Source organism: Mirounga leonina, unplaced genomic scaffold, assembly GCF_011800145.1.
Source record: "Mirounga leonina isolate KUSES-001 unplaced genomic scaffold, KU_Mleo_1.0 Mir_174, whole genome shotgun sequence".
Taxonomy (NCBI): Eukaryota; Metazoa; Chordata; class Mammalia; order Carnivora; family Phocidae; genus Mirounga; species Mirounga leonina.
In genome coordinates, this window is record NW_023270451.1 from 18,463,147 (window position 1) to 18,535,235 (window position 72,089).

Genomic DNA, 72,089 nt, shown 5'->3' on the forward strand with positions numbered 1-72,089 from the left:
TTTTCAGATAGCATCCACCAAGTAGTACTCAAGGTCCTGTATAATCTCTTAGTGACAAAGAGAAAGAAAGAGGCCGCCCAAGTGGTGTATTCTCTTTGAGACTGTGGTAGGGGACAAGCATCTATTCTTCATTGACAACATCAGAGATTCATTCTGGTGGACTGCCTTTTGAATGATGAGTGAAGTAAGTTATGGCTTCACCATGACCACATTCACTCTTGATTCAGTTCCTGCCCTCGTCACTGATTATTTCCTTGAGCATGTATCTTTGCTCCACACTTTAGTGGGTGCTACAGAGGATACATGAAAGAAGTATGAGATCCGGTCCCATCCACTAAGAAATTTTAATAGAACAAAGAAGATCAAACTGTTATCTAACAATGGGAAACAGTCTGACTTTATTGGCAGCTGGTCTTAATTTCTCAATCATTGATCCAGGAATATATTTCAACATGGCTTTCTGACAGACAGGCTTATTGTACAATGCCAGCAATATTCTGGAACTTAGAAATTCAATTCATTGGATCCTTTAGCACTTACCTTAGCCTAGACACTGTAATAACACTATATCAGATTCATGAGAATGGGCAAAAGTGGTAAAGAAATTAAATTGTTCCCTTTTCACCTCTGAAAGTATGATGATGTATTGAAGAGGGAGGAGTATTTAAAATCTCTTCTAATGGGGTAACATTTAGATGCACCTGCATTAACACTGAGATGAATGCTTAGAAATTCAGGGATATTGGGTCTTTACCCTCATGAATTTGAGCTGCTGACTTACTTGGTCTAATTTGCTATATATTAGTATCATGTTCATAAGGATATTGTTTTATTAACCATTACAAATTTCACAAACCACTAGTTGCATGGTAAACAGATTATTCCTCTTTGCAAATCTGGATATGATTCTGGTACTTCTGTGGATGTAAGTGCTACTTTCCTTTTTTTCCTAATTACAGCACTGGTTTATGTATATAGCAAATAAATCCAGTTGTAGAATTTTTAAATGCCATCAGTATAAAGCATGCAAAACTCTGGGTTTTTTATTTACAGCTTCTGATTACCTTCAGTTCCATTCCTTTTTACTCCTCTCAGACGTAGCTGAATCTTGATCACTTCAAGACAATGGCAGGTAGAATTTTAAGATTAATTTCCTCCTTTGCTAATTAATATCAGTCCTCTCACTAAATTTGTCCAGAAGTGTCAAGAATTTACCATCTTCCTGTTCTTAGTATCAGCAATGTTAAAGAAAAGTTGACTCAGCCATTAATACACTAGACAGGTTTTAGTCCATGGGATCATAAATGTAAATGTGAAGCTTTTTCTGTAAGCATCTTTTGCAGTCTTTTCATAATCTGTAGCCTCAAATTAGTATTTACTATGGCTACATTAGGCAAAAGAAACAGATGTTTCCCTTATTGTCTTTAATATTTCAGATTTGCTCTCAATAGCTATTCTTCAAGGCCATCAAAGGAAAACAAGTATTTACAGTTCTTTTTAGTAATTTTTGAGCACTCATCAGGCTATCATTGTGATGGGGGATATGGATTTTTTTGTTGTTGTTGCTGCAAGTTATTAATGTTAAGGGCCTTTTACAGAAGCCAGCTTGAAACAACCTTAAATGTGGTATCATGCACCAGATTTGGTTTATCCAGCCATGAGAGAAAAAAAAAAAAAAAACAACTCTGAGTTTACTTTACTTGTAATTATACACTATAAGAAATAATGTTTGTTGTAAGCTGCAATGTAAAACCTCAGTGAAACTGCACTGTACTTCTTGGTGTTTATTAAAAGATGTATTTTTACAAGTTTTTGTTTCTATCCTTTTCCTCAATGCTTTAAGGTAAAATATTTTAAGGGGCGCCTGGGTGGCTTACTTGGTTCAGTTTCTGACTCTTGATTTTGGCTCAGGTCATGATTTCAGGGCCATGAGATTGAACCCCATGTCAGGCTCTGTGCTGGGAGTGGAGCCTGCTTAAGATTCTCTCCCCTTCCTCCTCCCCCCGCTCACATGTGCACTCTCTCTCAACATAAATAAATCAATAAATAAAATATTTTGAGAAATGTTTCTCAAATATATGTAAATTGAAAAAGATACAGCCCCATTTAAAGCCCTACAGGATAGCAATTGAAAAGGAATTAGAAAACATAGATTTATTATTCCAGAAGCATCAAGACCTTTCATCCATTTCTAAGAGTAGTCCTAGGAATTCACTGGACTGTTTGAACATTCCACAAAAAAACACTGAGTGAAGTTGGTGTGCCAGATTTGCCTCATCAATGGAGTTTTCTAATAGTCTGTGTTCTTGAAAATTGAGAGTTCTCAAATGGTTAGGTAGGAGGACCTTTCCTTACTCTTCAGAACCTGAGGTTTCCAGGAGAGGTGGTCCTGATTGGTAAGTCACCTTAAAATTTCTGAAGCTTGGGATGAGCTTTTAGTTTTTTGGATTGCAGCCTTCTCGGATAGTTCTCACATGCACTCCTCACTGAACCCCTGCTCTATGGTAGCACCTTAGATGGAAGAGCCATCCATTGCACTAGAAATCTGAAGCTGCTTCAGGTTGGACATCCCCAGCTGAATACGCTAACAATTCAGAGTCTGCCCCTCAGTTGGACAGGTTCATTGAGGGTGACTATGTGCTAGAGAATCCCTTCATGCTAATCAAATTCAAAAGAGACTGATTTACCAACCAGAAATGATGAATACAGATTACTTACAAACACTATCCAAGAACTGTTTTTAAAAATATACCGTAGGGGCACCTGGGTGGCCCAGTCGTTAAGCATCTGCCTTCGGCTCAGGTCATGATCCCAGGGTCCTGGGATTGAGCCCCACATCGGGCTCCCTGCTCAGCGGGAAGCCTGCTTCTCCCTCTCCCACTCCCGCTGCTTGCGTTTCCTCTCTCGCTGTCTCTATGTCAAATAAAATAAAATCTTTTTAAAAAATAAATAAAAATTGGGCGCCTGGGTGGCTCAGTTGGTTAAGCGACTGCCTTCGGCTCAGGTCATGATCCTGGAGTCCTGGGATCGAGTCCCACATCGGGCTCCCTGCTCAGCAGGGAGTCTGCTTCTCCCCCTGACCCTCCCCACTCTCATGCTCTCTCTATCTCATTCTCTCTCTCAAATAAATAAATAAAATCTTTAATAAATAAAAATAAAAATAAAAAATAAAAATAGACTGTAAAACAGGTTTCCTTCAAGAAAAAACTGATTCCAGTCCTGGGATAGGGAAAGTACAAGACAAGCTCAGCATATCTTGTTCTTCCAGAAAGTAAGGAAACACTCAAAGAATGATGGGGAGTTATCAAATTACATAGGAGCCAGCTTGAGGTTCCCACTGACCAAATCTGACAATCTGAGCATCAAAATAAACAGTAATGGGTTATAAGCTATTGAATAAAGCAAAACTCTGTGTGTCTATACTGATAGAAATGGAAAGAAAGAAAAGCTGTTTGTTAGAGTAAAATACCAAGAAATAAATATAGAAAAAAAAGATGGAGTTAGGAAAACATCAATAGAACTAAAGCTGGTTGGTGAAAGCTTGATGAAAAATGGGATAAATATCCTATAAATACTTAGTCTCAAAATTCTGCTCCACAAATGACTTGTTAATTTCAAAGGGAAGAATAGTAACTTTATAGTGGGTAAACTTGCCAGACACAGCTTTAACCAAGTGATCAAATTTATCACCGATAATAAGACCAACACCATTCACCTCCTGATATGATGCAGTAAGACCACACCATTGCTTTTGTGGTGTTTCCATTAAAAAAATCCAAAAACATAGCTTGAGGGGCGCCTGGGTGGCTTAGTCGGTTAAGTGTCTGACTGGCTCAGGTCATGATCTCAGGGTCCTGGGATCGAGCCCTGTGTCGGGCTCCCTGCTCAGCAGAGAATCTGTTTGTCTCTCTTCCTCTCCCTCTGCCCCCCCCCCACTCCCCCCGTGCACATGTGTGCGCGCGGGTTCTCTCTCAAATAAGTAAAATCTTTAAAAAAAAAAATACATAGCTTGAGATTAATTTTGAGGAAAGATGTGCAGCTTGTCAGTTCCATTTTTGCTTTTTGCTTTCCTCTCTTTATCCTGCTGTCACTCTTCTTCAGTTTTATAAAAAAGCATAAAAACTTAATAAGTTGTCTCCAAAATACTGTGTACAGTAACTCTTTTAGGAGGGATTTTGAAGAGCTTGTGTTAGGTCTTCTGAAAAACTAAAAAGGAAAGATCCCTTGCAGAAGAGCTGTAAATCAAAGTCACAGAACCACAGGACTCGGGTCTTAATTAGCTGTCCCATTTCCATCGATTAGGAAAATATCTTCAGTCCTAAGATATACTGACCTGTTAGCCTACGAGTCTCCCCTTGCTCCCCCTCCTCCACATTGGAGGAACCTTTCTAGGCAAAGGTCATTCCCCTGTACCTGCTGGATGTCTCCCCACCCTCTAGTTTAGAAGGGCTGTGGAATTTGGGTAGAAAAAGCACAACTGAAGCCTGCCTAGTATCATTATCCAAATCTGATCTTAATGGGGAATTTGGGTTGGTTTGTTGTATTTTGTTTGGAAATATGCCAACCTTCAGACTGTTCTATAAAACAAATTCTTTTTTTTAAAAGATTTTTATTTATTTGACAGAGACACAGCGAGAGAGGGAACACAAGCAGGGGGAGCAGGGGAGGGAGAGAAGCAGGCTTCCCGCAGAGCAGGGTGCCCGATGTGGGGCTCGATCCCAGGACCCCGGGATCATGACCTGAGCCGAAGGCAGACGCTTAACGACTGAGCCACCCAGGCACCCCTATAAAACAAATTCTTAAGCAAATACTGAGGAAGAACATGAGATGGTGGATGAGAAAAAGAAAATTTTCCTTATTTTGTATGAAAAACCAATGTGACTGGGTACTGTTAGCAGGAATCTGGTAATTGGAATTTTGAGTGGTCCTTGTTCATTAAAATCCTCTGTAGAAAGAATGTATCTTCATGTCTCCAGAGTTTTACTTTATGGAAAAAGGTAACAGCTGCTGCTCATTAAGAGAAAAGGTATTATTGATACTTTAACTGTGTTATAACTAGTGGCCTCACTCCAAGATTCACTCTCAACAGTTTGAAAGGATACTTAGAGTAAATAAATCAAGATAATTCACTTAAATTTAAAAATAATTTTTGCCTCTACCCCCATGTTCCTTTTCTTGCCTTCACTCTCAGAACCTACTCCTGTGATCTGGAAGGTCCAGGTGGGAATTGTAGCAACAGAAGTTTGCCGTAGGATAGGACCTCCAGGTCCTATCAGCCCCCTCTAGGATAAGCAGGTGTCTAGGAATCCTGCCTTCCCCCTTGCTGGCCATGTGGACATGGGCTTTGGCTTAACTGGTCCCTCGTGTCCTAGAGCTGCTAACCTGCTCCTGACTACTTCTGTTTTAAGAACTCAAAGGTCTAAGCGGATGCTGGAGCCAGGTGATACCGGCCAATTCTGCACATCTCTTCCCAGCTCTCTATCCCATGACATCATGTTGGTGGCTTGACACTGGCCATATTGGAAGTATGTATGTCACAGAAATTAGCAAATGCTACAAATTAGAGCTTTTCTTTTTTTTCCTTTCTTTCAATTTGTTGAACTTCAGCCTAGTTGATTAAGAAATTTGTGATGGTAGTGAGTGCTTAGAGCTGTAAAACTTCACCTGTGATAAAGGGACTCTCTGAAATAGACTTTTTTTTTTTTAAAGATTTTATTTATTTATTTGAGACAGAGAGAATGAGAGAGAGAGAGCACATGAGAGGGGGAGGGTCAGAGGGAGAAGCAGACTCCCTGCTGAGCAGGGAGCCCAGGGTGGGACTCGATCCCGGGACTCCAGGATCATGACCTGAGCCGAAGGCAGTCGCTTAACCAACTGAGCCACCCAGGTGCCCTGAAATAGACTCTTAACAGGTCTATCTCCAGTATTGCACTGTCTTCCTTTGCACCACCACTTCATCCTGTACACAGGTAACAATGAACCTAATAAAATGCAAATATGACCTAGCCTCTCCCCTACTTAAAATAATTCAGCAGCTACCCTTCAGAGCAGAATCTAAGCTCTTGCCTTAAGTCCGAATGGAAGGTCTCATACAGTAATACAGGGTACACCAAAGAATATAGAGCCAGCCAAAGTGAACTCCCTGGCATAGCACAATGACACAAGAGTTATCTGGAAGGGGATTTTATCCCCATGCCCATAGCTGATCAGACTTCTAGCGATTGTTTACACTAACAATATCTCCTAAGTCTAATGTGTAACAAAGAATACAAATTCAATAATAAATAATAGGAAATACCCCTTTTCAATGACTAGATTGGTCACATGCTTTATTCAAGGAACTTATATTTTGTATGTGTTAGAGTAGCATGATGATAGCTAGCCTTTAAGATGGCCCCTAATGATCCTTGTCTTCCAGCATTCATACCTTTTTGTGGTCCCATGCCACTGAGCAGGGCTGACCTATGTTTCCAGTAACATTTTGCAGAAATGATAGTGTGTGATTTCTGAGGTTAAAGTCATAAAAGACATTGTAGCTTCTGGCTGTCCCTCTTGGATCACTTTCTCTGGGGAAGCCGGCTGCCATGTTATGAAGATGTGGAAAACCCTATGGTTAATATAGGAGGATATCAATAGCCAGTACCAAACTGGCAGCTCTTGTAAGAGAGCCATGTTGAAAGCAGATTTCCTTAACCCCAGCCACGCCTTCAGGTGACTGCATTCCTGGCCAACATCTTGATTGCAACCTGATTGAGAGACCCCAAGCCAGAATCACCCAGCTAAGCTGCCCCCAACTTCCTGACCCACACTAACTGAAATAATGCTTATTGTTGTTTTAAGATGTTACGTTTGGGGCCTGTTATACAGCAATAGATGACTAATACAAAAAACGTAGAGCAAATGCAGAGGACCAGTCTTTAAGAGTATTTGTTTTTATGCTGTGAAAAATATTGTGAACTTTCCTTGCTCACTATTAGAAAAAAATCTGTCATGACCCCAGATGCCCTTGAAAAGTGCTGAATGTTGCCCAAGTGTGGTAAAACAGTCTAATCTGAAGTGTGTATATAGAGAGTGGGAGGTGAGAAAGATCTGAGCTTAGTTTAGCAGAGCTCCTTCTAATTTTGGTTAGGTTGTGAGTGGCTACATTTGTTACCAGAGAAATAAACTGAAGAATAAACATACACAGAGTTTGGAATAGAAGTTAAATACATTTATAGTCAAATTAATCTGATGCACATAGTGGTTATGTTGTTTTATGGTTACCAGGAATAAATAAGCCATACTTATGAAAAATACATAACTTGTTTTTATCTAACCATCCAATTACATCCAACTCTACTGGAAGAATACAAAACAGATAGTTGCCTATGTAAGAGGAAATAGCTGATTCTAAGACTCATCAGGCAGTTGAGATGACAAGTAATACCTCCCTCTAGTAAAAACAAATAGCAAGACAAAGAGCCTGTGGCAGGAGTCCTGAGAAAGGGTTGCTAGAGGGAAACTGAATTGCAAAGACATTTCATTACAGTGAATATAATCTGATTGCTCTCAACACTTGCCCTGAAAAGGGCAATCAGCCTAAGGACACTGAGCTCCTTGGTTGGGTAATAAAAGGGATTCCCGGGAGACACTGTGACCTGAGTGGAGGGATGGCTCAGCAACGCAAAACGTCAAAAGCTAAATTTTCCTACTCTTTTTAGGTTGCTTCTCTCCCCACCGAGCTTGTCAAGCACTGAAGTGGAGAAAGTCATAAATGCTAAAGTGGATTGGAGGAAACTGGTAAATTTTCCCCAGGTAGAACCACAATGCCTGTGGATTTAAGAGCGCTTTGACAGAGAACAGAGTAGGAATTAAGGGAGTCCTAACACCTTGTGGTAGGTAGTTTAGCTCAAGTCAAGTGAAACCCTGTGTCCTTAGAAATGAAGCTGCAAAAGAATGATGAACAAAAATGCAGTTTGTTCAGAGAACAAAAGTATATGAGTGTTAAGGAAGTAAAGGAATCAAACTTTTAAGATTCTCCAAAGAGAAAAATGGCAAATAAAAAGAAAATCATCTCAGTCTTACGTTTTACTTAAAAAACCCAGCTATTGTCAGTCACATATCAAGCAACTGGCAGCCTGTCTTTTTGTATTTATATATTTGCTTTTGTTTCTACAGATGCCTCTGAAATTTTTGTTAGAAGCAAAGTTACTAAGGTTGCCAAGAGAAATTTGCAATGCTTCCATGGTGGCATAGACATGAATCATGCCAACAGGGACAAATAAGAACACCCCTTTCCCCAATTCCCACTACATCTGTGCTTTTGGAAGGCATTGTGACATAAGGGCAGGACAGGCTTCATGGGCATGAGACCTGTGCTGCACACAAGGCCCTGTGCTCAGAAGGGCCCTGTCCCTGGTTTAATATTCTGTGGTCACTGTCTTGAAATTCTTAATTTTTTAACAAGGGGCACTACATTTTTACTTCGTGCTGGGCCCCAAAAATTATCTAGCCAGTCCTCCATGAGGTCACTATGGGAAAGGCAATACACCAGTTTGGGGGCATGCAGATTTGGGATTAGACATCATTGTGAAAGAATGCAGATCAAGCACCTGGTACAGTATGCCTGGTTTTACTATGAGTATTATTCATGAAAGCCAAGTCTAGATCTCAGATCCCAACTGATGTTAGTGTTGGCCATAAAAATAAGTATCTTTATAAAAACATAGTTCTATTTTTGCTTTACATTTTAGAGGTGGTTATGGATTTACATTACCACTGCTGTCACTTTTGCTAGGATCCTCATGCCTTCTTATTACTTTACTTGGAGCCTTTAGTAGAGACTAAAAAAATTAATAATTTTCTTAAGTGTTAGCTACTTCATGTAGGGTAGTTATGTTTTTCATGATTCTACTGAGAAACAAGGAATTCAGTGATTCCTGATTCTCTAAGAAAACATGAAGGTGACTATATATACCATACTATTATGGTGTTATTTCTGATAGTCTGGGACAAAGGATTTTTCTACTCTCTCCACTATCAAAGCAGCAGGCCTCCTCTCTGGTTGAAGGGAATATAAATTTGAAAATGTATAAAGTGATCAAACAGGGCGCCTGGGTGGCTCAGTTGGTTGAGTGACTGCCTTTGGCTCAGGTCATGATCCCGGAGTCCCTGGATCGAGTCCCACATCGGGCTCCCTGCTCGGCAGGGGGTCTGCTTTTCCCCCTGACCCTTCCCCTCTCATGCTCTCTGTCTCTCATTCTCTCTCTTGCAAATAAATAAAATCTTAAAAAAAAAAAAATTAAAGTGATCAAACAAATTGTTCATCTTTTAAGCCAGCCCCCAAATAACTGCAATCGGGGAAACATACTTATTCTTTACTTTGGAGAAAAGAGTGATATTGGAGCACCAATCAAACCTTAAGTACTACATTGAGCAGCTCAAATTGTCCTTACTGTGGGGAGAAGACAGGGAGCCAAGATAGGTCCTGAAGGATTGAGATAATGTACCTCAAACCAACACATACGAGGTTGTATCTAAATACAGTAAATTCTCATTATTCATGGTAGTTATATTCTATCAGATCACAGTGAACACTGAATTAGTACTGACCCATTGCTCCTGGGATAAATAGAGTTAGTTTCCTGGAAACTTCTGGCCATAACATTTTCATCAGTCAATGACTACATAACCTTGTTTTATGTGTATGTCTGTTTAACACCTTATTTATCGTTGATTCATTAACATTGAATTCAAGGCCAATAGCACTATAACTCATGCCTGAGCAAAGCTTATCTAACACATGTGTTTTCTCCCTAAAGCATATAAGAACTTTCTTGTACTTTGGAATATTAGACAGCACTTAAGCACTATGTTTGAAGGTGCTTTTAAGCAGTAAAATCACCAATAAAAAACCCCAAAATGTGAAAAACCTGGCACTAAATAGATTGCAAAAAGGACACTTGTTTATGAGAGCTGTAAAAGAAGACAGTGTTATGCTTTTTGACCTCAGCTAGGAACGAGCAAGATGGGTCATTTGAATTTTTTGCTGCTCTAACTTGTGTCCAGGAATGACCATGAAAGCTCATGAGTATTGATTTGGGGGTTACAAATAAATTTTACTGAGTAGGCAAATTTATAAATATGGAATCCATATGGAATCTATGTGTATATGGAAACTGAGAGGGAGTGATTTCACTACCTTAGTGGACTTGAGAAAAAAAATCCAGTAGGTTTGTTAAGAGATGCACGCAGATATCGGAGATCCAGCCGTCTTTCTCATCTCCTTTTCCAGAAAGATGCAGCAGAGAGCACCCTGGACATGGAGTCAGGTGAACTGAGATCTCTACAATTCTTCGTCTTGGTCTTACCAGCTGGGCAACCTTGGGTAGGCATCTGAAACTCCATGTTCTTATTTCTCAGTTTCCACATCTGTATGTTGAGACCAAAAACATCTGTCTTCCTTCAAAGGGTGGTTGAGAGGGTCCAATGGATTTTTAAGTTCTGTACCATCTGTACCATAAACCATAAGGTGTCATATTATGTATCAGAATCTTCCTTTGTAGATGGTTTATCTTCCCAGAAAAAACAAAAGCCAAGTCTATGCTAATGTTTGGATTTGGATAATAAGTATGTTTCCATTCAAAATGCATTATGAGGGCACCTGGGTGACTTAGTTGGTTAAGCTTCTGCCTTTGACTCAGGTCGTAATCTCAGGGTCCTGGGATTGAGTCCCACATCGGCCCCTGTGCTCAGTGGGGAGCCTGCTTCTCCCTCTCCCTCTGCTCCTCCCCCTGCTCATGCTCTCTCTCTCTCTGTCTCAAATAAATAGAAAAAATCATAAAAAAAAACCCATTATGAATCCAAGGGGATATAATATAAGTATATTCTGGTTAAATTGTCCTTTCTAAGTAAGATAAAATAATTGAGCCAATAGTTTTAAGACCTACCCCTACTTCTAGGATTTTAGGGACAAATATGGGAGTGAAAATACTTGTGATGTAACAGTGTTGGGATGGGGGCAGTGAAAAGTTGACCCTACTCTGATGTGCAAGAGTTGGGGTGGATGAAGGAGACACTACAAAGGACCAAATCCTTGGTGATGGTTGCAAAGCATTTTTTTTTTTTTAAGATTTTATTTATTTATTTGACAGAGAGAGACACAGCCAGAGAGGGAACACAAGCAGGGGGAGTGGGAGAGGGAGAAGCAGGCTCCCCACAGAGCAGGGAGCCCAATGCGGGGCTCGATCCCAGGACACCGGGACCATTACCCAAGCCTAAGGCAGACGCTTAACGACTGAGCCACCCAGGCGCCCCGATGGTTGCACAACATTAAGAATATATTCAGTACCACTGAACCACTTAAAAATGGCTAACGTGGTAAATTTTTTATTATGTGTATTTTACTATAATAAAAAATTAGAAAAAATAAAAAGTGAAAAACCAGTGGTGGGCTGGACTTGGCTGGCTGGAATTTGCTCCCCCTGCCCTAGTAGATCATCATGGGGGGCATTCCACTTAGGAGACTGTTGGTCTGTAAGAGAGAAAGGGTCTGTTTTTGCACAGTTCTCCAATAATGTGAAGTAGAAGAAATTTTTTTTTTTTTTTAAGGATCCAGCCCAGAGCTACTGCACTGTTCTTCCATCACATTAGGAAAAAGCTGCAGCCCTAACCCTTGAGTTCTAGGGCAGGACATATGGAATATGCCGTGGTCCATGAAGAGTCATTCCTATTTCATCATCTGTAAGCTCTGTCCATCTGAAGGAGATGTATGCCAGAGCTGTGAGTGGGGCCCCCAGACAGGGGACTGGGCACTGATGTCATTTCTAGCTTTTACAGTTTGTCCACAAACTTAATAGGTAGATTTATTTTCTTCTTTTTAAAGTGGCTAAGGTTAAAGATATTTAATTTAGTTGAATTATAGACAGGCTAGAGAAAGTCGATAATAAGCTGTTAGTATTTTTTAAATGAACACCAAAAAAAGTAATTCTTCAGGAGAAAAATCAAATAAGGTATGTAAACCTGTTTTGAAAATTGTAGAATGTACCATGACCAGAAAGCATTAGGAATTGACTGGTATCTCTAGAAAAATATGCTTACAAATATCACTTTGTTACCATAATTCCTTTCAAATGAAAGATTTTTAAAAAGTAGTTGCATCTTCAGGTTTGGTATGCCTGGCAAGGCCAAACACATTAGTTTGCCAAGACGAGATTTTCTCAGCCCTTTTCATTATTATGATTTTATTTTATACTTGATATAAACCCAAATAAATGAACAGCGATTTCTGAAACTTATCACCTAACACTTGATTCACTTTCCTGTTCAATTGGCATCTCCTGCTTCTTTCTTTGATGAAGAAATTCTCAAACATTTATGTAACCCTGTGTCTACATGCAATTTTTATATTTGGAGCATCTTAATCAGAAACTAAATATGGATTTCATTTCAATATTTGCCTTAGTAATTAGTTTATGAGAACATAAACAAATAAGTGACATCTATTGCCTAATATATTTGTACTTACTTATTTTAGATCAACATAAAATATGTCACTTGAAGAAGAGCATTAGGAAATACTTGTGACAACATGGATTTTGATAAGCTGAATATTGTATAAGGTCTTAGGCTTCCCCGTGTATTCATACTTCTCAGTAGTAAGATCGCACCGAATTGTATCGTCATTAGCTTAAAGGACAATACAGGAGACATACAAAGCCCAGATTAAGAGGCACCTCTTCCTAGTGTGCCGTCATCCCGCCCGTCTCTTTCTAGGTGAACCCAATGAATTTTTAAAACTATTCAACATTAAGTCCTTGAAGGGTCACTCCATCCAGAGATATTTTACGGTTAATATGCCACTCCTAAAGATTGGAAACTGTTTTTTTTTTTTTTTAGATTTTATTTATTTATTTGAGAGAGAGAGAACACACATGAGCAGGGTGAGTGGGAGAGGGTGAAGCAGGCTCTTGACTGAGCAGGGAGCCCTATGCGGGGCTCCATCCCAGGACCCTAGGATCATGACCTGAGCCAAAGGCAGACGCTTAACCCACTGAGCCACCCAGGCTCCCCAAGATTGGGAACTCTTAAGTTCTTCAAAATTAATCAGCAACAGTGGAATTTTAGGTATTATTCATGCTAGAAGTAAGATTCTTTGAAGCCTGAGTTTCTCCTGGAAACTCGCAAGTCAGACTATGTGAAACTACCCAATTTTAGTGCATTTTAGGCTAAAGCCTAGTCAAAGCATATGAAAATTTGTTGAGACTTCTTTATGGAAAAAATATTTTTTAAAAGATAATTTGAAGATTTTATGAAATGCTGTATTTTGCAGAATACTTTGTGATATGCAAAATAGTTCTTGTTTTAGAGCCTCACTGGGAAGCATGTATAAGTACCAATTATTTTAAAGCGAAAGGCCATATATGAAAAGTTTTTTCCAACCTTCAAAATCTCTTGATCTACCTGGCTATAGTTTAATTTTTGTGCAACAATTGTGACATCTGGTGGTTAAACTAAGTAATTCCACTGAAGGGTTTCACATGCTGTTTTCCTTAAATTCTTTTAATACGGGATCTTGCTATTCATACAATACTGTACAAATATCTTTGCATACTTAATCATAAGGGACAAAGACCAAGTAGTGGAATTCCTGAGTGAAAGGATGTATGTATTTAGAATGTTAATATTGTTAATTTACCATTCAAAGAAGTTTGTACCAATTTACACTTCCACTATGACTGGGAGTAGTTATTCACATCATCCCAACAATGTGTATTACCAAATGCATTCATTTTTGTTTTATTTTTAACTTCTATATAAATGGGGCAGTTCATGGGGCAGTTCATCCTCTTATGGCTTTTTTTCCCTTTTTCTTTCTTCTGTTTTTTTTGGCCAGTTGCATTTCATTTATCAGTGAGGTACCAGCCCACATCTTTATCCCATTTTTAGAAATGTACTGGTTCTTGAGCATGTTTTCTGTGTGCATGTGTGTAAAAGGTTTTTGCGTATTGAGGAAGTTAGTCATATTTCTGTCATTTGCACTGAAAACATTTGTCCTTTTTGTCATTTATTGTTTATACTTTGTGATTGTTTTCTACTTTGTAACATTTTAAATTTTTATGTAGTCAGATATAACAATTTTTCCTTTTATAATTTTAATTTTATGTCATATTTTAAATGGGATATTGGCAAGATACGCAGAATTTTGCTTTTGTCTCTATACAATTCTCTACTACTTGAAGATATTAATATGAATGTGAATTATATTATAAAAATTATTTTAAGGGAATATTTCATACCATGGAAAGATAATTAGGATCTATAGTTAGCTGAAAAAACAAATTGTAAAATATAATCCCACTTTAGAAAATAAAAGAATGTTTATGCAAACAAAAAAGACTGTATGGAAATGCACCTAAATGTTAATGATCTCAGAGTTGAAGGATTTGAGTAACTTTTATTGTTTTATTTTTTATTAATTTCTATTTTTTAATCACTCTACAATGTACTATATTACTTTATGATTATAAAAAGTAAAAAAAATTATCAGAATTAATTCCTGTATATAGATTTCTATTCAGTACTTTAAGTATGATTTCATATAGCTTATGTTTTATTCATGCAAAGGCCTAGCACTGCCCTTCTCTCTATGCCCCGCTCCACAGACCTATTTCATTCTTAAGAAGTTTGATTCATCAGACATTTCTTATAAAATAAGATGATATACTCCATTAATACTTTTAAAAAGAGAAATTTCTGGTTCCCGGAGCCAGAAGATAATTGGATACAAAAATATCTGACATGAAGGTTATTTCTTCCACCAAATTTCAGTCATGCAAGACCCTTAATCCTTAGATTTCTCTTCCATACTTGACTGATTTCATCTATATCTTATGTGGGATAAGTAGCAAATACTTCTGTTCTTTGAATTACTTAAAAATTATTTATATAATTATACTCACCCTGTTCCAGAAATAATTTAAAGTAGTAACAACTCACAAAGTTTAAAGCTAAATAAAATATAGCCAGATGACGTAAAATATAAAATAAACAAGCAAAGAAATCAGAACAAAGAAAATAAGAGATAAAGAGTGATAAGATGAAATCTAAGCCCTTAAGGATCAGCACTCTTCTTGAGGGTGAAATTAACCTTTCTAAGCAGTTCCCTCACCACTACCACCCACCCCCTATGAAAGAGACTGGAGTTTGAAAAGGTCACGGTGTCCTGAGATTGAGGCCAGAGGGAAATTATTCAGGTGCAGGAGGTTTACCTGTGACAATAGCATAAACTGGGGCTTCCTGTGGGTCAAGAACAAAGCTAAACTCTTTAAGTCCTGGTTCTGTTTAATCTTCACAATAACCCCATTGTTAGTGGGGAACATTTATTCCTGCTTTCCAAGTTTCCACTTGACTCCCTGGGAGGGAAACAGAGGGGAGTAGTCCTTTGGGCTTCTCAAATCTGCCCCCTTAGTAACTTCTTCCTCCTCTGGACGAGTTTGGGAGAATTGGTGAGTTTGAGAGAAGGAAGGGCAGCTGCAGCGCCTTCCCCGGGAAGGCTTGTTCTCCTGACTGGGAAGGTGGGGGTTTTCTCTGGCCCCCTGCGTACTAAGCTTGCTCTGGAGAGCTCTGTCCTTATACTTGTGGGGTTCTAATGTAGTTCTCAATTCAGCTTTGTCCGTAATAAATGCGACACTGTCCACAACCCTTTATCTGAAACTCCTGGGACCTGGTGGGTGGGTTCCAAGCTTCAAAAATTTTCAGATTTTAGAAATGTTGTATGGTTCATTTATGGTTTCTGGGACAACTCTCCCTTATCAAACATTATTATTTCTGCACTAAAAGGTATGAATATTCACATTGAGTGGGATAAATTAAGACCATATCACATCAATTCAGATCAGATTTTACTGTCAAATGAGTTCAGTTAAATTGGATTTTTCTGCCAAATGAGTTATGAAAACACTTTTGGCTTTTAGAACTTTTTGGATTTTGAATTATAAATAAGAGCTTGCTTGACTGTGTTTTGATCTCTGTGACTTTTGTGTCTACTTTTTCAGTTGGTTCCTCGCCTGCAGAGCAGAGGAAAGCAGAGGTAGGTATACCAAGAAGCTAATAAAGCTTCAGGACTCCTTCTGTGACCTCATAACTTACTTTGTATTTATAATGTCAAATTCTTGCGCTTAATGAGACTCTTCAAAAATATAAGCTTCAGGTCCCACAAAACCTAGGTTCATCTGTAGAGAGAGGTATGATTGTCTTCCCTAAAAGCCCAATAGCCTAAAGGTAGGTACCATTATCATCCCCATTTTACTAAGGAAGAGACTGAAGCAGAGACATTAAATTATTTGGCATCCAGTTGTAAATGGCAAAATCTGTATTCAAACCCAGTGGAACTCCTGAGTTATTGCTTTTAACCATTGCCTTTCTACACCTATGGATAAAAATAATAGCTGACATTCTTTTTCCAATTAAATTTCAGAGGTTAGCCTTTATCCCAACAAAAATAACCTATGGCATCTTAATTTCTATCAAATGTCTTAGTCTGATAAGAGAAAAATGAAATTCTTCAAATAAAATTCTCTAGTAACTTAGGAAAAAAGCACCTACAATAACAAACACTTTGGTACATTTTCTTCCAAAGATAATCCACGAGATTATGTCCTGTTTACAAATTATCATTTTCCTGGGGCGCCTGGGTGGCTCAGTCGTTAAGCATCTGCCTTTGGCTCAGGTCATGGTCCCAGGGTCCTGGGATCAAAACCCCGCATTGGGCTCCCTCCTCTGCGGGAGGCCTGCTTCTCCCTCTCCCACTCCTCCTGCTTGTGTTCCCTCTCTCGCTGTGTCTCTCTCTGTCAAATAAATAAATAAAACCTTAAAAAAAAAAAAACAAAAAACTAAATTATCATTTTCCTGATAGCAAGCCTTTAATGTTAGGCAGAATCTACTCCTTTTCTCCAAAATGTAATTGTATTTGCACTTCCCAACAACTATATTTGGCTTTTCATGAAATTCAATCCAGAAATCAGTGAAAACTGTGTACACAGAATCCTCTAACATTTCTATAACAATAAATGGTTTTGTGTATATATAACCTCATTTCTCTGCATAACAAGCCGCGAGAAAGGGAAACTGAATACCCACATTTTACAAATGAAGACAAGAGAAAGTAACTCCTCCAAGGTCACCAAGTAGTGGTAAAATTGGCACCAAGACTCAGGACATTTCCTCTCCCCTTGTCCAGGGCCAGTATTACCACCTCTGTTTTATAAAAGCTTGAGGGAGAAGTTTCTCCTAAGGGGAAATGTAGAAGGATGTTTATTTAAAGAGCATCGACTCTGGTCATAGAGGCTTCAGGTTGTCTCATGTATAACTTCATCTGCTGGCTAATTGCTAACTTCACGTTTCTAAGAACAACAAACCCCACACATTCAGACTGATTTTTATTTCGTTCTCAAATTGTGTACTTGGCATAAGAGAACAATAAGGAAAATGTTCTGTTCCTCACAGTTACAATACTATTTTAAACATTTTGTTATGAAATATAAAGTTATAGAGAATAATGATGATCTTTTAAAGAGGATAATAACCCACCTACGATATGCCTTAACATTTTGCCATATTTGCTTCAGATATTTTCTCAAGCAATAAAGTCTCAGTGTTTTCCCAATCCCATTCTTTTCTTGCACTACCCAGAGGTAAAACCAGAAAACTAAATTTTGTATATTAATCCGTAAATATTTATATAACACTTTTGCATTTACATGTTCTAAATACAGGTTTTTTTGGTATTTATATAAAAAGGTAAATTTTATCATTTATATAAATATCTTGTATCTACCATTCTGCAATTTGTTTTTTTACACTCAGTGTTGTTTTGGGATTCATGCTGGTTTGAAAGCTAATAGATATATCCCTTTAGCTTTTGTAATATTGTGGATGGGATCTTCATTTCAACATTTCCTATTTGGTTGTAACTGGTATATGAGAACACTGTTAGTTTGGGATCAAGGAAACTTTGTGAACTCGTTTATTAGTTTTAATAACTTGTAGATTCTCTTGGCATTTCCATGTGGGCAATCATCTGAAAATAAGTCCAGGCAAGAATTTTATTTCTCAGTGTGACCTGCTACTTTACATAATAAAAAGCTCCCAGGATATCTGATTTCTAAAATAAAATCATTCTCCAGTATCTACAAGCATATGTTCAAGTGCAGATATTCAGGAAATGCCTTCTTTCCCCCGTCCTGCATGTTTTTCAAAAGGTGTAGTTATAACCATATTCTTTTCTTGCTCTGTCACCCTAAGACTTTATTCTCAGACATTATTGCTTGGTGTGACTTCAAATGGAGCACCAGAAGTTTCAAGAACAAGAAGCAAATGGGTCACTTTTATTTCAAAAAGACCATATTATCCCACTTAACATTATCTGTGATTTTATAGAAGAGTGGAGAAATATTTTGGAGAAATAGTGTTTAGCTTTAGGAAGCTCCTAATCAGATTTCTCTGTAAATTGAAAGAAAGGTGTTCTCTTTTTATTTTTTAATAAAACAAGTTGGAGATGAGATGTGAATTCAACATCATCTGTTCCCATTGAGAAGAAAAGTTAAAGAGTCAGATAATGAAAATCAAGACCAAAGACCCATTATCTTTGTGGCCATTTATTCTGACCACCTATCAGTACTGGGCAAAAAGACCAGTTGTCTTAATAAAGCAAGTCTCCTGGGAAAGCATACTCTGGTTTCCATGTGAACTGGGAGCCAGAGTTTTAACTTTATGTCTTTTCTCATTATTTTGAACTGACATCGTTAAAGGACATTTTTCTAAAACTCTGCTCAATAGAAGACATTATTAAATACCCACTATGTGTCAAATTAGGCCTCTTTGGATGCAAACAATAGGAACTGATTACTTAAGCAAAAAGTTATTGGCACTAGTCTAGGTAGCTCAGAGAGTCAAAGGGAATGTTGATGAAGGGAAAGGGATGAAGGCACTTCTGGGAATCTAGGCAACTAGGAATGAGTGGAGAGTCTCCACAGAGAACTGCCGCTTGTCAGCCCTACACATAGTTCTGTCTGTGTTACCCCACTCAAGATTCAGACTCCTGGAAGAGAGAGACTGGTTTGCCTGACTCATGCTCTGTGGCCCCTCCTTGGTGTGTGTTTTTGGTGGACTGAAGAAGGGTGGCAGGGAGGGCACCTTCGTTTCCATGTCCTTCCAGGAAATCAGGGTTTTTTTACCCAAGTAAAGGGGAGAATTGCTGTACAGGAGGACACAATAGATACTTCATTCCTCCTCCACATGCTTTTATCAAAGCCCAGTGCAGAGGTTTCCTGGCAGAGCCTCTTGGTAGTGGCACAAAAGGGGTCTCAGACCCTAGAAGGAAATAACGCCTCTGAAAGTGGTCCTGAGAATGTGTGGAGGGGAGCCTCCATCAAGTCCACCAAGGACAGCAGGCTGCCAGCGTGGATCTGAGTCCTCTTGAAGAAAGTAGCCTTATCACACACACGAAAAATGGGCTTAAGCCTTTTAAAGATTTGTATTTATTTATTTATTTTTTAAAGATTTTATTTGACACAGAGAGAGAGACAGACAGACAGACAGACAGCAAGCACAAGCAAGCGGGAACGGCAGGCAGGGGAGAAGCAGGCTCCTGGCCGAGCAAGGAGCCTGATGCAGGACTCCACCCCAGGATCCCGGGATCACGACCCGAGCTGAAGGCAGCCGCTCAACTGACTGAGCCACCCAGGTGCCCCAGATTTGTATTTATTTTAAAGAGAGAGCGTGGGTGCCAACAGGGAGAGGAGCAGAGGGAGAGGGACAAGCAGACTCTGCCCTGAGTGCAGAGCCCAACCCAGGGGCTTGATCCCCGAGATCATGACCTGAGCCGAAATCAAGAGTCAAATGCTTAAGTGACTGAGACACCCAGGGGCCCCGGGGCTAAGGCTTTAGAACTGAGAAGTGTCTGCTTGGTGGACACTTATGGGTAGGTTGACCTAGATGGCTTCCAGGAAAGCAAAAAGGTCCTCTAAAGGGACTTTTTTTTTTTAACTTCAGACTATTGTTAGAGCAGTTAGCTAGCTCTGCCAAGGGAGTTCTGTGGTGCCTGTCTCCCTGTTTGATGCCTCGGCTCCACTACATAGCCAGGGAGGTTTCTCCCTAAAACATCTCTCCCATCATTCTTTTTTGCTTCTGTTGCTGCTCCCGTTGCCTTTGCCTATAAAGCAGGTAAATGTGCAGACTCCAAAGTGGACCACCTTAGTTCAAATCCTGAATCTTCTACCTACTTTCTGGTGACCCTCTATATCCCTATCCTGGCTAATCCGAGTGACCGTTGTTGCTAATATCTAATCACTTATAGCTCTCCAGTCTTCCCTCCTTCTTTGTAACATTTATTAAGATACCCAATCATAGTATTACCCCCTTTTCCTGAGAGCATCCAATGCAGAGGAAAGTCTTACTTCCTTAAGCCCTTCCCCAAGCACAAGGCCAAATCCTTTAACAACTCCTTTCAAACACCCTCTTACTGAGATACCCCACATTTTCCCATGTTGTGCATCTTCCTGCTCTGTTCTAAGAAATACACCCCATGTGTTCAACTTCAGGTGTGTTCCTGGTGGTCTTTAGCTGGAGGGTATTGGCACAATCATGGGTTTTGAAATTTCAGTGACCTGGTTTAGCATTCTGGCTCCATTAACCAGCTATATGAACTCACAGGTCTCTTAACCTCTCTGTACCTCAGTCTCCTCATTTGTAAAATGGAGGTAGTTGTAGCACTTTTCTATCTGAACTGTTATGAGTATTAACATGTAAAGAGCTTAGCACAGCGCCTGACACATAAGTTATCAATAAATATTTGCTATTTTTATTTGCTCAGCAATAGTAGAATTTTCTTACTTTAACAGAATACTAATTCCAAGATTTGCATTTGATTTTGTCCTTTGATTTGCATTTGATTTTGTCCTTTGATTGGTGGAATTATCCTTGATTTTATTCCATGATTCTTGCCAAATTACATAAATTTGAATTCCAGTGTATGTGTGTGAATGTGTGCATGCAGGCATTTGCTGAGAGGATGAAAGGAGGGCCTAACATTTACTGAACATTACATACCAGACACTTTGCTGGGGTTGTTTATTTTTTGTAATGAACAAAAGCTAAGGGGATTTTCATGAAAAACTTTTTGAAGCTAGATGCACAATTTTCCAGCAGAGCTGCAAACAGTTCTGCTGAAAAAAAGGGCCACTTAGCCATTCTCCTGAGGAGTTTGAGTCTGATTTAAGTCTGAAGCAAGGATTTAGATTTAATTTTCCTGCAAGGGGTAGAAAAATTCTCTGCCAAAGACGTGACCTTCAAATTTTTTTTTTTCCACAAAATGCCTTTCAGAGCCTGCAAAACAAAGTTAACTCACATGAAAATGTAGATCAAGTTAAGATATGAAATCACATATGCTATTTACTGGCTCTATAGAAGTTTGACAGCAGAGTTTAGGTTGTGACAAGCTTCAAGATATCTGAGAAGACCTTTCATTTCAGGGTCTGGAATGATTAAATGATTAAAATTGCTTTTTAATAATTAAACGTGCCATCTGTATAAGGTAGAGCATGACCTTTCACCCAGGTCTCTCAGGCTGTTCTAGAATTTCTGCAGTTGGCACATATGGTATCAGAAATCCATTGCTATTCTTCCTTTGAAATATTAGAGGAGCAGACTTAGAGCAGCTGTTTTTGGGCTGCCAGATTTCATTGAAATGTGGGTTTTAAAAGCCCTTGGCTTGTCATTTTGAGTTAGCTTACCTTAATCACAAATTTCACCATAATATAATTCAACTGATGCCTGAAACTCAATATAGCAGAACATTTGCTGAACAATGCACTTAACAACACTAACCAACCAGAATGTATGTTTTCCTTCAAAATGTCCCTTTCGGGGCACCTTTGTGGCTCAGTTGGTTAAGCGTCTGCCTTTGGCTCAGGTCATGATCCCGGGGTCCTGGGATAGAGCCCCGAGTCTGACTCCCTGCTCAGCGGGGAGCCTGCTTCTCCCTCTCTCTCTGCTGCTCCCACTGTTTGTGCTCACTCTCTTTATCTGTCAAATAAATAAATAAAATCTTTTTTTTTTTAAGATTTTTTTTATTTATTTGTTTGACACAGAGAGAGATAGTGAGAGCAGGAACACAAGCAGTGGGAGAGGGAGAGGGAGAAGCAGGCTTCCTGCTGAGCAGGGAGCCCGATGCGGGGCTCGATCCCAGGACCCTGGGACCATGACCTGAGCTGAAGGCAGACGCTTAACGACTGAGCCACGCAGGCGCCACCCAGACTGCCTAGTTTTGTTTTGTTTTGTTTTAAAGATTTTGCTTATTTATTTGACAGGGAGAGATAAACAGCGAGAGAGAGAACACAAGCAGGAGAGTGGGAGAGGGAGAAGCAGGCTTCCCGCCGAGCAGGGAGCCCAATGTGGGACTCGATCCCAGGACCCTGGGATCATGACCTGAGCCGAAGGCAGGCGCCCAACCGACTGAGCCACCCCGGCGCCCCATATAAATAAAATCTTTAAAAAAAAAAGTCCCTTTCATGTTATATGTGCCCTCAAAAATGTCTAATAGCTTATAAGCATTCCTTTTCTATAGCAACAAAATACAAGAAAGCAGTCTCCACCATGCTGTCTTTCCCCTGGTGGGCCGTGTAAAAGGGAATATGACATTTGGAGAACTACCTGCTCTACTATTGCAGTACTACTGAAAAATTGATGCAACCCAGTCATTAAGCCAACTGTAGTAATTAGATAGCAAGCAATGAGTACACTTGCATATTTGTCTCAAATGTCATTTCAGACAACTTCCATAGCTCAGAGATTGACAGATATAATGGTCAGAACAAAGGAATATCAGTCACCATAAACATAATTTCTGTGTGTTGGGGTTGGCTTTCATAGTGCTCACTAATTAATCCGTAGTATCCTGGAGACTTTTCATCTGCTGGCCTTCAACAGGCTGTTTAGTTATTAAAGTTCAGCTTTGAGACTCCATTTGAATGCTTTAAGTACTGACTTAGTGCTTCCTTTGAAAATAAACTCAATTCAACATTTGCATTTAAAAGTGGATTTTTAATCTAGAAGCAAAGACAAGGGAGCTAGTCTTATTTTAAAATATGCTGCAAATTTTATTTTTAAAAGCCAATCCATGGGAGAAACTCTCTTAGAATCTGCTATTTAAATTTTTGCTCACATAAACTTATAGCTGGGGATCAAGAAAAACTATCGTGTTTGCCTTATTGTATTCAGGAACCAGAGGAAATTCACTGGGTGTTACAACATAAGATAAAATAAGGTACATTTGCCCTTTTTACCCGCAGCAAGATTTTTAAGCCAACGGACAGATAATAAGTATTTATTTATTTATTTATTTATTTATTTATTTATTTATTTAAAAAAATGTTTATTTCTGAGTTAGGTGATTTTATATATATACATAGACACAGACATGTGCACTTGCGCACAGGATTTATAAATCAAAGGGGAGGACTTTTCACTTTGTGAAGGAAAGGTATGCTGCTTATTTACCAGCTCACCTTCCAAATCCATTTTTGACCCTTCTCTTCCCTGCCCTGACCTCTACAGATCACCTTACCCGAGTTTCTTTGTCCCTCTGGCTTTGGGGAGGTAGATAGTAGAGAGAGCTCGGGGTATTTATTCCCTCTGCTCCCTGAGCCAAACTACGTTTCCCCAACTTTATGACCGCAGCTCTTATCAGCCAGTCCCTCTCCAGTTCTCTTCAGATTGTGGTCTCTCAGGCCCCACTTTGCCCCTTCAGTTCCAGGACTGGTAAGAGCTTCCCTTTGGTGGTCGGTCATCCCTGGGTGCTCCACCATCCTTTGTTCTTGTCATTCCTGCCCATGCCTCACTATTCAGTCCTCTGCTTGACTTCTCTTCATTTAACTCTCCTGCTGGTGTCTTGACTGACACAGAAAGAAGGAATACAGAAAGTCAAGAAAGATAATATGGAGGTTCCTATACCTTTGAATGTTCTACAGATACACTTTGGTAAATCGGAGCAAAGTTATTATCCCAGCTAAAAACATGTTTCTCTTGCCACCAGCAGGTGGCATTAGCAGTCATATCAGTCATGTAGGGCTGTGCATTGTTCTTTTTTTTTAGTCTGTTGGCTATTGTGATATTGTGATTTATAAAAAGAAATATATATTTGGTCTTCATCCATATTTTTGGCTCAGAGCTCCCTAAAACCCTTGGAATTTCCTGAGTGAGAAGAGCAATAAAATTGTCTTTTGTTATGTTCATGAGGCGACTTTTAGAAAGCACCTAGGGATGGGGGCTGGTAGCCAGAACCAACCCTGTGATTTGAGGGTTGGAACTTGTACTTCTATTTCCCCCCTCCCCCACCTCTAGGGAAGGGAAATGGGCTGGAGGTTTGAATCAATTGCCAATGGCCAAAGTTTAATCAGTCATGCCTCGTCATGAAGCCTTTGTAAAAACTAAAAAGGACTGGGTTCAAAGAACTCCCAGGTTGGTGAACCTATGGAGATTTGGGGAGAGAGGCATGCCTGGGGAGGGCATGGAAGCTCTGTGTTCTTTCTCCATACCATGTGCTGTGCATCTCTTCATTCTGGCTGTTCCTGACTTAATCCCAAGTGGTCTAGTAAGTAAAGTGTTTCTCTGAGATCTGTGAGCTACTCTAGCAAATTAATCAAACTCAAGAGGGAGGTCATGGGAACCCCTAATTTATAGCTGGTTGGTCAGAGGCACAGGTGATAGCCTGGGTTTGTGATAGGTATCTGAAGTTTGTGGGGACAGTCTTGTAGGACTGAACCCTTAACCTGTGGAATCTGATGTTACCTCTGGGTAAATAGTGTCAGAATTGAGTTGAACTGTAGAAACATAGCTGATGTCCAGAGTATTGTTTGCTGGTGTTGGGGGGACTACCCTTCCCCCACTGCCTACACATTGAAATTGGTGACCAAAACCTAAAAGAGCTATTTTTCTCTATTTTTAAAATGTTATACAAACATTAATTCTATCTACCGAGAAAAGCAAAAGCTGTGAAAGAGTTGAAAAACTATTTTAATAGGCACACATTTACTTTTGATAAAGGCAAGAGTAAAGATGATTTGGAAAAAATGCAAAGGAGAAAGAAAACAAATTTTGCATGTGCACAAGGAATGAAATTCTTATGTACTGACAAATAGACAGTAATCCACAAAAGACTAATCCAAGAGGCTGAGGCAATGAAAAAAATGTGTGTGTGTGTGTGTGTGTGTGTGTGACTAAAGGATCATAATTAACACAATTAATGCCTGTTAGCATTAGGAAAGGGCTAGGAATTTGTTCCAAAACTTAAAATGAGGAATGACTTTGAGGCTTCTCTCCTGGGTGACTGGATGGATATTAATGCTATGAATCAAATTCAGAAAACAGGAGGAAGAACAAATTTGATAGAAAATGTCAGGGAACAAGAATTCCTGTCCCCTTCAAGGGTCGTTCTAGCTGGACTAGGAATCAAATTGACATGAGAAAGATTAACAGGAGAAAATCGAATGTAATAGTGTATGCCCAAGGAATCCATGCAGACATGGAAGTTCCAAAGATAGTCAGGCAAAATGAGGAATATATGTCATCCTACCCCAAGTGGGTAGGTGTCTGGGACTTCAGAGGAAAGGAATGCACTTCACAGAGTGATAAAAAGAGCAGATGTTTGGTAATTAGACGTTTGCTCTGCTATACAAATGGGTGACTCAGATAAAATTTATCCCTGCTATTAATCCTTATTCTGGGAGAGACTCCCCAATTTAGATTCTTCTATGTAGTTAAGGGAGAGGCAAAAGTTTCTCTTGAGCCTGTAGGGTCTTGATTGCTGATTGCCTTCAGTTCAGAATAATCTTCATGCCCAAGTGGCCCATCCTCGGGTGGCCTGTCCTTGGCCCTACTGGAAGATGCCTCTGACTTTGGGCACACTGAGTTTAAGGTGTCTGAAGGACATTCAGGTAGAGATTTCTAGATGGAACTTGCAAGTGTAAGACCAGAACTAAGGTGATAAATGATTTTGGGATATAGCTTTAATTTTTAAAAGTATTTATTGAGCACCTACTATATGCTAGGCACTATTGTTAAGGTTGGGTTATATCAGTAAACAAAGGAGAAAAAAAAACCCTACTCTGTGGAGCTTATATTCTGGTGGACAGGAGAAAGGAAAATAGCAATAACATAATAAGTAAATTATACAGTGTTTTAGGTAATATGATACCTGGGAACAATAGAGCATAGTAAAGGGATTGGGATTGCTGATATGAACAGATGTGGGTTCCAAATATTCTGAGGTGGTTCAGATTAAGCCTCATTGAGAAGATGCCATTTAAGCAAAGACTTGGAGGACCTGAGGAAGTTAGCCAATGGGCTATCTGAAGGAAGTGTGTTCCAGACACCATAAAGGTTCTGAGATGACAGCATGTCTGATGTATTTGAGAAACAACAAAGATGCCAGCATGGCTGTAGCCTAATCACACAAGAGGACAGTAATAGTAGATGATGCCAGAGAGGCAAGGTGGAGAAGTGTCAGATCACATAGGCGTCAGCTTTTTGTAAAAAGCTGGGGTATTACTCTGAGTCAGATGGAAGGTTCTGAATAGAGGTGTTCCCTAGCTTGACTGACTTCCTTCCTTCCTATTTATTTTTATTTATTTATTTACTTATTTATTTATTCTTTTTATTAAGTTTTGAATTTTAATTCCAGTATAGTTAACATACAATGTTATATTAGTTTCAGGTGTACAATATAGTGATTCAACAATTTTACACATTGCTCATTGCCATCGCGATAAGTGTACTTTTAATCCCCTTCACCTATTTCACCCATCCCCCACCCACTTCCCCTGGGAACACTCAGTTTGTTCTCTATAATTAAGAGTCTGTTTCTTGGTTTGTCTCTCTCTTTTTTCCCCTTTGTTCATTTGTTTTGTTTCTTAAATTCCACATATAAGTGAAATCATATGGTATTTGTCTTTCTCTGACTGACCTATTTCACTTACCGTTACACTCTCTAGCTCCATCCGTTTCATTGCAAATGGAAAGATTTCATTCTAAGGCTGAATTTTATATATATATATATATATATATATATATATATATATATATATATATATATATATACCACATCTTCTTTATCTATTCATTAGTTGATGGACAATTGAGCTGCTTCCATAATTTGGCTATTGTAAATGGTGCTGCAATAAACATAGGGGTGCATGTATCACTCTGAATTAGTGTTTTTGTATTTTGGGGGTAAATACTTAGTAATGAGATTATTGGATCATAGGGTAGTACTCTTTAACTTTTTGCGGAAACTCCATACTGTTTTCCACAGTGGCTGCACCAGTTTGCATTCCCATCAACAGTGCCAAAGGGTTCCTTTTTCTCCACATCCTCACCAACATTTGTTGTTTCTTGTGTTTTTGATTTTAGCCATTCTGACAGGTGTGAGGTGATATCTCATTGTAGTTTTGATTTGCATTTTACTGATGATGAGTGATGTTGAGCATCTTTTCATGTGTCTGTTAACCATCTGTATACCTTCCTTAGAGAAATGTCCATGTCTTCTGCCCATTTTAACTGGATTGTTTGTGTTTTGGGTGTTGAGTTTTATAAGTTCTTGATATATTTTGGATACTAACTTTTTATCAGATATGTCATTTGCAAATATCTTCTCCCATTCTATAGGTTGTTTTTAGTTTTGTTGGTTGTTGCCTTTGCTGTGCAGAAGGTTTTTATTTTGATGTAGTCCCAACAGTTCATTTTTGCTTGTTTTTCTCTTGCCTCAGGAGACCTATCTAGAAAAATGTCACTATGGCCAGTGTCAGAGCAATTACTGCCTGTGCTCTCTTCTAGGATTTTTATGGTTTCAGGTCTCACATTTAGGTCTTTAATCCATTTTGAGCTTATTTTTGTGTATGGTATAAGAAAGTGGTCCGTTTCATTCTTTTGCATGTAACTGTTCAGTTTTCTCAGCACCATTTGTTGAAGAGACTGTCTTTTTCCCATTGCATATTCTTGCCTCTTTTGTCAAAGATTAATTGACCATATAATCATGGATTTGTTTCTAGGCTTTCTAGTCTACTCCATTGATCTATATGTCTATTTTTGTGCCAGTATCATACTGTTCTGATTACTATAGCTTTGTAGTATAACTTGAAATCTGGAATTGTGATACCTCCAGCTTTGTTTTTCTTTTTCAAAATTGTTTTGGCTATTCTGGGTCTTTTGTGGTTCCGTACAAATTTAGGATTATTTGTTCTAGTTCTGTGGAAAAATGCTGTTGGTATTTTGATAGGGATTGCATTAAATCTGTAGATTGCTCTGGGTATCATGGGCATTTTAACAGTATTTGTTCTTCCAAACCATAAGCATGGGATATCTTTCCATTTGTTTGTGTCACCTTCAATTTCTTTCATCAGTGTTTTATAGTTTTCAGAGTACAGGTCTTTCACCTCTCTGGTTAAGTTTATTTCTAGGTATTTTATTCTTTTTTGGAACAACTATAAATGGGATTGCTTTCTTAATTTCTGTTGTTTTATTATTAGTGTATAGAAATGCAATGGATTTCTATACATTGATTTTGTATCCTGCAACTTTACTGAATTTATTTATCAGGTCTAGTAGTTTTGGTGGCGTCTTTAGGGCTTTCTATATAGAGTATAATGTCATCTGCAAATAGTGAAAGTTTTATTCCTTGCTTACCAAATTGTATGCCTTTTATTCCTTTTTGTTGCCTGATTGCTGTGGCTAGGACTTCATTACTATGTTGAATAAAAGTGGTAAGAGTGGACATTCTTGTCTTGTTCCTGATCTTAGAGGGAAAGCTCTCAGTTTTTCACATTGAGTATGATGTTCGCTGTGGGTTTTTCATATATGGCCTTTATCATGTTGAAGTATGTTCCCTCTAAACCTACCTTGTTGAGGGTTTTTTCATAAATGGTTGTTGTACTTTGTCAAGTGTTTTTTCTGCATCTATTGAAATGATCATATGGTTTTTATTCTTTTTCTTGTTGATATGATGTATTACATTGATTGATTTGTGAATACTGAACCACCTTTTTGCATCCTGGGAATCAATTCCACTTGATCATGGTGCATGATTTTTTAAAATATATTGTTGGATTTGGTTTGCTAATATTTTGTTGACGATTTTTACATCTGTGTTCATCAGAGATATTTGCCTGTAGTTCTTTTTTCTTGTGTCTTTGTCTGGTTTTGGTATCTGCATGCCTTATAGGATGAATTTGGAAGTCTTCCTTCCTTTTATATTTTTTGAAATAGTTGAGAAGAACAAGTATTAACTCTTCTTTAAATGTTTGGTGGAATTCACCTGTGAAGCCATCTGGCCCTGGACTTTTGTTTGTTGGGAGTTTTTTGATTACTGATTCAATTTCATTGCTGATAGGTCTGTTCATATTTTCTATTTCTTCCTGATTCAATTTTGGGAGGTTATATGTTTCTAGGTATTTATCCATTTCTTCTAGGTTGTCTAATTTGTTGGCATATAATTTTTCATAATATTCTCTTGTAATCCCTCATATTTCTGGGGTGTCAGTTGTTATTTCTCCTCTTTCATTTCTGAATTTGTTTGAGTTTTCTTTCTTTTTTTTTTATGAGTCTGGCTAAAGATATCAATTTTATTGATTTTTTCAAAGAACCAGCTCCTGGTTTCATTGACCTGTTCTTTTCTTTCTTTCCTTTTTTTTTTGGTTTCTATTTCATTTATTCTGTTCTAATCTTTATTATTTTCTTCCTCTATTGGTTTGGGGTTTCATATGTTTTTCTTTTCCTAGCTCCTTTAGGTGTAAGTTTAGGTTGTTTACTTGAGATTTTTCTTATATCTTGTGGTGGGCCTGTATTGTTCTAAACCTCCCTCTTAGAACAGCTTTTGCTACATCCCAAAGATTTTGGACCATTGTGTTTTCATTTCCATTTGTCTCCTTGTATTTTTTAATTTCCTCTTTGATTTCTTGGTTGACCCATTCATTGTTTAGTAGCATGTTATTTAACATCCATGTATTTATGCTCTTTTCAGATTTTTCTTGTGGTTGATTTCTTTTTTTTTTTTTTTAAGAGACACAGCGAAAGAGGGAACACAAGCAGGGGAATTGGGAGAGAGAGAAGCAGGCTTCCTGCTGAGCAGGGAGCCCAATGTGGGGCTGGATCGCAGGAACCTGGGATCATGAACTGAGCCGAAGGCAGACGCTTAACAACTGAGCCACCCAGGCACCCCTTGTGGCTGACTTCTAGTTTCATAGCATTTTCATCAGAAAACATGCATGGCATGACTTTGATCTTTTTTAGTTTGTTAAGACTTGCTTTATGGCCTGATATATGATGTATTCTGGAGAATGTTCCATGTGCACTTGAAAAGAATGTGTTTTCTGCTGACCTAGAATGTTCTTTTTTTTTTTTTTTAAAGATTTTATTTATTTATTTGACAGAGAGAGAGACAGCGAGAGCAGGAACACAAGTAGGGGGAATGGGAGAGGGAGAAGCAGGCCTCCCGCCGAGCAGGGAGCCCGATGCGGGACTCGATCCCAGGACCCCGGGATCATGACCCGAGCCGAAGGCAGGCACTCAATGACTGAGCCACCCAGGCGCCCGACCTAGGATGTTCTAAGGGCACCTGGGCAGCTCCATTGGTTAAGCCTCTGCCTTTGCCTCAGATCATGATCTCAGGGTCCTGGGATCGAGCCCTGAATTGGGCTCCCTGCTCAGCAGGGTATCTGTTTCTCCCTCTCTTTCTGCCCCTCCCCCACCCCGCTCATGCCTCCCCCCCGCCGTTCAAGTAAATACATAAAATCTTAAAAAAAAAAAAAAAAAGGATGGGATGTTCTGAATATATCTGTTAAATCAAGCTTGTCCAATGTGTCATTCAAAGCCACTCTTCCCTTGTTGATTTTCTGTTTGGATAATCTGTCCATTGATGTAAGTGGGGTGTTAAAGTCCCTTACTATTATTATATTACTATTGATTACTTCCTTTATATTTGTTATTAACTGCTTTAAGTATTTGGGTGCTCCCACTTTGAGTGCATAAATACTTACAATTGAATCATATAAAAAACTAATGATGTTCTATACGTTGGCTAATTGAATTTAAATAAAAAATATTTACAGTTGTTATATTTTCTTGTTGGATTGTCCCCTTAATGATTATATAGTGTCCTTCTTTGTCTCTTGTTATAGTCTCTGTTTTAAACTCTGTTTTGCCTGATACAAGTTTTGCTACCCTGGGTTTCTTTTCACAGCCATTTGCATGATAAATGCTTCTCTATCTCTTCACTTTCAATCTACATGTGTCTTTAGGTCTGAAAGGAGTCTCTTATAGGTAGCATATGAGTGGGTCTTTTTTTTTTTTTTAATCCCATTCTGTCAGCCTAAATCCTATGATTGGAGTGTTTGGTCCCCTTACATTGAAAGTAATTATTGATAGGTAGGTATTTATTGCCATTTCGTTACTTGTTTTATGGTTGTTTTTGTAGTTTTTCTCGGTCCTTTCTTATCTTGCTCTCTTCTCTCATGATTAGTTGTCTTTCTTTAGTGATATACTTTGATTCCTTTCTCTTTATTTTTTGCATATCTATTACTGGTTTTGTGGTTACCATTTGGTTTGTATATAACATCTTCTGTATATAACAGTCTATATTAGGTTGATGGTCGCTTAAGTTTGAACCCATTCTTTACTCCTGTCCTCCTCACGTTTTAGTTATATGATGTCATACTTTATATACTTTTATTTTGTGAGTCCCCTTGATTGGCTTTTTACAGATACACTCATTTTTACTGCTTTTGTGTATCCTACTTTTTATTACTCTTGCTTATGGTCTTTGCTTTCCACTTTAAGAGTAATGTAGGGCTGGTTTAGTGGCCGTGAATTCCTTTATTTTTTGTCTGAGAAACACTTTATCTCTTCAATTCTGAATGATAAACTTGCTAGATAGAGTTTTCTTGGCTGCAGAATTTTTCCTTTCAGCTCTTTGAATATGTCATGCCGTTTTCTTCTGGCCTGCAAGATTTCTGCTAAAAAATCAGCAGGTAGCCTTATGGGGTTTCCCTTGTATGTAACTGCTTTATTTTCTCTTGTTGCTTTTCAAATTATTTCTTTATCACTACTTTTTGTCATCTTAACTACTATGTGTCTTTTTTTCTTTTAAGATTTTATCCATTTACTTGAGAGACAGCAAGCTAGAGAGAGAGAGCGAGCATGAGCAGGGGGAGGGACAGAGGGAGAAGCAGACTCCCTGCTGAGCAGGGAGCCCAATGCGGGGCCTGATCCCAGGACCCTAAGATCATGACCTGAGCAAAAGGCAGACACCCAACCGATTGAATTACCCAGGTGCCCCCCCCCCCCTTTGTGTCTTGATGTGGACCTCCTTGGGTTGATTTTTTTGGGGGGAGCAAGATCATAAGTTTTGAACATGTAGAGATGAAATGTTTGTTTGACATTGTTTGAAGATGTTGAATAAGTATTTTGAAATATTTGACTGGAGACAGGAAAGGTCCAAGCTGGAGATATAAACTTAGGAGTCAGCAGCACATGGATGAAAAGGAGTAGAGGAGAGTTGTTGGAGCAATGCTATTGGAGAGATGTGGAAGGTGAGATCTAGTGCCCTTGGGGCAGGTTTGGTTTTGAATAGGAGCATGAATAATTCATCTATAGCAACAGGCAGAAAAGCAGAGAATGAGAGTGGAGGCACTAGGGTAAATGTGGAGGTGGAGTCTAGATTTCCTCTTGACTGGTTCTATTTTGTCTGAGATAATAAACAAAGTCATCAACTAAGGTTGGTTTGGGAGGGTGATGAATAAGGGACAACCGTTATGTCAGGAGTGTGTGAGATTGCTGACTCCAAGTCAGCGAGAGTTGGGGCTACGTCTCTGGGCAAATTTCTCTCTGGGCAAGATGAAGCGAAGAAACGTCATTTATAAAGCACCAAGATACTGAGGTCAGTGTAAGATTTTCAGGCATGATGGGTGGTAACATCACTTTCTCAACTCTGCCTGAGGTGGGATGTTGCAATTATCTGAACAGATTCGGGGACTCAGAGCTGGTGAGGTATACATTTGGGCAAGGGGAGGCTTATAGTTAAGGACAGCAAAGTGACGCTCTGAGGGAGGGAGTGTCCTGATCTCTTCTGCTGTTCTGCCCTGAAAATTACGGGTTTTCTGTAACAGGCAGCAATCACAATCTTCTGTTCTTAATTTGGGACAATATCAAAAAAGTTTCCCTTTATCTTTTAATTATTTGGATAAACAGATAATTTTTGTTCATTTTGTAGTATGTGTATATAAGTATACATACCTGTATGGAAATGCGTATATGGCTAGAAAGAGCAAGATAGCAAGCTTGATTTATGAACAAAGGAGCTTTATACATGGGATTTGTAGACTTACATATTTCCCTTCCTCATTGCAGATATTCAGATCAACTCTAGGAAAGAGCACAGGGACCTTGCTTAAGAACAATAATCACATCTGTTATCATCATTTTTCCTTCCTCTGAGGAATCTTAATATGTTGCTTTCAAGGAAGGAATGCTCAAGAGATATAAGAAAACATAAGTTAAACTGGCTTAAGCAAAAGGGGAATTACTGATTCAGATAATAGAACAAATTGACTCCAGGGTCTGTCTGATCTAGTTTCCAGATAGATCAGCAGGATTCTGTTTCTTCTCCTGAAATGACTCCATTCTCATGCTGGCTATTCCCTTATGAAGTAGAGTCCTTTGAGAAGCAGATGCTGACACAGAATTAGACATGGTGATGATTCAGGTCTCCATGAATCAATGTCAACTTGGGCCCTGTGTATAAAAGTCCTCAAAAATGTCAGGTATTCCTCTTTTTACACTTTACAGCCACTGGTAAATAATCGTAGTGAATGGGGAAGGACTGGAAGAATCATTATAGTATATTTTTGATGCAGTTGTTTGTGGAGTCCCTTCTAGAACCTGGACACTTCTTCAGTCAATGAGTTCTGGATTTGAAAATTGGCTCAAGTTTGGACGCTGAGGAAGGGATTGTGACTTTTTATTGGAGCTATGACCTCAGCCTCCTGCTCTTCCATTCCTGCCCTTTTCTGATTGTGGATGTTAAGCAGCACCCTTGATTAATGCCCCTCTATTCTACCCCAAGGAATGCCATGTTCTTTTAGCCGTCTCCTATGATTCAAGCCCCCATTTGCCGGCCCTCTGACTTTGGCTGTTGTTTTGATTATTGTGGCCTCCTGAATTCTTGTGTTTAAGTACCACCACTTGACCATTATTACTTTGGGAGCTCCATCATTCCCATTGGCTATAAGCAAGCCCAGTTCCATGACTGCTTCTACTATCAATCTTGGCCTGCATCACTAAACACTAGTGCCCTCTTAGCAGCATGTTTCTGATGGCCTTGATGTTTTCTCTGGACCCTCTCCTGGAACATAATCATCTGGTGGTTTTTCTAGCCTCACATAATGCATCTATTTCAGTAAGCCCAATTCTCTCAGCCTTTCCCTTCCTTCCTCTTCCTTCTGTGTAGGCAACTCAGGCATTGCCTTTCTCTTCCTTCCTCTTCCTTCTGTGTAGGCAACTCAGGCATTACCACTTTCCCCAGGTTGGCCCTCACTTTCTTCAGACTTCTAAAAGTCAGCCTAACAATGAATTTGCCCCATGCCCTGGGGTCTTGCTAGGGTATTAAATCCCATGTCCCATGAAAGTACCACCAAGTCAATGAAATCTCACTTATCCAGTTTAACATTCTAGTGCCTGGATAAGCATCTTCAAAATTCAGTATCAGTGATACTCATTGACTCCTTCCAATACAAGCTAGTTATACGATGGAATATAGTTTTTTCCCTCTCTTATCAGCCACAGTGTGTCCTCATCTGGATTCTACTGAGTTTAACTCTAGTTATTGGCCTATCAGCCAGGAGAAGGGGTAGTAGGGACTCCCAGCATATGGGTAGTCCACCTCCACAAGCTCTGAGCTTTCAAGGGGACCTGTAGAGTCAACATCACATCCTCAGGAGGATCCATCCATATACCAAGGCCATCAGGTATATGGTGGTAAAAAGAGAACTGCATCACTAAGAAGTTCAGTAGCTCTCCTCCATAAACCAAAACTGATAGTAGAGATAGTCACAGAACTGGGCTCATTAATATCCATGGAATTAATGAGGCTTCCAAAGTAATAGAGACCAGGTGGTGGTACTTAAACACAGAAGCCATGTTTCAGTCAAGCTTTCCCAGCCAGAACTCTGGCCTTAGCATGAGACCTGCCTGGCTCGACACATAAATGTTTCTGGAACTCTGTCACTATCAGGTCCTCATTCTCTGCTTAGCTGTGTCCATTCCCACTACAGGAGATAAAGGCTACCAAAGAGATCCTCTGGCTTTCACACTTAGTCTTTAACTGCTAGTCAGTAGCCCTTGGTTTCTCATTACCCCTCTGTAGGGCATCAATACAACTCTATAACCAACCCATTCTGCTGTCCTTGTAGGCACCACTCCCCTTTATCTTTCAAATGATTGAATCATTACACCTGCCAGGACATTCCTCTCCACCATATCATTTTCCTAGATGGAAAATATTTTACCACTAGTGAATTTTTTTTAGCAATTCAGCTGTCATCTCTCTCCAGGGACTATTCATACTCCACATACTGTTCAAGATGGCATCATTTTTACCCATTGAATAGTAACTGAACCAGTTTCAAAGCTTTACCTTACAATTTGTTTCCTCCAAAACTTCTAGTGGTGTTTGTATTAATTTGTATCCTTCATGGATCAGCTGCCAAGATGCTACTAGAAGTGCAAGAAGTTTATTGGGGAAACAGTTGGGAAAGATAACAGAAAGGGAGCTAGTGAAGGTGAAGAGAATCTTCAAACAGTGATACAGGGATGACACCTGTAGGATGAGGTGAAGGTGAGGTGAAGGAATGGAGATTTGTTTGGAAGGATTTCAGAGTACAGCCTAGTTCTAAGAAAATTTCAACCAGATTGATGTGGAGTCCTCAAGCCAAAATCTTCCATTAGAGGCATTCTGGATTAATGTTCTTACCATGTTTAGTCTTGGCTGAGAGAAGCCTGTAGGAAGCATGGCTTTGGCATGAATATGGTGGAACATCTGAGGGACAACAGCCAAGGCCATTAGTCACTTATGCTCTAAACTGGGCATTTTCACAGCCACACACTACAGGGTTTCAAGCATGGCTTTTAGCAGCTACAGGGATTAAATCCTTTCAAGTTTGAATCCAGAGAAAGATAAACATCTTTGTCCTAGCATTTCTAGCAGAAGCCCTGAGATTAACTTGGATTGGACCAGCGTGGGTCATGTGCCCACCTATCTACCTCATGGTGGCCAGGGAAATAGCATGTTCTAATTTTTTTTTCAGGTCTAGTTTTCACGCCCCACTTCCAGGATAGATTTTGGGGCCCCATTCATACCATGAGAACTGAGCAGTGGTGAAAGGCAGATTCCCAAACAAAAACATGCACATAAAGAATATATGTATTTTTAATTTTAAATGCTATTGCCAGGTTGCTTTCCGTAGACATTGTAACAATTCAAAGTTCCACCAAAAAGGAAAAAATGGTACTTTTCTCCATATCTTCACCAGCAATATGTGTTAACTTTGTTTTAATATTTTTGCCAACCTGATGGATACAAAATGCTAGCTCATTATTACTTCAGTTTACAGTTTCCTAGTACTAGCATATTTTGAAATATTTTTTCACACATTCATTGGCTACTTGGATTTACCTTTCTATACATAGTGTCTTTACATCTTTTGTCCATTTTTCCATTGTTTTTCTTTTTTTTTGTCCTTTTCTTGTCAGTTTATATTTTTCATATTATAGCTAATAACCCTCGGTTGGTCTGTCCTCTGCATTGCAGATAGGCAAGCAAAGAGCCTGAAACTCTGCTTATGTCTTGCCCATCTCCATCTTTATAGTCAGTACTAGATCATAGGCCTCAGAGTGCAGTTTAGATCAATATGCCAAGCCTTGGGACAACTGCATCAACCTTGGGACAACTGGAAAAACAAAGCAAGATAGGACCCAGTGAAGCACAAGTTTCCATGCTCCATCCTTGCTCAAATTTCAGTAATTCTGGAACCACCTTAACAATTTTGTTATATCCTTTAAATTTTGTATTACTATTTATATTTCTGAAACTTGGCATTTTAACATAGGTTTATTTTAAAAGTTTATGTTGTTGCCATTATATCACTATACCCACTAGTTACAGTTTTCCAATACACATTAAAAATAAATTCACAGGGGCGCCTGGGCTGTGCAGCCAGTTAAGCCACCCACTTGGTTTCAGCTCAGGTCTCTGCTCAGGTAGTGATCTCAGGGTCGAGATGGAGATGTCCAGCTCCACGCTCAGCTCAGAGTCTGCTTAAGTTTCTCTCTCCCTCTCCCTCAGCCCCTCCCCCCTACACTCTCTAAAATAAAGAAATAAATCTTTTATTAAATAAATTCACAGCTATGAAAGTAAAGGATATCCGTCTGCATACCACTTGGAATACACCATACTTTGGGAAACGACATCAAAGCGTGCCCTAGGTCCACAGACCAGTCAAGGAGAAGATCAAGGATTTACAGAGCTATCAGTTTCACTGCTTATCTGCAGCACAGCAACCCCCATGGGGTGGGGTGGATGGTAGCTTCATTTATATCTGAGGAAAACAGCACAGAAAGGTACAAGTGCTTTCCATGCTATTGAGTGGTGGACATTAGAATCCAGGCCTTGCTCCAAAAGCAATAGGGTAACAGGGACCCATCAAGTCCAGTGGGTGAACTTTCCCTAGTGGTCAGGGCTCTAGGAAGCCTGAGCCCACGGCAGGCCGGGATTGCATTACCAACATTCCGCGTTCTGGCTGGAACACTACAAGTTCTAAGGTTCTGCGAATTATGCTGGGGTCTAGGTCTCAGAAGGGGCTGCCTCGGAAGGTGCTGTGATTTGGTCAGGTCACAGTCCCATCAGGGATCCTCCTGTCCAACCTGGTACCTGGTGCCCACCACGGTCCAACTGGCCTGGAACTGGCGGAACCCAGGCTGGAGGAGTGATGTGCTGGCTGCGGGCATGGCGCCAAATCCTCTTGCCAGTTTTCCTTTCCCTCTTTCTTATTCAACTGCTTATCAGCTTCTCTGAGAATCATTTTTCCCACATCGCCAGACAGAGGGGCAAGCAGAGATCAAAGTCTTTGGATGATGGTGAGCCATTCCAAGCCCAGAGGCTGATGCCCTATACACGCCACTGCCACCATATTTCCTTTTGGCTGTGCCACTCTGGCAGCCTGAAATTTTCATCTCAAAGTTGTTGTTTAGTGTTAGTGGTAAGATATTTTTTAGGGCTCTTTATGTTTTTGGTGAAATCCAATTTAATTGGGCTCAATTTCCTTTATCGGAAATGTGAAGAGTGGATTAAAACAGTTTAAAAATTTGGGAAAGCATGTGCCCCCCCACCCCCCTCACTTTTTACATGACCTATAAAGCACATAAAGTTTGTGCTGTAAGCTGTAAATTAGCTAATCAGACTCTGCTCAATAGTCATGGCTAGTCTTAGTGGTTTAAGGTTTTATTTAATACATTCCTTAATTTGTGTCTTTTTTTTTTTAAAGATTTTATTTATTTATTTGAGAGAGAGAGAATGAGAGAGAGCACATGAGAGGGGGGAGGGTCAGAGGGAGAAGCAGACTCCCTGCCAAGCAGGGAGCCCGATGCGGGACTCGATCCAGACACTCCAGGATCATGACCTGAGCCGAAGGCAGTCACTTAACCAACCGAGCCACCCAGGCGCCCCTTAATTTGTGTCTTAAGAAAGAATTGCTTTGGTCTGGAGACTTCCCTTAGTTTTCCTCCCCAACTGAAGAAATTTTGGAACGTTAAAATTCATGCTGAGTTGAATTCATGAACCTGGAAATAAGATTTTTAGTATCCTAAATTGAGATTGTATAGATAGAATAAGGACAGGATTTGAATTACTTGGGAAATGCCCTGTAAAGCCAAGATTGCTATTTGTATGAAGACTATAAGAATTACTGCTGTCTGGTTTCTAGAGTCTGAAAGAATGTTAGTATCTATAAGGAAATTGGTCTTCCTTACTAAAACCAAACCCAAAGCTCTCAGCTTTGTCCTGAAATGAGACTGCCCTTTGAGAGGATGGGGAGTAGGGAGAGGCTGAATCAAAAGGCCTAGCTTGTTTCCTTTGGTTTCATCTTTCCCATAGATTTTTCTCTTTTGACTCCTTGGTCATCCCCATACATACTCCAAGAGGAACAGTGTTCTAGTACTATCCCCACCATGTTCTCCACACAAACAGTGCCTAAAAACATAGGCCAAGCATAGAAACAAATCCTTCTTTTTGTTCTCTAGCAAATTGGAGTCATACTGGAACTTTTCTAAAGGCTTTATTAAAATGCTGATGAAGAACTAAAAGGGAGTGAACAAAGACACAAACAAATCAAGAATTATAGGTAATATAGTCTGGTCTCCAAAGACTGAAGGTTCTGATTCTAGGTAGCTCAATTCTAGGACTGACCAACCCTGTTCGATGTTTCTGTGGAAACAGTTTCCCTTTGTGAGGGAAAGTCTAGTTCAGCCTGTCCTGGACCTCCCCCCACCCCCCAATTTTTGCTTCCTAGCCTGAGGCATTTCCCCTTTGTGCTTGCATTCAACCTTCCCATCTAACAGGGACATGGTTTCTTAGACATTATTCCTTCAGCTCCAAATCTGAGAAAATGATTCTAACCCCTACTACGATCCCCACCTCCATCCTTCCTAGCACTCAGATTGATAGGCCTTTCCCACAGGACTTTGTGAATGATCCCACAACAAGTGAGACCTACCACAAAGCTCTGGGTTGCTTTGATCCCCAGAGCTTTTAACCCTGATATTCACTTACAACTGAGAGCTCAGTAAGCAATTTCCTATAAATTATAGTTGCACTTGGAACTTTGGGTTAGGAATCTTTTCCCCCAATATCTAATGAAAGAGTAAAAAACCACACTAACATGTAGTGATGTTCTTTCACCAGGAGCAACCAAACAACAAAGGGGCATAGTCTAAAAAGCCACTGGCAACCAAGGAAAAAAATAAAGGAAAGATTCTGCATCAGAACAGAATAGTACAGCGTGACAATGCTCCAAATACCACTATCACCCTTTAGAAGTCACTAGTGAGTAACTAAATTCCAAGAATTTTCATTAATACTCCTGGAACTAGAGAGATGCAAATTGAGTGGGTATCCTATTCCTTACCGTTCTGAAGAATAACAGAGGAAATTGTTACAGAGGAGAAAAAAGGGAAAAAGAAGAACTGAACAATGGATGGAAAGGTCAGTTCCTGGGCTGCAAACTCGATTTAGGGGCAGATCTACAGTCCCTTTTATGGAAATGGGTAATGCCTCCGATTAGCTAGAATCCTGGCAGAGGAAAATGACAAAATCTTAAAAGAGTGTAGAGCCCAGATATTCTAACAAAGTCTGGCACGGCCTCACCTGAGTTCTTTCCCTTTGTCAGGTGCTGAGAACAACTGAATGAATAGAACATAAAATACCATAAAACTGTAGTTTCTCAGAAAAACATCTCAAGGATAGTTTTAGGTGGTCAAGGTGTCACCTACATCATGTCAGCACAAATAGAAGTTCTGAACCCAACAATCCAAGCATTAGTAAGATGAAAATAGACAACAGAGCAACTATGCAAACACTGCATAGCTAACTAAATAATGAAATTAAGGAGTTTGGTAGCATGTAGAAAACAAATAATGTACCCTAGAATAAAACGTAACTCAAGGAACAAATGCAAATGTCCCCACAAGTGCTTTTAGCTAGAGAATCACCAAATAAGAAATAGATTCAGTGAGGGGCACCTGGGTGGCTTAGTCAGTTAAGCATCTGCCTTCAGCTCAGGTCATGATCCCAGGGTTCTGGGATCGAGCCCCCACATCTGGCCTCCCTGCTCAACAGGGAGTCTGCTTCTCCTCGCTCTTGCGCTCTTGCTCTTGTGCTTTTATGCTGTCTTTCTTATTCCCTCTCAAATAATATCTTAAAAAAAATAGATTCAATGAAACGAGTCTCAAAGTAAAGATATCAGAATGAGGTAAAAAGGGAGATTTCTCTGACGAAATACATTGAAGGCTAAATAATATGAATATGAGGCAAGGCTTCCAGGTTTTCTCCTTATTTCCATAAGTACCCATTTATTTCTGCTAATGTTGAACACACCAAGAATATTTATCATTTACACTCTAAAGTATGCATATTATATTGGGCTCTGATAGCTGCCTCCTTCCCTTTCTTCTAGCCTAGGGGCTGCTGATATCTGGGAGGAAGTGGGGTTTCACTGTCTTTCCCCTCATGTACTTTTCAGTTTCTTCCATCACCTGGACCCCTAATTCCCAGTACTAAGTTTCCTATATTATATATACTTAGAGTAATTGCTATCACTCAAGACCCTCTCTGAAATTTATACTCCAAGATATTATTTAGAAAAATGAAAATGAACCAAAGGGAAATGTAGCATTCAAGAAAGAGTAGTAAACAAAGAGACCAATAAAACTTAGAGTTAATTTTAAATGTTCGATTTTAAGTCAACAGCAACTTAAATATAATAATAATTTAATAATGATTCATAAGTATTTAACAGTAATTAGAATTCTTGATTATATCTACCTGGGAAGTGGTATGGAGAGGAAAAGGAAGAAAGCAAAAGCATATTAGGATCCTTATATAGGTAGAGAATGTAGATCCTGATTAGGCAAAGATTATAAAGAGGCATATAAGGGGTGCCTGGATGGCTCAGTATTTATGCATCTGACTCTTGATCTCAGCTTAGGTCTTGATCTCAGGAACGTGAGTTCAAGCCCCACATGGAGCCTACTGAAAAAAAAAGGCATATAAAATATATGTCTCAAAAAAATTTTTTTTTAAGATTTTATTTATTTATTTGAGAGAGAGAGAGAATGAGAGAGAGCACATGAGAGGGGGGAGGGTCAGAGGGAGAAGCAGACTCCCCGCCGAGCAGGGAGCCCGATGCGGGACTCGATCCCGGGACTCCAGGATCATGACCTGAGCCGAAGGCAGTCGCCTAACCGACTGAGCCACCCAGGCGCCCTCAAAAATTTTTAAATAGCTTATATGTAAATAGAAACAGGAGGTGTGGCTTCAAAACCACTAGAGGAAATAAGGGAACAAAGAATAAACTGATGGAATAAAATACACCTTTCAAAAATGCCGCTGAAAAAGAAAGCAAGTATAGCAATCTTAATATTGGATAAAATAGAATTTAAGTAAAAGAAAATCTTTAAGTAGAAGTGATAGTCCATGCTGATATTATAGCACAGTACATGAAGATGACATGTGAAGATTTGTTCATCAAACAACATAGTTTTGAAATAGATGCAGCAAAAGTTGATAGAAATAGAAAGAGCAATTGACAAGTTAAATCCACATGGGATCACTTTACATGCCTATATCAGAAATCAACAGATCAAGTATATAAAATATAAAGCTACAATATAGAGATTATAATATATAAAGCCTTGTGATCTGGCCCCCCATTGTTTTGTTTTGTTTTTTTCCCTCTTAGCTGTTCTTAAAACAATTCCCCTTCCAGGTAAACATTAGAATCAGCTTGTCTGACTAAACTGTTCTATTTTTTAAGTTATTAATTTATTAATTCATTGCAATGCCAATCAAAAAGAAAGTTCTTGTTTTGATATTTGGTATAATATATTTTGATGCCTAGCATCTCTAGGTGTTTCAAATTGTGGTCCTCATGGGAGAAGAGAAGAGGACCAAAGATGGAACTTTATGGAATAACATTTTAGACATTGGTAGAGGAAGTGGAATCAGTCAAAGAAATTCAAAAAGAGTGGCCAGAGATGTTCCAGGAGAACTAGAAGAGAATGATGCTGCAGAAGTTGTGAAAAAAATATATAATTAAGAGAAAGGAAGTGACTAGATAGAATATAGATATACAAAAATCAGGCCTGTGGGGTAAGGGAAGAATCTGGTACCTAGCTGTTTAAATAGCTAGTACCTCTTTCTTCAGGGATAGAGTGAAAGAAAGAAAGAACCTATTGCTTCATGTAAAATATGATCATGTAGGTTAGCTGGTCCTCACTGGTTCTCCAATAAGGGCAGGAAAGACTATAGGAAAAATTGCTGGGTAGTTATACAAATGTTTAGTCTAAACCTCTGAGATGGACCATATCAGGTCATTCACTGACATGAGAGTCAAGCTAAAAGAGCGGGAAATGAGGCCATGAGGGGCAAACAAGTTCAAGGTCAAGGAAAGTGAAGTTCTGAGTGAGGTCAAAATGCAAGTGACAGAGGAAAGGAAAGAAGATTCCAGTTAGAGAATAGAATATTGGAGTTTAAAATTTCATGGTTGGAGCCATCCAGAATGATGCCAAAATCTAAGTTGAGATTATGGAAATAATTTGCTTAAGATGAAGAATCAAGAGTTTTTCTGGATGGTGGAATTTCAATGTTTGTTTTTACTGTGTACGTATTTCTTATATTGAACATGTATCATTTTTATAGCTACAGAAAGACAATAATCCTGTTTTAATTTTGGAAAAAATATAAGTATCAGGAATGAAAATAAGGAAAATATCAGGACTTAGTGGAAAGAAACAAAGTTGTGGACTTTATACTAACTGGAATGTTTTTAGATGCAGTGTAAGAAACCAAGATTTTACATGTAAGAAAAACATAATTTGTCTTGCTTAAGTGAAACAAAAGAAATGTATGGGACCTCAGAAATGAGTGAATCACCATCATCTCCTTATTTCTCCTTTGTTGTCTCTCCTTTTCTCTGCTTATCAACCTCATTCACTCCTATTAGCTTCCTCCTCAGGGCTTCTGTGGTCACTGGAAGCTCCATCTTCTCAACTTCCCAAACAAAGAGAAAGTGGCTCCCTGCCACCTCTTAACCTCATGTTTTCATTTGTAAATCGTCAGAGAAAGACTCTCATTGGCCTGACTTGGTCATATTCCCTCTCCCTAGACCAGTGTGGTCTGGGATTCGCCCCCTTTGGTTCAGGTGTGCCTTACATGCCTGGCTGGGACCAGGGAGTTTGTGTAGGAGGGCGCAGTTACCAATTGTACCATGTGTCTACTGCTGGGAAGGAGCAGTTCCTGCCAAGGAAGGATGGGTTATATTTCCCAGGAGAAAGCAGAGGTACTGGTGGTCAAAAGAGCTTAAACCCACATTCTGTCATTATTAGCAAGTGAACTTCAATGTGTTATTTGACTTTTCTGAGGTCAGTTTCTTCATCAATAAAGTGAGGTTAATAATAACCACCTTTCAGGATTGTGAAGATTGGTTATAACTGTTTTCAAATAAGCACTTATGTTTATAAATTGCTTAATAAGGATTCCACATAATCTGAGAGTGAAGGCCAATTTATATTTCCCATGAAGCTGGATTGATTGCTGGCTGTGGCTGCTCAGAAAGGGTTTGCATTTTTCTAGTTGGTTCTTTCAGAGAGTCACCTTTTCCTAGTTTAAACAAAGATACCCTGTCTTCAACTAGTGCTAACAGCAGCCCTACATCTTCAACTTTCTCTAATGTATATAATATAAAAAAGGTAAATGAAAACCATGTTGATATCATGTACATGCTGGTATGATGTGATGTGGCAACTTCACCTTTGCAGTATTCTTCCCCCAAACCCATATCTTCAGTCTAATCATGAGAGAAACAGACAAATCCAAATTGAGGGATATCCTACAAAATATTTGGCCAATACTCTTCAAAACTGTCAAGGTCATGGAAAACAAGGAAAGACTGAAACACTGTCACAGACTAAAGGAGACATTATGACCAAATACAACGTGGGATCCTGGATCTAGGAACAGAAAAAGTGCATTAGTATAAAAAACAATGAAATCCTAGTAAAATCTGGAGTTTAGTTAAAAGTAATGTATTGGCGTCAATTCCTTAGTTTTAATAAATGTACCGTAATAGTGGTAAGATGCTAGCCATGGGGAAAACAGGTGAGAGGTATACAGGAACTTTCTGTATAATCTATGAAATTTTTCTGTAAATCTAACATTATTCCAATGTAAAAACTTCAGCTGTGGGAAACAAGTAGAATTTGGAGAGCCCATGTGGCTAAGTCACATGCCTTTTGTTTCCCTGCTCCTGCCTCCTGAAGTAAGCCTAAAGCCGGCTGCCCCAACATAGCTGAAGTAGTAGAATCTTTCCCATTGACCTTGCCTTTTAGTCAACTTCCCTTTGGAGACTCCAAAAGGGTAGGGAGAAGTAATATTCAATAGGGCTTAATTTGAAAAACTCTCGTCTTTTGCCAGCCAAATCAGATCTGTATCCAATCAAACAATTTGAAATTAAATAGAAAGGCCTGACCTTTCCCACAGAGCTTATGAACTCTGTCCCCAAAATAATAAAGTGACTTTATTGTTATTGCATCACGTGAAAGCTAGGGTATTAATTCCAGGCTCTACTTACTTTACAGAGATGTTGGAGTAAGAAAAAGAACCATCAAAATGCTTTTTTTCCAGACTTATAGTTTTTATTCTAGAACTTTCAAATATAATTATATTGTTTATTTTTTTATGAAACAAGAAGAATGAAAATCCTCATCTGGGAGAAGTTTTTAAAACTTGTGGCACAACAAAATGAAGAATTAATTTTTTTTTTTAATATTTAAAGACCTGGGGTGCCTGGGTGGCTCAGTCGGTTAAGCATCTGCCTTTGGCTCAGGTCGTGATCCCAGGGTCCCAGGATCGAGCCCTACATCAGGCTCCCTACTCAGTGGGGAGTCTGTTTGTCCCTCTCCCTCTGCCACTAAGGACTAATTAGCCAGGAATATCTTAGCAAAACCATGTTGAATAACAAAGGAATTACTAAAAGAGGTTTTTAAAGTATGATGTTGTAAATATATAGTGATATTGCCAATTTGTTTTTCCTTATTGGTTTTTGGAAGTTATTTCTTAGAACTTAACTTGGCTAATCAAAGTTGGATAATGCCATTTCACATTTTTCCCAGCGATAGTAGAAAATAAGAGAGTTAGGATTTAAATAGTACCAATGGGAAAAGTGTCTAGATATGTGAAAATAATGAAATAAAACACTGGGGATAGATGAGTATGCCATTAAACAGGAATGACTAAATGAGATGCACTTTTATATAAAATTAAGCAACAAATGGTCTTTGCATTTACATTTTTGCACTTAATTTTTTATAGCATGTGCTGTAAAGAAAAATTGTCAATTATGCACAGAAGATAAGAAAGTAAGTTAACATATATGAGAAAATTGTCTTGGGAATGTTATAAAGTCACATAATTTACAGTTGTAAATGTACTTCCTTCTAGAAAATTATGCTTTAAAAAAAATTTTTTTTGCTTGAAAATAATTATACTTTGGGAAGAATTTTTTGTAAGTCAAGGAAAAGCTAAGCCCTTTGAGATGCAGTGAAAATTTCCTTGGTACTCTATTATCTCAAAACTAGAAAGGATGACACATTGTTCCTTACCTAAAATGTAGCTAAGTTCCCTTCTCTGATGATTAGGTAGCTGACATTGTTCTTCACTTCAGATTTGGAAGAAAGTAGAAATGCCATAAGAATTGAGGGGTATGGTGTTACAGAGGGCTTTGCAGCAACCCTTACAAAACCATTCAACCAGTATTGGAGAACTGACAGTTAACACGAAAGACAGACATGAAATCAGTAATTAGAAAAGAGCATACTCTAGTAACTGGTATCTGTCATAGTGATTTGGATGCACAATTCTGTGCGCCTTCTTATGGTCATCCATGCCAGTCCTTCATTTAATGAGGACCTGGGCTCCTGGCTCATGGACTTCTCCATCTAACCTACATGCTTTTTAAACTCGGCGAAGGCCCAGACACACTTGATCCCTCAGGCTCCTGACTTCCTCAGGTCTGCATTAAGAAGTCACTTCCCTGGCCACACCCTGAGCCCTGCACAGTCTACAGTGGCTCCTAAATTTTCGTTCCCCTTACACTGTACTTACTTTTTGGCGTCAGGAGACTGCCCTCTAGTCCTTTAATCTCTCATTTTTCCTTCAGCTTATTGGCCCTCTCCTATGGATTCCTTCAAGCATCCTTCCTGTGAATTCTCATGGCTGTTCACTTGAATGAAATATTCTTCCACATTTCTTTGTTTGTTGCAATGGAAATTTTCAAACACATAAAAGCAGAGAAAATGGTATAATAGAACTGTACACCTGCAAGATCCATCTTTTTTTTAACCTTTTTTTTTGGTTGTTATGTTAGTCACCATACAGTACTTCATTAGTTTTTGATGTAGTGTTCCATGATTCATTGTTTGCGTATAACACCCAGTGCTCCATGAAATACGTGCCCTCCTTAATACCCATCACCAGGCTAACCCATCCCCCCCCCCAAAAACCTCAGTTTGTTTCCTGGAGTCCATAGTCTCTCATGTTCATCTCCTCCTCTGATTTCCCCCCTTCATTTTTCCCTTCCTTCTCCTAATGTCCTCCATGCTATTCCTTATGTTCCACATATAAGTGAAACCATATGATAATTGTCTTTCTCTGCTTGATTTAGTTCACTTAGCATAATCCCCTCCAGTACTATTCATGTCATTGCAAATGGTGGTTATTCATCCTTTCTGAAGGCTGAGTAGTAGTCCATTGTATATATGGATCACATCTTCTTTATCCATTCGTCTGTTGAAGGGCATCTCAGCTCCTTCCACAGTTTAGTTATTGTGGACATTGCTGCTGTGAACATTGGGGTGCATGTGCCCATTCTTTTCACTACATTTGTATCTTTGGGATAAATACCCAGTAGTGTAATTGCTGGGGCATAGCGTAGCTCTATTTTTAACTTTTGAGGAAACTCCACACTGTTTTCCAAAGTGGCTGTACCAACTTGCATTCCCACCAACAGTGTAAGAGTGCTCCCCTTTCTCCACATCCTCTCCAACATTTGTTGTTTCTTGCCTTGTCAATTTTTGCCATTCTAACTGGAGTAAGGTGGTATCTCAATGTGGTTTTGATTTGAATTTCCCTGATGGCTAATGATGTTGAACATTTTTTTCATGTGTCTTTTAGCCATTCATGTGTCTTCTTTGGAGAAGTGTCTGTTGATGTCTTCTGCCCATTTTTTGACTTGATTATTTGTTTTTTGGGTGTTGAGTTTGAGAAGTTCTTTATAGATCTTGGATACCAGCCCTTTATCTGTAATGTCATTTGCAAATAACTGCAAGATCCATCTTTCATATATGCTCTCTCCCAGCCAAAATGGATTGTTTTGAAACAAAGAAGGATTTTGATACTGTATCATTTTACTTACAAATACTTATCACTCTCTCCCCCTCTCCCTCTTGCTCTCATTCCGGGTGTGTGTGTGTGTGTGTGTGTGTGTATATATATGTGTATATATATATGTGTATATATATGTGTATATATATATAATAGATACTCTGCTTTAAAATATTACAAGTCCATCATTATACCTAAAAATTAACAACTTTTTTTATAAAGATTTTATTTATTTATTTGACAGAGAGAGAGAGAGAGTGAGAGCAGGAACACAAGCAGGGGGAGTGGGAGAGAGAGAAACAGGCTTCCCGCCAAGCAGGGAGCCCAATGCAGGGCTCGATCCCAGGACCCCGGGATCATGACCTGAGCCGAAGGCAGACACTTAACAACTGAGCCACCCAGGTGCCCCCAAATTAACTTCTTGATATCATCAAGCATCCAGGAAATAACCACATTTCTCTTGTTGTTTCATAATTTTTTTGAAGTTCATTTGAACAAAGTCCATGCATTGCAACTGACTGATATATCCCTTGAATCTCTTTTTATCTATATGCTCCTTCTCCCTCTTTTTTCTTTATTGTAACTTATTTGTTGTAGAAACTGAATTGTTTGTTCTATTGCGATTCCCACAACCTGGATTTTGCTTTATCCTGTGCTCCGTAATGTGCTCTATCATGTTCCTCTTTCCTATTTTTTGTTCTTGTAAACTGATGATTACATATAGAGGCTTGATCAACTTCAGTTTAGTTTTTTGGCAGGAATATCTCATGCTGAGGACTTTCATTAGAAAGCAGATAAGTTTGTTGAACATTTTGTGATGTCAGCAGCCTTGATGATCCTTGCCTATACAAATTATTTTATTTCACTGGAGGTTGCAGAAATCACCACTGCTTTAATGTCCTTGCCTTCTCATCTTTAGCTGTGTTGGATCTGCATTCCCTAGACCTGATCGGTCCTTTGGTCTGTTTTTCATTTGTTACACATTATTAGCCTATTGCTACTGGAGCATATTGCACCAAAGTCTGCATTCATGCAACTACAAATCCATAATTTCTCATCTCACCTGAGTCCCAAGACTACCCATTTCTTGCCTTTGGTTAGCAACATTCCCTCAAATTTCCCACAGCAGCAATTCCAAAACTTTTTTGCCATCCTTAATGTTCCAATGTAATCTCACATTCCCTCATTCTCAACAGATGGGTTTTTCTCTAATTTTATAGACAAAAGTAGAGCCTCCAGGGGCAAACTTTACTCCCCAAACTGATAAAATTTCTGTCATTTTTCCTCATCCTTATGCATTCTTCACTTCCTCTTAAAGCAAGAAGAATACTTCCTTCAATTCCCCTGAATTTCTGTTCTGGATCTTGAACATGTACATTTTTGGATTGTAACTCATAGCATTCAGATTGTTTGCATATTTACCTTCCTCCCATTCTCAATTCCCTGTGGGCAGAGTGCATGTTTTATTCCTCTTTGCATCTCTAACAACCTCACACATTTCCCAGCACATGACAGTTTTTGATAACTATTGATTTGAATTAACACTTGTGCCACTAGAAGGTATTTGAAGTCATTAAATTATATTTAATATACTCTATAATATAAGAAGGTAGAGAATTTTATCTTAAAATATTTATATACATAGCCATTCTGGCAATTCTGGGCATAGGATTATTTGAGTGTCATTTTTAATATATTCCCAGTATCTCATAGAAGCGAACTAAGGGATAATTCCATATGGTCAACACAGAATTAGGGTGTTATCTTTTGCAAAAAGATGGCCTCTGCTGATACCTGTTGGTACCTCCCAGACTTTCGATGACAATGCCTGCCACCTCCCAGAGGGAATGCCAAAATTTATAAATGGCAATTCATGAAGCAACCAAGAACATTTGAGTTCTTCTTGCACTATAAAGGACTGGAAGAGATGGCCTGGTATGCCTAGGACTATCCTATTTTGTGGTGGTTCACCACCATTTACTTGGTGAAATTATTGTACTGACTCCTTTTCATTCCCCCAAATATTCTAATTTGAATGGTATATTATATGCTTATTTTTCTAACTGTAAGGGAATCTTCCTCAGATTCCATCTGAAACATTTCCTTGTGATTTAATAGTATATGGCTAGCCTTTTAAGAGTTAGAAAACATTCTTACCAAAAACTATACTACCCCCCAACACATAGCTCATAACACAGCATATGGAAAACATCTTTTTATTGGTATCTTCTCTTCATAAGAAATAAAATTTCAAAAACCATGCTAAGAAACTTAGTGCTAAGTCTCACCTGGGCTTTCATTGCTGTTGAGAATCATTATGTGTCACTTTGAATCTTTGGAGTGATAGTTTTCAATCATAGTGTTACCATGACAAATCATGTCATAAGTAATTTTTTTTTTTTTTGCCAGGGCCAATTAGAAAACTGAGTTTTGCAATTTAGTAGATTCTAGGTTTTCCCCATACTCACATCTTTCTCATTCATTGCATCTTGATATGGATTATTGCTTGGGACAAAAAGGAATAAAGTAACAGCAAACCCAGTGGGTTTTTTGGAATCTTCCACAAACTACTTTATCTACTGCACAATTCATAAGAAATGACCACTACTCACATGCTTGTAAAATATGCTTATAAATCCCATTCATCACATCCCACAAAGATGCCCACCTTGATATTATTTTTTCTGAAGAATTGTGTGTGGTGCGTGTGCATGTGCATGTGTGTGTGTGTGTGTGTGTATTAGGGCCTGGAGTAGGGGAGGTAGATAGGGTCATAGATCCAAATCTGGATATGCCAATGAACACATGCCATATCACCGATTTTGTTTTTGTAAAGTGTACATATTGCACCTGCTGATTAAATTGTCACTCTCTAGAAAGCAAAAACAGTGCTTTATATATCTGTGTAACCTCTGCTTTACTTAGTATTTGCCCATAAATAATGAGTAAATGCTCTTTTGATCTTCCCAATGTCCACTACTTTAAAATCTCCCTTTGCACAGTAACAGTTAATATTTTTTGTAAGTATAATATTGCTTGGTTTATACAATGTTAACAAACCACTAAACATTAGTATGCCTTCCCCTTTCTGCATTTGTTTTCATTTTAATGATACTTGCTTATAAAAATGTCAATTTTTATGTCCATATATGCTTATTAGAACAGAGTTCTACCCCAAATGAATACTCTAGCTTTCCCATGGAGCAATATTTACCATCATTTTAAAGTCTTTTAGCTGACTTCTCAGTTGTCACTCTCTTGACAGTCAGGTTGGCATGGCTTTGTATTTATGTGGGTCATTTTCCTTAGCTACAAGAAAAAAATCCATGTAATTGTCTTAAATTATGCATTACCAATTTAAGGATGTTGAATATAATATGCTGTTCCTCTGGATAATGTGAAGTTCTGCTCTTTGAAGACTTTTTAGACTTAGTTAAGGTGTTAGTCAAATCTTTTTTGTGGTATGTTACAGAAGCCCCCCGTAAACTAATTTAATAAACAGAAATCCAACTCAAACTGATTTTTATTGACTCACAAAAGTGGGAAGTCCAGAGGTGGCCTTGGGATCATGCACAGCTAAATCTCCAAGGATGTTTTTCCCATTTCCTCTCTTCATCTTTCAGCTCTGCCTCCCTCTATGTATTGACCTCCTTTTCTCCTATGGCAAATGTGGACATTTTCCATATAGCTTGAAAGAGCCTGGCTCCCAACAGATACCTCCCAATGTCTGCATACAACTTCAAAGAAAATTCTAATTGGCTTTATTTGGGTCTTCTGTCCAGTCCAGCACTAGTTACTGGGCCAGAGGGATGGGCTACCCTGAGTACCACTGACTGGGTTGGATGATTCCAGTAGGATAGAAATGGTGGAGCAAAACTGACTGACAGCTGCAGAACCACTTAGAAGGATGACAGCCACAAAGGAGAGAAGGTGTAGTTACCAGAAGGACAAGGCAGATGACACAAGCTGAGCAAAAGAGTAAAAACAAAAAACAAAAAAAAACAAAAAAAACGACCTTAGTTTACTGTATTTCACCCTTCGACTTTTCAAGATGTGAAGATCCTACTTTCCCTATCTCTGCATTTTAAAAAATGTTCCTAGCAAATATACAAATAACCTTCAACTAAAATTGTCCTTCCCCAAAGTCAGTTAGTTATTGCCCTCTAGCTCTGTCTGGAATCTCAGAGCAGTGTGCATGATGTGCGGATGTTCTGTTGACTGTCCCTGGCCAAGCAGTGAGTTATTGGTCACCAATCTGGCTGCCTTAGGCTCAACTCCTGAAGGAACTCTCTGTTCCATTGTTCTCTGAGCTTCTGTCAGAGAGAGGCACAGGAGAGAATGTCTCCTTTGGGGACTGCACTGCTTTAGGAGCTCACCTGATGTGGACTTGGTTACTGGGGCCTGGGAATCAGCTTAGCACTGAGTAACCACAAGGTCCTGTCTGACAGGTTCAGGTTTTTGTTTTTTTTTTTTTTTTAAGATTTTATTTATTTGACAGAGAGAGACACAGCGAGAGAGAACACAAGCAGGGGGAGTGGGGGAGGGAGAAGCAGGCTCCCCGCTCTGCGGGGAGCCTGATGCAGGGCTCCATCCCAGGACCCTGGGATCATGACCTGAGCCGAAGGCAGACGCTTAATGACTGAGCCACCCAGGCACCCCGGGTACAGGTTTTTCTGGCAATTCATCTCCCATAAAAACCTGCTAGATGGCATGGATTTGATTCCTAGAAACGCTGAGAACTCTTAACCAAGGTGAGAAGTCTCTGGGCTATAATCTGAATCTAGGCTTTGACTTTGCAGTTCTAGTCTTTAAGCAACCGTCCAAGAGGATAGGACCCATTCAACCTAAGTGACTCCATTTGACTTCTGGTCTTGGTTAACATGAGAGAAAAGCTGGCCTTAGATATACCTCCTGCTCTCAGGCAGTGACTAAGGGGTGGTTCTTTACTTGGAATGAGTCATTATCTCTGCTGGTCTCAGGATGTTCAGCAGGACGTGATTTGGAGGGGTCTGGGATCAGTCTTATAAGATTGGTTACCAGCACAGAACCAGACTGATTAGGTTAGAATCCAAGCTCCTCTATTCACTAGGTGTGTGACCTTATGTAAGTCATTTGACTGTTCTGTGCCTTATTGTCCTCATTTATAAAGTGGACATAATTTTTCTTAGCTCACAGGGTTATTATAAGGATGAAATGAGTTAATATATAAAAGGGCTTAGAATGATGCCCGTCACATGGTAGGCTCTATTTAAGTGACATTTTTACCACTCTGTCCTCATTTTTTTTTTACTCTTCCAGATTCTAGTCTTATCTCCTGCAATGGTTTCCACCTTTGTACCTTCCTTTTGCTTACTTCAGCAGGGGAGTTAGAATTCACTTTTCCTATTTTTCACGTGATTATCTCAACACCAATGAGCAGAAGGGAGAAGGGCATGAGGTATGACTGATTGACAGCCCCACAAAGCCCACATGTAACAGAGGAATCCCCAGAGGAAGGAGTGAGTGCTATAGACAAGGGGAATGGGAATAAGTATTGAGGGGTGAGAGAGAGGAGAGAGAGAGAGAGAGAGAAACCCTATCTACTGTAGTTGTTATTACTACTTTATGAAATCATGTCTCAGGTTTAGTTCTCTAAACATAGAGCCTAAGAAAGGGATTCAGGTACATGTGATTTCTTGAATGATTGTTCTTTAGCAAAATTCTATGGAATAAGGGACTCAGGACAACAAAGGGACAAGAGCCAAGAAAAGATATGGTCTTGGGATGCCTGGGTGGCTCAGTCAGTTAAGTGTCTGCCTTCAGCTCAAATCATGAGGACATTGCTTCCATTTTTTTTTTTCTTTCCAAATATAGTGTTTTTGGTGCAGTGAAGAAGGGGCTTGCAAAAAAATGTGTCTTCCATATTTCGGGTGTCAATTCAGTTCTGTATATTGGTCAAACTGTAGAGGTGAGTTGTCTTTATTTGAATTTTTATGTACTTTTTTTCCAGTTAACTTGCAAATACTATATTTCACTATATTTGGAGGATTATAAATTATTCTATTTGCTTTATTAAAAATATAGCAAATCTGTTCATTGATGTTTCCCTGGATACAGGCTGATACTGGTTGTTTCCAACCAGTGTTGGTTCAAGCTAGGTCAACATTCATTCTGATTGGTGAGTACCTTACCATACTAGTTGTTGGCTACTTTAAGTTTCAGCTCTAATGTACTGTAATAATGATAACCATTACCCAGTGAAGGGAGGTGTTTCATGTTGTTTTAGGAACTCCAGGAGTTTCTTATACACTAGCCTTGGGGTGAGGACATACTGAAATACGCCCAGGAACATTACTCTAACTTGCATTTCCTCAACTAATATAATCTATACTGACAGTTGCCATTCAGAACAGTAACTCCCTAGGACTGAACAAATTTCAATCATCTTTATATCCGTAATGTGTTTTTTTGGTATGTTATATGGTACTTACCAAAGCAGGGAAATGTACTAGAACCTTATAATAAGTTTCCAAAAAAGGCAAAATGAAAGCTTTCCTAGTGAACCCTAACTGTATAAGAAAACCCAATCTAGAATCTATGTTTACTTCTTAATTGAAGTGAAAAAAAAAAAACCCACATGAATTTTGCCCTCAATTCCCTGTTCTTTCAGGTACTATCAGGTATATTTAAATCATAATTGATTGTAGCAAAGAGCTTATAAACAAGTAACGGTTCATATATTCAGTATGAATGGGAAGCCAGGTTTCCATTTCATGTTCTGTCCTTGTAGCTTCATTTTACGGATGTACACTGGGGGTGGGGGCTATGGAATCTGCAAATGCTAGAACTCTGCTCTCCCAGCAAGCATTTGTTGTCTCTTTGATAAGGAGCTCCTTAACTCAACAAACCTCCCCCTGCTATCTGCATGCATCTTTACAGAAACGGCAGACTGAGGGATCTGCTCCTTTCTGTTGAGATACTGCCTGGAATGAGTTTAGAGGGAAAATACAGGGAAAAAAATAAGCCAGTGGCCTAATAGTTTACCAATCTGGAGATGAAGGACATTAAATGCTACATCCTTTTAGCAGCTCAGATTCTTTTCTAATATTGGTGATTGTTGTATTAATGGTAGTTTTACTGGAGTATATGATGATGTATGTTATACCGTTTTTCCATAACTTGTTAATTTGTATTTAAGAATCAAACTGCATGATACTAGAAAAGATAAAAATATAAGAAATTATTGCTCTTCTATTAAAATATATTTCTTTTCATGCATTTCAGTTGACATGTTTGGATTCCTGATGCTTCTACTCATCATGATATTAATTGCAGTACTCATTTGGTATTGCTGCATCTTTCACTATTACCTGCAGGAGTATGTTCATTTTCTCCTTAGTAAGAATGCACTTGGGGATAATATCACTGAAGAGAATGCTAAGCTAGTTATCACGAAATGTTTTACCTTTTTTATGTAATAAAAATAACATATCTATATGATAGGGGGAAAAAACGTTCAGAAGGTAACAGAAGATTATAAAATGAAAAGGAAAATTTAACTTGCCCACTCCCTACTCTACCTCTTACACCTCCTCCCCAGAAGTAATCCTTCTAGTATGATTCTAATGCAGTTCTTCTTTTGGTTACTTCCTATATTTGAAAAATATGGTTATGACTCCTTCTCATGATTTATTAACTTCAGATGTTATCTATTGAGTCCCCAGAATGAAATCTGAAAATTTATCTTACACTATCCATAGTCTTCTGTTATTTTGCTCTTAGTGGGTATTACCATTTTGTTATTTTTGAATTTTAACTATCATTTTTCATTCTTGGCTCTAAGATTTCTAATATTTCTTCTATTGGTTATTGTTTCAACTTGATTGACTTGATTACTTTGAGTAATTGGTTTAGTGCTCTGTCCCTATATACCAAGTCTTCTCCCATTATTTAAATAAGAGAATTTGGAACCCTGTACTTCTGTCTATTCTTTCCTCCTTCTATCTCCTAAACTCTGTAAGCTTTCTCACTCATTTGACCTTTTGTTTTTTTAAGATTTTATTTATTTATTTGACAGAGAGAGACACACAGTGAGGGAGGCAATACAAGCAAGGGGGAGTGGGAGAGGGAGAAGCAGGCCCCCCGCCGAGCAGGGAGCCCGATGCGGGGCTCAATCCCAGGACCCTGGGACCATGACCCGAGCCAAAGGCAGACGCTTAACAACTGAGCCACCCAGGCACCCTCTCACTCATTTGACCTTATCAAGTATATAATGTTTACTTTCTGTTCTGTAACTATATCTTTATATCCTGAAATGCTTACTCTATAGTTTGAATCTAAAATTTTAAAAATAATAAACATAATTTTTAAAATCATGATTGTATAAATATTGCTTAGTAAAGACCAAACTGAAAATAGAAAATGTGATTCTGTGTCATTGGCTATATTACTTGAAAGAGAATTATCTAGTGTCTGATCAAATAGATTCTCTTTCCTTACTCTCCATTTCTCAAAATCATGCTACATTTCATTTCGTTTCATGTTTACATTGTGACTTTCTTATACAGCTTTTGCATTTTCTAGGGTTTTAAATTACCTTCATTATTTCCTGTCAAGAAGGATAGTCGTGTATATTTATTCCTATCACTGTGATCATTCATCTTAGTATTTGGAAAAATATTTTCATTTTCATCTTATAGACACTCTTCTAAAAGTCTGAGTTTTTTTCTAATTTATAAAAATTAGTTTCTTTTCAGGGCTCTACTGAGCTAAAATAATTTTTTGGATCCTGTATCTTCCTCTTTTTAGAATTATTTTTTTCCCCTTTTACTGGAATATTCCTCAAGCAACTTTTTCAAAAGGAGTTCACAGAAGATATGTAAAGTGTTTCCATAGTTCATACATGTTGAGAAATTTTTCTCCATTTTCCTTTAGCCAGCATTGCATTACTTTCTTTCCTTATATTGTATACCTTTTCTGAGAAAGACCCATAGACAAGATAGACCCATAAATAAGGTAGGTGCACACTAATAGGCTCATCTGTAAGGAAAATAGGCCCTATGAAAAGATAAAGATTAGCCAAATGTCCTGTTTGTTTACCTGAGACCTCCACTTTGTCTAGGACTTCATATTTTTTTTGGCTTTCAGATTTTATATCTTTTCCATATTAACAAACAAGAATAAAAGAAAACATAAGATGGAAGATCATTTCTTATTCTTTACCTCTAGAACAAAATTATATCCAGAAGGAAGAACCAATAGGGTATATATTACATGTGTGGTAAGAAGTTGTGGCAAATACATTGTACTTTTCTTTTTTATATTTTCTTCCCAGGATTCTGGCATCTTTAAAGTGTCATACCTTTTTTTGTACAGTGCTGAGTAAAGTGGCAAATTATGCCCACAAGAGAGTAGGGACCTGAGCAAACATACATCACTGAAGCTTCTTTTGTATGTAGTTTCAAAGGAAAACCCTGAAGCCTCTCAGCAAATACGGTCCAACAATTGTATTCAGTTCTGGTTAGCTCTGCTATTCACCCACCATCTCGTCCTTTTCAGTTTCCTTTAGAGATCTTCTAGATATTGTTAATTCAATGAACACTGTATACTGTTAGAAGAATTTGACGTATTATGGACTTATCGCACTCCATAATCCAAAAATCCTGGTTGCATTCCAGAAATATTAATCTTTCATTTAAAAAATACCTTTGAATGACTAATGGAGCATCAAAATATTGATGACTACATTTGATCTAATATTCTTTTTATTCAGCAGATGTGATTTAAAAGTTAAAGCACTTTTAAAAGTTCCAAATGTTAAAGAATATAAATGTTTAACTCCTAATGTACTTAGTGCCTCCTTGACTCTCATCTATTTCAGCAAATATTTATTGAATATTTATTATGCCCTAGGCAGTGTTGTTGTCACTAAAAAAAAAGATCACATCCTTACCTTCATGGTGAGGATATACTCTACTAAGGGGACACAGACAAGTCAAACAAGCAATCGTTAATTCTATTGCTAACTTATTGATATTTTCATTGATATTCCACTTATTTTAATTGTGTTTTTCTTAAACACTAAAATCCCCATGGTGGATACATAAAAGGAGAATTTAATTTAATAAGCCAATAGTAATAAAAAGTTGCATAAATGCAGTCTAATGTAATGAAATACAGTTGACCCTTGAAACACAAGTTTGAACTATGTGAATCCACTTTTATGCAGATGTTTTTCGATTGATACAGTGCTGTACTGTAAATGTATTCTTCCTTATTTTCTTAGTAATGTTTTATTTAGCTTACTTTGTTACAGTACATATTACATATAACATGCAAAATATGTGTCAATCAACTATGTTATCAGTGAGGCTCAATAGTAGGTTCTTAGTAGTTAAGTTTGGGGGGGTCAAAAGTGATACATGGATTTTCAACCATGTGATTAGCACCCCTAATTCCCATGGTGTTCAAGGGTTAACTGTAATTTCAATGATAACCTTGACTATTCTGAACATAAACCTCATTAATTCTAAATTCATCGTCATTTTGAACAGAGCTCAAGTCTGTGTTGCTGGAAGACCACGCACAGTTTATATTCACCGTGGGCCTACTGCTGGCAAGTGTTTTCATTTACTCGATGGGATGTCGCAGACCCTCAGTAACCCCCAGATGGAAGTCTTGCCCTTACTTTTTTTTAGGCATCAAAATTAAAGTGTGGGTAGAAAACACAATAGCAGATTTCTTTGTTCTAATTTCTAAGACACATTCTTATGACCTCAGTAGTTAGTCTAGGATGGGTAAAGCCACAATGTTGATAGAGAAGAGGTAAAAATTTCCAATCCAAATGGGATATTAATAGATTTCCCAGTTCCCCCAACTCCCACTCCACAAAAGCAATTCAACAAAAGATGACCTTTGCCTTGAGGAATTAATTTACTTCATCCTACCTAGTTGGCTGACCCTCTATCCACTCTTCTCAACTTGATTATTTAAACTTTCCCTCACTTACAAAATTGAAATCTTGGCTTCCTTCAGCTCACCATGCATAACTCCTGGGCAGGTCCTCCGACTCCCCTGCTACCCAGGCCTGGATCCTAGAACCCCAACTGGAGTCAGAACTGTACCCTCCCCACCTCCTTTCACCTGGGTAATTGGACCATAAAAAATTTTAGGTCAGAATATGGCTGAGGAAAGTGTTTTATAACTGAAATAGGACAACTACAAAGTGCTTCATAATTACTATTTAAAATAACTTTGGAGGCATCCAGGTTTTTGTGCTGTTCTGGCCCTGTAGGACACAATACTAAATCTGAACAAGAAGCAGGTTGAACCTTGTAGGGGTAAGGATGAAAGGTCAAACACATACACATTCCATTGCCAACTCCTAGATCTTCTTATGTAAAAATTGTTTTTTTTTTTTTTGTAAACAGGATTGTGAGGTGTTCCAAAAAGCTATTTGAGTTGGGGAGCTGAAGTTCAGGGTGATTGCTGTTTCCTGGGGTTGAAATCAAACCGGAGGACTGCAGAGAATAGTTCTGTGTTTCAGTTTTTCTCCCTCCATTTAAAACTTCACAGCAAACTGGGCTAGGAGAAAAGCTTTGAAAAGAGCACAAGGTTGGGTTTTTATTTATTTTGGTAGAAACAGTTATCTATTCACAGATTGAGAACAATTAGTTACACTAGATTCATTGTAGGGACTACAATGAAATCAAATTAACAAGGCAGGATTATTTTCCACCCAAGTGAATAAACTGCAAACCCCGGGGGCAATGCTTGTATTAAAGTGTTGAGTAAAGGAGACAGGATTCTTCAAAAGGAATCGAAGATGGAAAAATGGGAGATAGTGGTGTCATAGAGATCAAAAAAGGAGGGTCCGAATATGGAGGGGAGAGAGATTCATGGGTGTTCTTTGGATTTACAAATTGGGGAGTTACTGGTAACCTATTTGCATGTGATAGTCTAGTGAGCATTTATTTGAGACATAGAGTAAGTGGACTTCTGATTTATGGAAGAGGAAAATAAGTAACCTTATACACTCTGTATTATTTGACCATGATGCTCCTCACCCACAGTTGTTTTCCAGGAGTGGTGGTAATATCCCCCCCACTTAGTCCTTGGTCTATACTTCTCTAGCAAGTGAATTCAGAAGATGATTTGCTGGGATTATGGATTCATTGAGCATCCACAGGTTTTCTGTCACTGGAGACAACTAGTCTTGTGGTCACCACAAAATATTTGACCTTTTCCTCTTTGTTAAATTCATACCCAAGCCGGTTAAGACCTTAAGTCTCTTGGAGCCCTAAATGTTAAAAATCACAGTAATATTAAAATCTCAGAGTAGAGATCATATTGTTATTTACAAATATTTTGTGTTTAGCACTTTAAAAATTAGGTAAGTCATCACTGACTTTTCAGAAAGACTTTGTAAAGGTAAATTGATTTTCTTTTTTCATAGGATACGATGAATAGATAACTGGAAAAGATAGATTTCCAGAGAGAAAGACGGTTTCTGCAATGGTAAGCTTCCCAGTTGTATTGTATGAATTGTCTGCATGCCTTTTCCCTCCTCCTATTAAGCAACTTTTAAGAAATGTAATCAGAGTTAATTAAGAAAGTAAGTTGAAACCAAATCTGTAAAATGTAAATGATTTTCAGTGCCTGAAAACATGTAATAGAAGGCAGCAGAAAAAGGAGATATAACAGCTCCTCAGTCAGGCTGCCTTAGTTGAAATCTGGGCTTCATTGACTAAGTATGTCATATTGGACAACTAACTAAATCTGTCTCTGCTTTAGTTTACCCATTTGTTAATATTAGCTAATAATAGCGACTAAATCATTGGGTAGCTCTGAGGACAAAATGAGATTTTACAGGTAAAATTTTTAGAATTTTCCCCAACATTGTTACTACTGTTACCACCAGTGTTCCTAGAATAGTCGCCGAATCTTGGCACTTACATCTCAGGGTATAAAGGTCATCCTGCCCAAACCCTCATCCAGTGCTAGGACCCTCTTATCAACATCTCCAGCCTGTTGGATGATGAACAGCTTGCGACTGTCACTTGGATGGAAACAGTTACTAATTTGGCTTGGTGTGTGTGTGTGTGTGTACCGCATGCAAAGTAATTCATGAATTTACAATGATTTCCTCTTGATTTTCTTTCACCTTAGTTTTCCCCTCCTCTCCCTTTCCCTCCCTGCCCTTCCCCTTCCTTCTCTTGTCTTTCTTCCTTTTTCCCTTTCTTCTTTTTCTCTTTTTTTTTCTTTCCTTCCTTCCTTCCTTCCATCCAGAAGCAGACTCATCAAAGAGGAACTTGATGATAATAGGATTGTTTTAAAATGTTTTATGTCTTCTCATGCTGTGTTGTTGTCTAACTTTTGTATCAGAACATTTGACTTTGAATCAAAATGCTATTGCAGGGTGGGGGGATTATTGCAGAAGAGCTTTCGCTATACAGTTGACCCTATGATAATCATATAAAGACTTTAAGCGCATAATATAAAAGGCAATATTTAATGCTTTTTGGTTAGATATTGTGTTAAAAATAAAACAGTGAAACATTTAAAAAATTAGACCTGATATTCTAGTGTAAAACTTCTATATGGCAACACCTTAAAATCTTAGAATAAGACATTAAAAACATACTAGCACAAATTATAGAACTACTTACAGATTCTTTTTCATATCGAATTAGTAGACTTAAAGAAAAGATAGTGAATTCTATTGAGAGAAAAGGAATTGACCAGGCTTGTTAGGACACAGGACTGTGAGGAGAGAGACATAAAGAGTAAGACTGGGACTGGGGAAGCTTTTGTTTGGGTGATGAGAAAGCATTTGAAGAAAGCAGCTGTCTTAAACTGGGTTCCCTGGTAAATAGGTTCCAAGGCAGAGATTGGCCTACAGGGCTTTACTGGGGAATGCTTGTAGGAATAACACTTGTAAGAGAGAGAAACAGACTTGGGCAGGGGGAAGAGTTGAATCGTCATACGGTCACTACCTGGGACAATCTTAAGGTGAGCTCTGGAACCTGGATGGTGTCCCTAATTGAGGCACAGGAGCCCAAACCCCAAATCAACCATCCTTAGATGTGAGACGCTCTCTAAAAGGAGGCTTAGGGGCACCTGGGTGGCTCAGCCATTAAGTGTCTGCCTTCGGCTCAGGTCATGGTCCCGGGGTCCTGGGATCAAGCCCTGCATCAGGTTCCCTGCTCAGCGGGAAGCCTGCTTCTCCCTCCCACTCTCCCTGCTTGTGTTCCTTCTCTCGCTGTCTCTCTCTCTGTCAAATAAATAAATAAAATCTTTAAAAAATAAGTAAATCAATAAAAGGAGGCTTAATATGGAGTGAAGCGACTCCCTTTGAAGGCAATTCCCAAAAAGAGCCTGGCAGCTGGAAGAATGAGTGCCTGATCCTGAAACGGTGGTCTGGGCAGTGCACAGTAGCATCTACCACAGCAGTTGTCATTGGTTTGGGGGAATACTAAGAATAGTGATGCTGGGAAGACAGGATTTTGAAGTGTTCTACTGCTCATTAAGGGCACAATCCTCTTTCACCACTTAAATGCTTTCTATACAACCTAAGTATTTATTTACATTTCTTTTAATTCTATCTTTCCATTGTTATTGAATTGATGATGGTGATGATGGGGAGGATGATTTGACCCAATGCAGAGATTGGGTCAATGTGACCAGCTTTATTTTCAGGTTAAATAAATTTTGGAATGGGATTAGTTGTGATAGTGACTGAGAAGGGAAAGATACGTAAACTGATGATGGTAGGTTTACTCGAAAAAGAAGGTAATTGAAAAAATGGGATGTCTTGAGGAAGTAGAAGCAAACAGATCTAAAGAGACCGGAACTGGGGGAGTAGACTGTGGCCAGAGAGTATAATCTCCTTCTAAAACATTGAGAGATGCAACAGTTTAGAAGACAGAGTAGCAAACATTTTCTATAAAGGGCCAGATAGTAAATATTTTAGGCTTTTGGGGTCTTATCTTCTACTCAGCTTTGCTGTCATTGTGCAAAATCAGCCATAGACAATACATAAATGAATGTACATAACTATGTCCCAATAAGACTTTATTTACAAAAACATGCAGAGGGCCACATTTGGTCTGAGTCATCGTTTGTGGACCCCTGGTTTAGATGACAAAAAAAGACCGCTGAATGGCTGTGTTTGACTAACTTGTTACACTGATTTGTGGCTATATATATACATATATATATATATATATATATATATTTTTTTTTTTTTTTTTAGGGAGAGAGAGAGAGTGTGCACACTAGCAGGAGAAGGGGGAGAGGGAGAGAGAGAGAATCTTTAGCGGGCTCCACGCTTAATGTGGAGACCAACAGGGGCTCTATTTCACAATCCTGAGATGAGATCATGACCTGAGCCAAAAATCAAGAGTCAGATGCTTAAATGACTGAACCACCCATGCACCACTGTGACAGTTTTTGTTAAAGATACCAAATAAAATAGCCAAAGGAAGATACAAAGAGAAAGCTAGAATAAAGTAGCCACATGTAACTCATAACCCCATCCCTTCTGTCACACGCTTGATTATGCACAGCCTTTCACTTCATGATTTCCTAAGTTCTTCATGCTTCACATTTATATGCTTACTTTGGAAATAATCAGTTTTTGAGATAGAAGCAATGATTAATCCAACCAACATGTGCCACCCTGATAAATCCAAATGGGTTTCAACAAACGCATCATAAGAAGTAGCTAATCTCATGATAAGAAATGTAGCAGCAACCCAAAGGAATAGATTAGACTTCAGGAATACACGTGACAGGGAAGGGATCTTTCCACTTAATTTGTGTGATTTTTGACAAATCTTTTACCCTCCTACACTTTATTATGCAGCTATCTGATAAAAACACATTTGGTACTTTTCCAGAGTTTTGAAATCTACGTGACACATTTTAAACTCATTTGAAAATGATGTTCAATGCCTTTTTGGAATAAGGCAGTATTTTTCACATCTAAGTAGCCACCCAGCCAAATCCACAAACAGGGATGATATTAAGGAAAGCCTTTGTTGGACTGTAGGGGAGAAGAGATGATCCTAACAATCACAATTGTACAGCCAGTAGAGATTTGCTTCAGAATTTCATTCACTCTTATAATTTCGGTGCCCAAGTAATTAAAAACGGGAATCAGGAGAAGGCTTTATGTCTCTTAGCTGTCTTTTGGGAAACATATGCTGTTGAATTACGTATTAGGCATACCAGAGCCTAATGAGCAAATTGTGACTGATAATCAAGGAGAAAGTCTTAACCTGGGTGTCCTGGTGGAGGAGAGGGGCAGTTAAAAGGCTGAGGGTGAGTGGCAGAATGACAATAGCTTTGTTAACCTGACTCTGTAGATTAGATGATCATTGCCTGAAATGCCAGCGTCTGGTTGGCTGTAAGAAAATGCCTTTTTTTCCTTTCACTCACCAGTTTTTCTCCCTCCATTTAAATGGTAATTACACATTTGTAATGCATTGCAAGTGTGTCTAGTTTTACTCAGAATCCTCCGGAAGGGGCGCCTGGGTGGCTCAGTCGTTAAGCGTCTGCCTTCAGCTCAGGTCATGGTCCCAGGGTCCTGGGATCAAGCCCCACATAGGGCTCCCTGCTCAGCGGGAAGCCTGCTTCTCCCTCTCCCACTCTCCCTGCTTGTGTTCCCTCTCTTGCTGTGTCTCTCTCTGTCAAATAAATAAATAAAATATTAAAAAAAAAAAAAAGAATCCTCCAGGAGCTCTAGAAACTAGTACTTTTATAACGACAGATACTTTTTTGGAGTTATTTCTTTGCTTGGGATGATTTTGTTTTTATTAATTTTCAACATTCACCTGCATTTTCCCCCTTCAAAACCAATAGGATTTTCCCAATCGAATAGTAGCATTGGCAAAATTGAATAATGACATTCAAGTCATGTAACATTAAATAATATCTGTATTTTAAGTATCTTTTAATTATCTTGGTAGTTACTGCATGCATGTTAATTTGGTATTGAGTATTGTTTTCTCATAAATAAGTCAGGCAATTTCTAGTAAAATCACCATCCCTTAATTTTTCCTTTTCAAAATTATATTCTTGTATTCCTTTAAAATCTAATGGTTAATTCTGATACTGCATATTTCCTTTTCCCTCTCTTCTCTCTGTGCATGGCATTTAGTTCAGATTCATTTTGGCATTTATATCAGTACCCACTTATTTCTTTAGGTGTAGTATTTTATCTTGACCTTCCAAGCTGAAGGCAATAGAAGTACCAGGCAAAACATAATGATCTGGAGAAATTAATAAAGACAGTACTAAATATAGATCCCTCAGCATGTTCCTGACCTAGTGTTATTTACATAAGCAATCATTTTCTATCAATAACTTATCTTTCTGATATCAAGATCATTTTAATGTAAAACTCCATCAAATTCTTGGAAGAACAAGCTTTTTTTTTGGACAAGTTATTTATAGGGTTATGTAAGATTGTGTAGTCAATATGTAAAGAAAAAAGTTGACAAAATGTAACGCAGGAGTAACATATCAAAAGGATATCTAAATGAAATAGAACCACATAAACGAAACCCTGTGACTAATAAAATAATAATTATTATTATAATCAGAAAGGCAGTAGTATTTTTTTTTTTCTTAAGGGACTCCTCCTAAAATATGACAAGTGCTTTTTTTGGTTGGTGGGGGCAGGGGAGTTAAGCAGTCAGGTTTAAAAGTTGCATCTGGAATTTATTAGCTGTGAGATCTAAGGTAAATAGCTTAACATCTCTGAGCTTTGGTTTCTTTATGCATATAGGAATAATAATAATCATTTTGCAAAGAAGCTTAGGAATAATGTAGGAAAGCTCCTGGAGTATAATATCTAATCAACAAATGCTAGCTCTTGAGCAGGGGAAAGAGCCAGACAACATACCACCATCAAGTAGAAAGAGTCCAGTCCCCAAACCAGCAAGCTCCTGGGTTCTGCTCTCTGCCCATCACCTGTTAGCTAGTTAATACTGAGCAAATTATTTAAATACTAAGTCTTCCTATCTAAAAGGGAAATAATAAAACTATGAAAGTTGTGTGAGAAGTAACTTAAATACTGTATGTAAAGCACCTTTTTATAGTACCTGGCACCTAGTAAGTACTCAATAAAGGGTTCTATTATTGCATACTATAAGCCTATAATGTCACTATAGTTCTGTAGGCACTTGGGAACATGTAAAGGAACCTTAGAGGGTAACTTGAGACACTTTAAAATCTTTTAAGGAAGATAAGACCTTGAGATAAGTATATGTTTCTGTAGTATAAAATATAGTAGGTTCCATAATGGGGGTCCATAGGTACCTGAGAGATGAGTTAAAGTCTAGAGAACCTGTGTTTGCAGGATCAAGTCGTACCACATGGTGGCCATTGTTGCATCTCAGCTGAGTTTGAGGGTGGGCAGCATATTTACAGGCAGAGATTGGAGCTTGTTAGGGGGAGAATGTTTGGAAGAGGAAGCAGAATGTGCAATAAAGGTCACGAAAGTGAAAAAGCACAGATTATATGTGAGTTTTGGTTAGAAGGAGGAGGTTTTTATGTTGAATTTGTGGTAATAGCAAGTTTCTAATGCATGTAGACACTCCAAAGTTGAGAGCATGGTTGCGGAGAGCATCTGCCTGGCTCAGTCGGAGGAGCCTGCGACTCTTGATCTTGGGTCGTGAGTTCAAGCCCCACGTTGGGTGTAGAGATTACTTAAATAAATAAAACTTAAAAAAAAAAAAGGACAGAGAGTTGGGAGCATGGGTGTGGCATGGAGGAAATTTGAGCTGGAGACCTAAATGAGGAAACAGTGTATATGTAGCCACGGGTGTGGGTGAAAATACTGTGGTGTGTGTCAAGAGAAGAACAGAAGGTCAAGGATGGCTCCTTCAGGACGGCCTTAATCTAGGATGTGGCAAGAAGATGGAGGAGCAACTCACACAGTGAGCAAACCAGGAGGTAGTAACGCTAAGGTGCAGACTAAGGGCAGTCAGAAGCCCCACACGCATGCCACAGGCAAGAGGTCTCCATACACATAGTCTGTTTTGTAAACTGCAGTCATGTTTTTATACTATTAAGATGTTTCAGGATACTGAATAGCACTTTGCTAAGTACTAGGCACTATGGTAGCTGAAAATAGATTATAGCTTTCTAAAGTGCCTTAAATTTCAGGATACATTTTCTGTCCTATGGGAAGGGCCATGCACAATAAATGGTTTATCTGACAGGTTACAGGTTGCCTGGAGCATCATGTAGAATCTGAGCAATGTGCAGGCTCAGTGGGAAAGAACACTGAGATCTATGAGCAATATCTCCACTCTGAAAGGGGTAGGGAATACTGTTTCTAAGTTGGTCTTCTCTTGATTAGATGCTTTCTAAGGTATTGTGAAAACTCTAAATTTCTATGGTTCTCAGAACCTCATTTATCATACACATCAACTAAAAAAAATTAAAAAAGCAAATGACTCTTCATGATTTTGTAGCCCAGTTTTCCAGTGCTAGGACTTGTACAATGAAGCTGGATGTTGGGCTTTCTAGAGTGAATAAATGAAATGAAAAAAAAAAATTATGTGCATTCAGCAGAATATATAAGGGAGAATGACTGCACACCTTCAACTCAGCTTTTAACTACTTAATGCAAGTGTGGAGTGTGTATGTGTGCCTGTGTGTGTCTGTGTGTATTTAGTTGTTTGGGACTTTAGATAAATGTTCTACTGGGAGTATGGTGGGACTAGGTAAAGGGAATTGAAAGTAATTGCTTTTTACTGTAAGATGAAAAAAGGTTATTTAAATTTCTCCAGTCAAGGACTTTGATTATAGAAAACCACAGGTGGGGAACATAAAGAGCAAACGCTGAGTTGAATTATTCACTGAGGGGAATTTATGGTAACCACATTAATAAAGTTTTAGATGAGACTCTCCACTGTTCTATGTGAATAACTGATGTAGAGAAACTTCTATTTTATAAGGACTCCTTATCAAAGAAATTTACCGTCTTTTTTAATGACTCACTAGGTTAATTTTATTTTTTAATAACCCCAATACAGAATAGATTGATTCATTTTATTTTTTCTTAATTAAAACATTTTTAAAAAAAATTTTTTAAAGGTTTTATTTATTTATTTGAGAGAGAGAGTGCAAGTGAGAGAGCACAAGCCGGAGGAGCAGCAGAGGGGAGGGAGAAGCAGACTCCCCACTGAGCAGGTGCGGGCCTTGATCCAAGATCATGACCTGAGCCAAAGGCAACGGCCCAACCAACTGAGCCACCAGGCGCCCCCAAAACATTTTGTATTGAAGCATAGTTGACAAGCAATGTGCTATTAGTTTCAGGTGTACCACGCAGTGATTTGATGACTCTATACATTATGCTGTGCTCACCCAAAGGGTAGCCTCCGTCTGTCATCATACAAGGCTATTACAGGACCATTGACTCTGTTCCCTATGCTGTGCCTTTCATCCCTAAAATTTACTGTTCTCAGTCTTGAAAAGCTTGTCCATAAACACTCTTGGAAAATACCATTATAATTTAAATACCTCCTAGAACTAATTTTAAAGTGATTTGCTTTGCAGAATTCTAGTGCTCCATAGCCTCTTGTATTTCTTCTGACATATTTACTGTGTTGTAAGACTATACCAATCATTTCATCCCTGTGTCAAAATATAAACCCCTTGACGGCAAGGGCGCTATTTTATCACCAAGCCATTGCTGTCACTTGTGTGCAGCGCCCAGCTGCTCTCTAGCCCTCTCTGACTTTTCCTCGTGTCCACTGCTATTTTCAACCCCTCTGACAAAAGTGTAAGACATGGTGCCTGTCCTCAAAAAGCTTAAAATCCAGTTGCTGAGAGAATAACCACCAGAAATAATGAAGTGGGGAGATAACCAAAAACTTAGAGAACAGGTCTGAAGTAATTATTATCTTAAAATCTTAATTATATTTTCATTCCTTTTTTGACAACAGATAAATTCTCGGTGATAAGGCAAGGGCTTTCCCTCTTTGGGCTCAAGAGATGGGACAACATGTAAAAACTCTACTATATCTCCCGTGCACACTTATTATATCTTTTCCTTGTATCTTTGTTCTATTTTCTTTCTGATAAGGGCCTCTTACACCAATTCCTGGTACTCATTTATCAAAACTCTAACTTTTTTTTCAGATCTCAGCTTAATGTCACCTTCAGCCAAATTTTCCTGGTCTCCCTTCAGCAGATGTTACCTTTCCCCTTAGAATCCCTTTCCCTTTGCCCCCATCCCACCCTACGCTCCGCTCACACTCACATGTGCATTCTCTCTCTCTCTCAAATAAATAAATAAAATCTTTAAAAAAAAAAGAAATGAAGAAATTCTGAGGATCTAATATATGGCATGGTGATTATAGCTAATAATACTGTATTATATACTTGAAAGTTGCTAAGAGAGTAAAACTAAAATGTTCTCACACAAAAAAGAAATGCTAATTATGTGAGCTGATGGAGGTGTTAGCTAAGGCTCTGGTGGTAATCATTTTGCAATATATAAGTATCAAGTCAACACACTGCACACCTTAAATTTACACAACGTTGTATGTCGATTATATCTCAGTAAAGCTGGGAAAAGAAAGAAAGACAATGATCCCAGCGTAGATACAAAAAAAGTGAGGAGCAAAGGAATATAATTCTGTTGCTTGGAAGAAAAGATGGGACTGAAATTTGAGGGGGGGCGGCGAGGTGGGGAACCTGCTTGAGATAAATAGGAAGGGCCTCCTTGAGGGAGTGGGGTTTAAGCAAAGACCAAAATATGATAGGGAGTTAGCCAGGAGCAAGGTAGGGGGAAGGAACATTACCAGGTGGAGACTGGGATGAGACAGATTGCCGTTTTGGAGAAACTGAAGTTCAGCCTGGCTGGAGTGAGCAAGGATCGGATAGTGTGGGCATTTATAGGCCATTAGAAGGAGTTTGGGTTGCACTAGACTTGACTGAGAGGGTGTGATTCTCAGCTGGGTTTAATAAGCCTATGTTAAATGTAGGGGAGTAGGTATTTGAGATGGAAGAGCAAAGTCATGGGATTGTGACTAAGAATGGTGTCAGGGAAAGCAAGAAATAGTCTGAAGAGGAGCTGATTGGTGCGTATGAGAAGCTTCTCTTTGGGAGGGCATCATACTATATATAGCACAGCGACGGCCTTACAGTAGCCAACTTTGACGGGCTCTTTCTCAGAGCAGACAAAAAGTCAACCTGACGTGGTGACCTTTTGGAAGAGATGGTTTCTTTTCTGAGCAGTTGAACCTCTTCGGGGAATATTTGTGCTGAGTGAGCTCTCTGACCTTCGGGCAGGGTGCATAAATGCTATCCTTCACGAACATTCAACTCTTTTCCTTTCATGTCAGCAGAAGGAAAGAAATCATTTATGTTAGTTTTGGTAACTGAAGGCTTTTCATTTCCAATTTACCCCCGTGTGTGTGACTAACTTGAGCTGATAGTCGTTATTAGCCATGCACAGCTTTTCAGTGGATGGACCATGAGTTGGAAAGCATTACGTTTCTGTGAAAATTGGTGTAAAAAGCTTTCTAGTCTAAACATGAAACCTGAGAGTTTACATTGTATTACATTTTCAATAATGACTGTGTCCTTTTTCTTTCAGGCTTCCTTCAGGATTTTAATCATCCTTACAGCCTCTTTGAAAATGATTGAACTTTCAAATTCCCTTAAGTTAAAATTTAAATTCTATTGAACATTTTTGTAGAGTATTTCATTACTTTTACATTATGACTTGTTCAGTAATTTGAGATCATAAGGGTTGAAAAAGCTCTTGAGACAAGATTTTATGGTGAATTTAAAAACTTTTTAAAAACTTCTAAATAATCTCCTTCCTAGCTAGTTTTACAATCTTAATGTTCTTTCCTTGGAACATAAAGTGGTATAAATATAGAATGTTCAAACATCCAACATGTAAATTTAAATATGGCATAGGGATTAGAGGCTACACCCAAGATTACGTATGACATTGTTGTTTTCTAATCAGTGTTACCAGACAATAAGCACTCAAATTCTAATTTTGTTTATATTTATTATTACCAAAAAAACCCTGCTCCACTATTCAAAATCTTCCCTGGAATAGCAAATCTGAGGTAATATTTGGTATCATTAGTATCTGTGTTGATGACACTTTGGGTGGATTAATGACAACATATTTTTAATGCTGTAGATACTTTAAAAGAGGTGAAGACTCTTAACCTCTTAATTTAAGGAAACTCTTAATTTAAGGAAAATACTAGAGGATTTTTTTAATAGAGCAAAATTATGCCAGACTACCAATACCAGGTAGTTTCTTCATTAAAATTCAGTAATGTTTTGATACATTAATTAATAAGTGTGTTTCACCAACTTTTTTTTTAACTTCTGCCTTTTAGGCAAAATTTGGAAGATGAAGCATAAACTTATATTTGATATTGTTGCTATTTGCCGTACTTTGATATAAAACTAATGTGGCTTTAGTTAAATTTGACAGGGGAGGGAGGATCATCTGATACCAAAAATTGTGAAGAAAATGATCCATTGTCATAATGAGGATGAATAAAGCTTGATTCTATATATTTAGACTCCCCCCCCCCCCCCCCCCCAAGATATCAAGACTGGAATTACTAGAGCTAGGAGAAACCAAATTTGTCTAAGTTGAGGTGGCCATAACATCCAGCAAGACAGATCTTGCACTGGATCAAAGATTGATTTCTATGTTTGGCAGAAAATTTGACTTTGGTTGAAGAACTGAAGCAGCAATATAGAAATAAGTAATTTGTCTTGTTCCACCAAAACCCAAGAACTTCCTCTGTCTTTTCCCCCATGA

General features: G+C 38.6%; 1 protein-coding gene across 1 annotated transcript; it reads left to right on the plus strand.

Annotated features, from left to right (window-relative positions):
• The first annotated feature begins 15,006 nt into the window (after positions 1-15,006).
• Positions 15,007-59,073, plus strand: LOC118021274. The gene is made up of 6 exons (XM_035021387.1): positions 15,007-15,011; positions 16,035-16,069; positions 46,220-46,266; positions 54,143-54,236; positions 55,553-55,646; positions 58,822-59,073. The coding sequence occupies exons 1-6, from the start codon at positions 15,007-15,009 to the stop codon at positions 58,976-58,978; spliced, it is 432 nt and encodes a 143-aa protein (XP_034877278.1). The 3' UTR covers positions 58,979-59,073.
• The last annotated feature ends 13,016 nt before the right edge of the window (positions 59,074-72,089 follow it).

Coding starts and splice junctions, on each gene's coding strand:
- LOC118021274 (XM_035021387.1), top strand. Junction 46,267..54,142: donor TATGCACAGAAGATAAGAAA/GTAAGTTAACAT, acceptor TTCCAAATATAG/TGTTTTTGGTGCAGTGAAGA. Junction 55,647..58,821: donor TTTCACTATTACCTGCAGGA/GTATGTTCATTT, acceptor CATTTTGAACAG/AGCTCAAGTCTGTGTTGCTG.